The sequence below is a fragment of the Mesoplodon densirostris genome, chromosome 18 (genome assembly GCF_025265405.1).
Source record: "Mesoplodon densirostris isolate mMesDen1 chromosome 18, mMesDen1 primary haplotype, whole genome shotgun sequence".
Lineage (NCBI taxonomy): Eukaryota > Metazoa > Chordata > Mammalia > Artiodactyla > Ziphiidae > Mesoplodon > Mesoplodon densirostris.
This window is the reverse complement of record NC_082678.1, coordinates 62,691,898-62,763,986: the sequence shown is the minus strand read 5'-3', so window position 1 is coordinate 62,763,986 and position 72,089 is coordinate 62,691,898. Positions and strand designations below refer to the sequence as shown.

The window sequence follows — 72,089 nt, the reverse complement described above, 5'->3', positions numbered from 1 at the left end:
ATTATGTAAGGAGCTTGTTAAATGTAGATTGATTTAATAGGTCTGTACCAAGCTCCTGGCTGATGTCAACCTGCAGATCCTCGACCCACTTAAAGGAGCAAGGTATTTTAAATATTCAGATGTATATGGCTTGACATGTCACTCTCTCAAACAATAAAGGTCTATTTCCCACCCCCTGTCTGCAAACGGACTTAGAGCTTTAGACTTTCTTACAGATAAGCTATTTAAAATTTTAAAACCCCAGATTGTCTTCCGGAGGGAAAAATGAGATAATACTGGGTGACTATTATAAGTTCATCCCGATACTTCTGTAGCTCAAAGTTATCCATCCTCTCTTTTTTAATCCATACAAGTTTGAATAATAGCTTTTTAATTGATACAACTAATACTACAAATATAAATTAAATCTTGAAAGAGATTCGTTTTCCTTCTTTCTCTCGAGCTGTTAGATTTCTCTGACTTCTGGTGGAGGGCATGGACGTTCTCAGGCATCTCATCTCTGTTCTACGATAGCCCACTCTTTCCATCCTTGTCTAGAAATCATACCATGGTGATTTTGTCATAAAGGGAGAGGGGCCAGAAGTCCTTTTTTCTAGAATGGAAATCAGAGAAAGGGCTTCTTCATTAAAAAGAAATAAAGTTGAAAAGTTCCTGAGGCCTGGCTGAGTCGGGGGAGCCCAGCCTGCTGAGGATGATGAGTACCTGGAGGGCCTCGGCCACGACTATCCTCAGACTTTAAAAATGTGGGATATAAAGGGACACATTCATCCTCCAGGAGGAGTGCTGTCACTTGGTGTTTGAGAAGGGGTACTTAGAACTATGGCATTTCAGCACTTGCCAGCAATGCCCTGGGAGGACAGGGATATTGGGAGCCACGGGCCACATAATTGGAGGTTTGTGAGAAGCTCCTTATGAGAGCAGCATTCTTCCCACTGTGAACTGTGGCCTTCGGGGGCAATTCCTCTTTACTTTCTAGCAGGGGCTGCTTTCTCCCTCAACATAATCCAATAACCCCACTGAAGCTTTGCATATCATCACCCTTTCCTGTTGACCATGTTCCCCCATTGTCAAAGTCAAAGGTACATGATTTGAACTCCTTCCAGAGAGAAGCCAGAGGCACCTTTTTTGGATGGTGACCTCTTGGCTGAACTTATAATGAGGGACAGTGAATGCATTTGTGCACTGGGAGCAGGGTTGGTCTGTCATTATTTTTTCTAATACCCAAGCTTTCCTCAGCCTTTTCAGGCTTCAGATGTTACATTCACCCTTATTCTTCTTTAGAGTATGTGCGTCTGCCCAGATACACAGATGCACATCTTCAGATTGCTAGTAGACAACTGATGGTTTGTTTTGATAAATACAGAGAAGTAGAAAGCTTTGGGATAAAGCAGAACTTATATCTAAAGAATAGATACCTATCATTATACCCAAGAACGCCTGCAGTTTTAAATGATTCTTACCTCTTCAAATTAAAATTCAAAGAATTCCTAGTGATCAATGCCTGATGTCTTTGAATGATTTTTCCTCCCTCCTCTCTGTGCCTATAAGATATTAAACATTCCTGAGAGTGCCTTAAGAGACACCTGCCCCCAGATGCAAAATCTCATTCACAAAGCAGCAAGCCTTCTTTCTGCAAGACTTCTTTCAGAAGGGAGAGGAAATCTTTCTGGCTCTTTTTAAGCAGAAGCCTCCAGGAGATTCCTTTAAGCATGGAGAACTTTTCAGAAATCTTCTAATTCATGAATTAAATCTACATCCTCTTACCCCACCCCACCCCTCCAAAGACATTCCACATTTCTTTCCCAGTTTCAAACACCAAGGCGAAGATCCTTACCTTTCCCAGCCAGAATTGGACTGACACAGCTGCCAGCTCCCGGCCAGGCCAACAGCTAGCCAGAGACTGTGATGCAAATCACTACGCTAGGGACTGTAAACAAAGTACTCACCAAGGCTTAAACACAATTAAGGGACCAGAGGAAAATTGATGAGAGGAAATTCCTTAAGTGCTGTTGTATTTTCTTCCATATTTCCCTCTATGAAAATGGAATCCATGTATTTTTTTTAAAGGGACCCAAGTTTGGAAAGAGTGTCCTCCTTTGTTTTTCTTTCTTTGTATCCTCATTCGGGCTTCCATTTTCAAGGTTTTCCCTATCCAAAGCCCCCATTCTGATACTATCCCTCTGTAAAACTGTGAACCTGCAGAAAAGAATTTGTAATCCTTGTTCTATACTTCTAGGAGGGTGTGGGGTTGGGAGAGTATGTGCAGTGGGGAGTGAAAAGGCAAATTAATTTTTTCACCATAACAAGCAAGTAATAAGAGGAGTAAAGGAAGAAGAGATCTATTGATGGCGAAATGGCATTTGGTTCCTTGTGTGGACCCTCTCCCTAAAGCCAGAGGAGAGGTCTTATCAGTGCTGTTCATCAGAGAGGGCGAGGCACCCTGGAAATGGTGGTACCCAGGAAAATCGCATCTCTGAGCAACTGAGCTAAACTTCCACCAAAGGCATCATAAAAAGCAGAATTAGGAACACTTGCTGTTCTGGAGAAAATTCCCCCAAATTAAAAAAAAATCTCATTTTACTTAGAAACAAGCCAGAAACAAAGTTATTTAGGGAAGGGAGATATAGAAGTGGAGGAGGACAAGGAAAACCGTGAGTACCATGACCAAGAGGAGATTTTGCCTGTTTCCCTTCAGTAGAAGCCAAAAGGGTTCATTTTCTCAATTAGAAAGGGCACTATTTTGTTCCTGCCATGGGTCGATGTTGTTGAAGACCTGAAAATTTCTCCTTTGGGAACACACAAACTTTTCATTTTGTGAAGAGCACCCCCATGTGCATTCAATTACTCTCCCATATTTACTTTCAGTTTGCTTTTGCTTGGTGTGGTTGATTTGGCTAATTTTCAGCAGGCCTGAAGATGCCAGTTCCTCCCAGTTCTCTGTCCAGTCGCCACATGCCTTTGATCTCCGTCATCGCCCAGTCCAATTGGATTCAGTGAGATTTGGGAAGCTGGCCAATTTTTCTTCTTTCCAATGCTTCTTTTAAGGGTGTGTCTGCATTTAAGCTCTGAAATCATGGACATTTTGGAAAGTGATCTGTGCTTGTGTTTTCATTTTGGATAACAGGTCATATTATTTCTACTCCTACCCCTGCCCCAAAGCACTTCTCTTTGAGGTCTAGGACATCAAATAAGGAGATCTGATAGTAACAAGTGGAATAATGGGTATGCCTCAGATATAAATATATATTTTACTATTTGCTGGTCAATTTTAAGGTACCCCAAACTCATAAAATCCACACAGATATAGAAAGGAAAACACATCTTTTAGATGTACACTCTGGTCACCATTCTCTTACCCATTTTGTTCTGAGTCACTATGAAAGATTGCATAAACATAAAAAAAACAGAATTGCTGAAATCAAATAACATGGTGGGACCTTAGGGAAGGATGAATAAACTATCTTTCACTTCATCAAGAACGAATTGTCATTCTGGCCTCACATGAGAAGAGGCTGATTTTCTTGTTTCAAAATCTGAGTATATACTAAAACAGCTATGATAACATCCCCATGCATCTGGCACAATCCTTTATATTTGTGTACATTATTTTTTGGGGGGCCTAAGATGAGGAAGCTCAGAGGTAAAGAGTTATAGCAAATTGGACTGACACTTTCCCAAGACAAGTGCACAGCACTTGGGTCAGCTTCCCCTACTGGGCTATGGATCATGTATTCAGGGGCTTGTACAGCCCACCATTTTTGCCTTTTCCAGAGAAGGAAAGGGAGGGACAACAGTACCCTCTCCGCTTTGCCCCTCCTCTTCATCCCTGATAATATGGGGCCCTTCTATGCCTTTTTACAGAAGCGATCTCCCCCTAGCCTCTGGTGACAAATGTCACTTGTCCATAAAATGATGTGCACAAACATCATGTGACCCCAATCCACACCAAATCAACACAACATTTCTAGGTTTCAACATCAGTCTGGTCCTGGGGATTTGAAACCATCCTGTAACAAGTAAAATTTTCTAAAAGTTAATAATCTACAATGTTCTGTAAGGGTCAGTTAGCTTCTCTTGTTCCATATTCATAGAGCAGAACATACCTTCTGACCTGATTCGTCATATCCCAGTTGTGTAGCTCTGGTCTTGAAATGACTGGCATGGGATGGGCTCACCAGTCTGGCCCTCCTCCACATGATGAAACATTCAGTTGAAACCATAGATTTTAAGCTCTGCGCTTAAGTAAGAGGAATGTTGAGTTTATGTTCACAAGTAGATTTTGTTATCTCCAGGTTTTAGAGAAAGAAATGGGGGTGTCGAGGGTGCCACTACCCCCAGGTCTAATTCCAGGCTGCTTCCTTCTGAGTCGACCTACGTGATACATCCAGTTTGAAGAGGAGAGAACACAATAAGGCTTATCAATCATCTAATATGCACCACTGATATACAGACCCTGTCTCAGGTCTTTGTATTTTTATTTTACTAGCGAGGAAACTAAAACTCAGCAGCGTTAAGTCCCTAACTTGCCTGGGATGCACTGATACTTACTACACACGTTTTGGGTGCCAAGAACTTGTTGAATGTTCTAGTTGAGCATATTGAAACCAGTAAGTAAAGCATGATTTCTGCTCTCAGGGAGCTTACAGTCTAGGACAGGAAAGCCACAAGTAATCTTTCTGCTAGAGGGAATACCAAACTGCTATGGGAGACCCCTGGAAGATGAAACCAGTCTGGTCCAGGTGGGAGGGAAAGCTTCATGGTAGACTGGTACTTGACAGTGTAAGTAGGGAAGGAGAGAAGGTGATTCTAGTTGGAAAGAACAGCCTATATATAAACGTAGCTCAGAAAAGTGCAAATCTGCAGAGAGCTTTGAGTAGCCTGTGTGGCTGAATTTGAGAGAGCATGGGGCAGACAGGGAGCAGTCCAAATAAGACTGGAAATTGTTGCTGGTGAGATCATTGCCTCAGGGTTGAGTCTGGACTTTATGTTGAGAGCAATGTGGGTTTTGAATAGGATGGCATGGTCGGCTCTTTGCTTTGTCAGTAGTAGCCTGGCATTAAAGTGTTGGGATGCATTAAAGTGTTGGGGGCGGGGGGCTGGGGTTGGGGAGTCAAAATGGGGAAGCCAGAAAGTGTGCAAATTAGAGAAACTTTGTGACTGTCCACATGAGAGTGCTGGGGGCCTGATAATGGAAAATGCATACAGGTGGGGAGTCACTACAATGGGCAGAATTGGTAAAAGTTGGCAATGGATTTCTCAGGGTAAAATTACCAAGGGAGAGGGGTTTGTAAGGTTTTTAAGCCTAAGTAATTAATAGCTTGGTGATACTGTCAGCAGAAATAGACGGCACGGTGCGGAGGGTATACACTTAGTGTGGTTAGCATAGCTATCCATTTCTCCAACACAGAGGCAAATGCTAGAGAAAGTGGCATTACTGCCTGACTACTAATTTGTGAAGCATTGTCTTAGTTGCCAAATAATGTTGTCACAGTCTCACAGATGAATTTTCCACTAAAATTACGATTGGATTTATAATTCACTTCATTTCATGCAAACACACAAAATTGCAGATACATATGCAATATACATACATGATTTGAGATTGCTAACTTTCTGCCTGGAACAAGAAATAAATATTTTAAAAATTCAGATTTGAGACTTTAAATGTACTGACTATATGCAAATAATATATTGATTCAATTTTAAAGTTTAATTTTAAACTCGTCAAAAACGAGAACATAAGTATGCAGTTCTTTTGTACAGTTGTCTATAGCATGAAAAAAGCACCTCAAAGATGTTTTCTGGGGATGAAAATGTTTTCTTCTCCCATTGATCACTACTCCAAGGGTTCGTATAGAGAGTTCCAATCACTTCACATTTGGAGAAACAGCCTTTGTCTGTTATTGATATTAAGAGCTAATTTTATGTTGCCCCACGAGTTAAAGCTTTAAAAAAAAAATGGCAGTCCCAGTCCACTATGGATTTCTTTAGAAATGTCCTGTTTTGGGCCTCATGCATTGTAAGCAAGCCTTCACATTAGGGTTTTCCAAGATCATGTTGACTGGAAAATCTCCCATAAGTTCCTGAAGGATAGTATTAATAATTATATGTGTAAGGGAAGTTTTTGCCAAATAAATGAACAAGTAAAAGGATGACTCTACATTGAAATCAGATATAAACTTGAAAGCTCAGATCATTTTTCAAATGGATTATTTCAAAATGTCCAGCTATTTAGTGCTAATTACATTAGTTATTCAGTTATAATTGAATTACTCAAATATTATTTGCATTTTCCAGTATTCTTTGGATGGTGGGTACCCTGTAGACCCAACAAGAGGCTGTACCTAATAATAAACAAATATTTATTGAACATTTAGTTTGTGTTATATACTTTTTACAAATTTATTATTTCATTTAATACTCATAAATAATCCAGCAGGTAGCTGCCAGACAGTCCCATTATATAAATAAAAAGATTAGGGACTTGTTTTGGGAAGTCACCATTTAGAAGATGGTGAAGCCCAGAACTAGAACCAAAGCCTGTTTGACTCCAAAGTTTATCCCTATGCATTATTGTTTCTGTGTTCAGATCATATGCATGTTTTCTGTTGCTCATAGGAGTTTACACTCACCCCAGAATAAACTTGGGTTTAGAAAAAATTATTTTGCCAGAAAAAACATGCAATCACCTTCCCACAGAACACCTGTAGTGACCCATTGATGGGAATAGGATCAGCTCAAGAAACTGTTTGGAAATATTTTTATCCACTTAAAAAGTCTTTGGTGTTCACAACGTGGGTGGGTAGTGGGAAAGGGAACCATTTGCCCAGCTGAACTGAGGTCAAATTAGAACTATTTATCTTATGAACTTATCTTATGGAACAATACAGAGAACAGATCCCTTGCTTTCTTTCTTCAGATAAAAATTTTAAAGTCTTGCTTCACAAAGGAGACGGTACCTTGCTGTCTCCTTGTTTACTTAAGTAAACTATACAGGAAATGGGCATTATTGTCTTTGTAAAAGCACTTGTAAAACTTGATGAAACTAATGATCCCAAGACAGTGCATGACCACAGAATGAGAACACGATGTTTCTTCCATCGTGCACACTGAGGGCGTCAAGTCCACTTTGAACTCCAACTGGCCACTGAGCCTGGTCAGTAAATCTGCCATCGATATCTTTGGATGACTTCCAATCTGAGGGGCTCGATGGTCTCAGGGGAACCTCTCTCCCCTGACTATTTCTATTTATCTTCTAAGTTAAACTTAGTTTGGAAAGGCTTCTTTACAGCTCTGATCTGATTTGTTATTTCTTTCTAGGGTTACAGGGTAAGGTTTTGGATCACTTCCACAACAAAATTAACATTTCTGACTCTATACTCTAGTTGTGCAATGAAAACAGCCATAAACTGAAAGTGAGGAAACTTGGGTTTGAATCTTATTTTTTCCTTTTTGTTGACCTTAGGCAAGACACCCAACCTCTCAGGGTCCCATTTGTCAGATCTCAGAGTACCCTCTGTAGGTTCTTTAGTATTCTTTCCTTTTATTCTATTTTAAAAAGCCTATTTGGGGTCTTATAATTTCCCATATCATTATCAGAGAACGTAGATGAGACAACTTGGGAAAATAGCTAACACAACTACCCTAGCTACCAGGAAATCTCTTTAAAAAAAATATTCCCTGGTGCAGCATCTGTCAGCAAAGCCATTAACCTCTTACTGTGGATATTCATCTATTTCCCTGAGAGGAGAGTTGCAGACATCTGGCTCAGACACAGACTGCAGTGCAAAGGTTTCCTCCAGTTCAAATCAGAAATTCTAGGATTGCAGTGTTTACACACTAATTTCCACTCTTGCTGATCCAAAGCCGATGTAATAAGAAGTGTGAGGTGTCCAAGGAAATCAGTTAAGCCATAGATGGCAAGTTGAATTTGGAAGGCAAGCATCAGGGGCCAGAATTCCCACTGGTGGAGCCTTACTCTGCTGTGACTGTCACGATGAGATATAAGTCCGAGATCTCAGCTCACATCTTAAAGTGACAGGACACAGGAGCAGCCAGGTTTAGGGAAGACTGGTGCTAAAGCCCAAGGGTGAGTCTCTCTGGGAACGGGAAGCAGGTACTGCTGTACCAATAAGGTTTTGGGGCACAGAATTTTTCAAGTTGGAGAAGAAATTGAGCTTCCCACGGGCTGCCAAGGGTGTGTCACATGGAGCGTGCACTTCCTTAGTGCTTCTCCTGCCCCAGGTCACAGAATCCAGAAGGGAGCAGCTGTGCTGTTTTATGACTTGCATTAACACAGATTCCTATATAAGCACCCAGTTCAGATCCTCACATTATGGATTAGAGCAGAGACAAGGATGAATCTATATATTCCCCTCTTTCTGAAATTCCTTTTTGTTTTCTTTGTGGTAGGAGTATAATTTTACCACCATCAAATATATTCTGTATACCAGTGAGGAGTTGGACTACCTGCATGAGAATTGCACAGAGTACTTACAAAAAAAAAAAAAAAAGTGTTTCAGGATTCTACCTAGACCTACTGTATTATTGCATCAAGATGTTTGGTGTGTGTGTGTGTTGGTAGGTCAGGAATCTGCATTTTTTTATTCATATCCCAAATGAAGTTTGAGATCCTCTGCTTGACACTAATATAGCAAACTATTGAGTATGTGCACTTAACCACATGGTTCTCTGGTTAAAAACATCAATGGTTCCTTTTCATTGAAGGGTCAGCTTCAGCTTAGATCAAATTGCAAATACAACACACTATTTCATGTTCCTCTTGCCTGTTGGTTCTTACCTATACTCAGGATGATGTCTACTCATTTTTCCTGATACCTCAAGCATCACCTACTTCCGTGATAAGTCCTCCTCTGTCATTGGACCAGGCAGACCTGAATTTCCTTCCACTGTGTCCCTATATTGCTCTATGCTAGGGCGTCTTGACCTAGGCACTTTTGACATTTGGGGCTGGATAATTCTTTGCTGTGGGTGGCTGTAGTGTTCATTGATGGATGTTAACATCATTCTGGGCTCTACCCACTAGAGGCCAGTAGCAGCTCCCGAGCTGTGAGAACCAAAAATGTCTTCACGCACTGCCAAATGTCTCTTGGGGGGCAAAACTGTACCTGGTTGAGGACACTGCTCTACACTTACAAATATCATAGCCCTAGGCAAATAATGTGGAAAGTTTCTGCTTGCTTGTTTATCTCCTCTGAGATTCTGAGAGTTCAAGAGTAGGGGGTTTGCAAAATGTATCCTTGTGTCCCCTGTGCCAAGGCATAGCACCTGATGCACAGTAGGCATGTAATACACATTTCCTTAGCAAAACTTTATTGAGGTACTAGATGTCAGAAGACCTGGATTTTAGCTTATCTTGGTTGGCTCTACGGTTTAAAATGTGGTGACTCTGGACACATCAATTAGCATCTCTGTGTCTCAGTTTCCCTCATTGGAAACATCAGCATTGTGCCTTCGGGTTGTATGTGGATGGAATGTGAGTGGGTCTATGAAAGTGTAAAGTGCAGAAAAAGCCTAGTCAAGGCAACGTGTCCTGAGGAAGACAGGCTGCTGTCATGTTTTTATCCTCCGGGCACAAAGTCTGGGTAGCACTGAAAATTCAGGTCTGTGCAAACAATACAATGTTTTATAACAATATCTAGAGGATTTCTTTAAAGTGGAACACTATAAATACAAGAAAGTTTGTTGAACTGATTGAACCTGTGATATGGAATGAGACTACCACAAAGACTAAGCATAATGCTGTACAACACACTATAGAAACCCTAAAGTTTCAACTCTCTGCCCCCATATACACTTGTGCGGGTCTGATAAAGATCCAGCCAAGCCTAAGGGAGCCTTCTCTGCTCTAGGTCTGTCTGATGTTCTGTGGCCTCCAGGAGCTGCCAAACCCATTCTTTGAGCCCTATTCTGTTCTGTGTTGGGACTGTGGCTTCCTTGTTTCCTGGCCTTTAATATCAGTGGCAGGAAATTAGGTTTTGCACCTGCAACTGCACAGAATGTGTGGCATTAATAGGGAGTCTCATCCACTCTTTGTAAAGATGTTTTCCTCCAATACACCCTATGGAATGCCTCTCCAGTTAGCTATTACCTTCAGAAACCTCTCTCTCTCATTCTGCTGACCTGCTTTTACGACTTCCTTTTACACCCTGGGCATGCCATCATTTTTGCCTGCATGCTCTCCCAGCGCTGTGGTGGGCTGGCTTATAGACCTCCCTCCCTTCTTTTAGCAGAATGAATTAGTTTCCAGGTTGAGCTCAGCTGGGAAAAACCTCTGTCACAGGGAAATGTGGGCTCTGATACGCGAGTGTGAGCATGTGTGTGTGTGTGTGTGTGTGTGTCTGTGTGTGTACCACCATCAACTCTCCTCCAGCTGCAACCGACCAGGACTTTCCCACTAACCATTTCATGCCCCAAACATGTAGGCTGCAAAAGCACTCACAAATTGTAAAACTATACAAACAAGTCAAAAAGTCCTGCATGCATATACTGCTAGGGCTGCAAGAGGGCTTGATAACCATTTAGTCTAGCTCTTCCATTTTACATTTGAGAACATAGAAGCCTGCACAGGTTAACTGATTCCCTCTTAGTATTTTCTTTGCAGTTTCTGACCATGTCAGAAAGCTACCATGACTCATTCCATTACTTTTTAAATGCATCATAGCTAATCTTTATTTTCCAACTTTTTCTATACTTCATCATCATCTCTTTAAGATTAAAATAATAATTTCCTGTCAATATAGGGCTTGGGGATATCTCATCTGAAAGAGGTGGTAGGTGTTTTTAAAATAGTGAGTTCTGTGTATTTTTACAATAACACATGGTTTACAACAATGAATAGGACATTGTTTCCATACAAATTGACAATTATTCTGCTCCAAAATTTTTCTTGCAATTTCTTTTTAAAACATCTTAGGCAGATTTCTGAGATTTGTTTGTAAGAAGATGGCTCTGGAGGATATTTGTCTGCTCATTAGCCACTAAAATTTTCCTATTTTGAGAATTTTAAGCGAACTTATAGAATGGATGTACCTGTCTACTAGTTTATCTGAAGAACTCATGGACAGTTTTTTTTTTTTTTTTTTTTTTTTTAAGAATAAACAGTCAATTTTATTGGGCTCAGACTAGGAATCTATGGGTCTTGAGGACCTCTGTGAATTTGTCAATTTTCTTCTCTCTGTTCTTTTTGCCCTGCTTCCATAGCCTCATAAGCTACTTCTTCTTCCAGTAATGGATCTTGGTCTTCTCCTTCCTCTTTTCCTCCAGGGTGGCTGTCACTGCCTGGGACTTCCAGCTAACCTCATGATCAAGGCACCCTATGTTAGCAAACTTTTTCATAGGCTTCGGATGCACAACCTTGAGGGCAGCAGGAACCATCATCTGCTTTTTTTGTCATAGGGTGGCGTGATCCCATCAAACATCTTGAGGTGGTCCAGAGCAGCCTGGCCTCCCTTGGTCTTATGGGGCAGCATGCCTGTGGGCAGAGGACAGCAGCCCTGCTCAGTGGGGCATGCGAGGACCCTGCTGCCTGACCCAGGCAGGCAGACAGGTGGCCTCAGATGGTAATGAATGTGGAGTCATCTCATGGTTGGGAAACTCGAACATGAGTGCAAAAAGTCCTCATCACCAGCCTCATGGACAACTTTATTGAAAAGCTTGGCAGCCTGAGAATCCAGGATTGTTCATTGCTGATCAAAAACTGTTTCCTTGTGGACTCAGATCAGTAAAAAATTAAAATGAGGAGGGAGAGACTGATATAGGATTTCAAGCTATTTTTGACCACCTGACTTGAAGAAAAAACTAAGAAGTAATAGTCCCTCCTTCCCTGCACACCATTCCCAACCCATTCTACCTAAAAATCCTTCATATTGTGGGTTTTATTGTTCATTTTAATGTTAATTGTATTTTAAATTAAGTCCCTAAGAAAGAAGTTGGCCTTTCTCATTCTTTTCAGAGTGGTCTGGGAAATACTACATCAATGCATCTAAGAAAAACATAGGAACACAGGAACTCTTGTAGTTTTGTTTTTGAATCAATACCCGAAATAATGACCAGAAGCAAAAATCCACTGGTGTGTCCACAAGCAGGGTGGTGGGCTTCATCCTTCCCGTCCTGAGCTGTTCTCCTGCAGGCTCCACGCCGCCGCTGCGGGCCCCTAGAGCAGACAGAAAATGTCGGACAGAATGACCAGACCTATGATGGCAAAGAACATCAGGATGAAAATATCCGGCATTGCGGACTCCCTGGCCAAAGAGGCCACTGGATTCCAGAGAGGTGTGAGTTGTGAGCACAGAGCTTGCAGTCGGTGGAGAGAAATGGCTCTTCCTTCCCCGTGCTGCTCAGCTCTCCTTTCCCCTCCCCCTCCCAGGGCCTGCAACTACGGGTTGCTGCAGCTTCATCAGCAGCATACTTCCCTCCTCCCTCACTTTCACAGCCAACCAATCACAAAGCCTGGAGGAGGTAACCAGGGAACTGCTTCATATAGACCAGGCAGAAGTGGAGAGGTTTAATTTCTCCCTAGGAACCCAGTCCCACCCCTTTGTATCTAAATGGAGTCTGCATGACATGCACATAGGACAAGATCTGATCTGTATCCAGATGCCCTAGGAATGAATCCTCCTGACTGCCTTTCTTCTCCCTTTTCCACTCACACACTCTGGGCAAATTATCTCAGAAAAATGACAGTTAAGTGTTAGATGGGCCGACCACAGGTAGTAGTAAAAGTCATGTCATGGAAGACATAGACAAAGGTCCCATGTGAGTCTCAGCTGGCATCTCTGTAGATGGAGCTAACACTGATGGGAATTCTTAAGCTGTGCCAGATTCTGCACACGTGGTGTAATTTTTTTTTTAAAGAACAATTCAATTTATTTAAATTAAGCAAAAAAACACATCAAAACAGTTCACCTATTGCCCCCACCCCAAGCATTAATCTGTTCTCTGTATCTATGAGCTTGCTTTCTTTTGTGAAACAAATACTTTAAAGAAAGAAAAAAAAAAGCAGCATACCACCATCCACAATCATGATTATTTCTTAAAAGAGAGAATAATTTAGAGCAAAACCAAAACCAGGATATAACCTCATGAAATTGTTTTTATTTTTCACATTTTTCAGTTCATGTCTCCAAATTAGCATTTGGAAACCACCAAAGCTAGATTAATTAATCCAGGAGCCAGAGATGTGAGTTATAATGTCAAATTCTGTAAAAAATAATGGAGGACCAAAATCCTTTGATTTGCATTGGTATTAACTATTGCTCATATCGTGTGGCTCTTTCATGGGGCCAAGGTGTTATGTCTGAAGATTTCTCGATTATTTGAGAGACAGCATATGGAAATCAGCATGCCCAGGCACACAAGCCTTGCTGAGAGAATCTCTAACTTTGCCACACTCCATAAACAACTCAGCCTTAATCTTTAAAAGAAGGATCTGTTTTACAGGATGTTATATGAAACGAAATAGTAAATCTGAAAGCATTTAATAAGCTATAAAGTGATCTGTAGCCTTCAGATTTTGTCAGTATCTCTAAGCTTTATAGATGTTTTCTTTAATCAAAACCTCATCAAGGCTGTGTTAATCTGCCTGCAATGTCTGATGAAACATCAAAATATGTTCTACATAGGAGACCACAGTATATAATGCATATGTCAGTGTCTGGCACAAAATAGGCACTCAATTACTTTCTGTTCCTCTTACTCACTGAAAGTACGTGCTTTGACTCTCTAGCTGATGCCAAACATTTTGCTGTAAAAGCAATAGTCAAGCTGTAGTTATGCTTCTATGATATTTTTGAAATTTTCTTGGATAAATGAATGGAAAGGAAATCAGAATAATCTTTATGTTATGAAAACCTTCATCCTGTTCATACATCAGCTTTTTCACTTCACTTCCTTCTCTCTCTCCTTGCGCCCTCTACTGACTACAAGTTTGTATTGATTTAGCAAATTTAACTGTTCTGAATAAAAAGATCACAATTTTCTCCAGCCTGTGACAGTGACTAATATGTATGCTACTTTTCCCACAAATATAGGATCAAGCTGTATATCAGTTTTTGAAAATTCCCTTTTAGCACTAATTGTATATGGAAAACGTCTCTCCATGTCAATAAATGGACCATCAAAATGGCTACATAGTGTGCCATTGCAAGGATGTCCCATCTTTATGGGAGCACATTTAGTCTGCCTCAGCTTTTCTCACTGCTGTATTTTAAAAAGTTTCCTTTTATGTCTCATATTCTCCATGAATATATGTTAGAAACTAGAGCCAAAATTGATAACACTCCATAATTAACATTGGAATCTAAAAAAGATACACCAGTACTCAAAATTGCAATATACAGTACTGCCAAATATTTATCCTGCCACTTTCTTTTCCCTGCACTGCTTATCCTTTTCTAGTAAATTGTACCAAAATATATTTATCATAATCAAAGAGCAAATATTTAAAAAGACTTAAAACCTTGTTTACAATAGGACACAAGAAGATATTTCATCTCCAAAATGAATGAGGGTTGATTGTCATGAATAAGGAAAAATCTGAGGTCTGGAAAAGCTAGGTGAAAATTAGAAATATATTTGCTATGTTCACCCCCCACCAATGAAGGAGTGAATGTCCTATGTTACACTGAAAAAAATCCAATTAATGAAGCTGAAGAAAAACTTGAGCATTCTCTCAAAATTCACAGGAAAATAATAAATAATTGAAAATAATGAAAGAAAAGATAAGAAATAAGGAGTCCAAAACATGTAGTTAATACAAAGTAGGAATTCCAAAGCAGGAAATGAAACCAGGAGAACACAAGCAAAAATTAAATGACAGAAGAAGAAATTTTTAAGCTAAAGAAATATTTGTTTGAAGCTTTAAAAACTTCACTAAAAATAAATGAAACACATGCCTAGGTATATCCAGGCAAAATTATTGAATATAAAAGATAAATCAAGCTTTCTACATGAATTGAGCCTTTTAAAACAGAAAAACATCATGTATTCTAGAGAAGAACAAAAATCAAGCTATTCTCCCTAAAGCTAAATGCCAATCCTCGATGTTAACAGAACTTTGAGGCTGGGTCAAAATTAAGAATTCAAGAACAGTAGAGATTTAGCTTAAAAGAACTAACAGTGAACAATAAAAGCATGGTTTTGAAGCAATTTTCAAATATAAAAATATAATTCGTTAAAGACAGGATGGATGTTGTAACCCATAACAGTAATAATCTAGGTTTTAATTCCAAAATAATATAAGCAAACCCAAGAAATAGCAAAGGTTAGTGAAAGGTAGTATAAAATCACTATATTTTTTCTTTTTTTGGATGAGATTAATATTTTTTTATTGAAGTATAGTTGATGTACAATATTATATAAGTTACAGGTATACACAACAGTGATTCACAATTTTTAAAGGTTATACTCTATTTATAGTTATTATAAAATATTGGCTATATTCCCCATGTGGTACAATATATCCTTGTAGCTTATTTTGTATTTAATAGCTTGTAAATTTTTTTCCCGACATCTTTATTGGAGTATAATTGCTCTACAATTGTGTGTTAGCTTCTGCTGTAAAACAAAGTGGATCACCCATACGTATACACATATCCATATTTCCTCCCTCTTGGGTCTCCCTCCCACCCTCCCTATCCCACCCCTCTAGGTGGTCACAAAGCACCGGGCTGATCTCCCAGTGCTATGCAGCTGCTTCCCACTAGACATCCATTCTATATTTGGTAGTATATATATGTCCATGCCACTCTCTCACCTTGTCCCAGCCCACCCCTCCCCCTCAACGTGCCCTCAAGTCCACCATCCAAGTCTGCGTCTTAATTCCTGTCATGCCCCTAGATTCTTCAGAACGATTTTTTCCCTTAGATTCCATATATGTGTTAGCATATGGTATTTGTTTTTCTCTTTCTGACTTCACTCTGTATGACAGACTCTAGGTCCATCGACCTCACTACAAATAACTCAGTTTTGTTTCTTTATATGGCTGAGTAATATTCTACTGTATATATGTGCCACATCTTCTTTATCCATTCGTCTGTCCATGGACACTTAGGTTGCTTCCATGTCCTGGCTATTGTAAAGAGAGCTGCAATGAGCATTGTGGTACATGACTCTTTTATTTTTTCTTTTCATTTATTTTACTTTATTTTTTAAACACCTTTATCGGGGTATAATTGTTTTACAACGGTGTGTTAGTTTCTGCTTTATAACAAAGTGAATCAGCTATACATATACATATATACCCATATCACCTCCATCTTGCATCTCCCTCCCACCCTCCCTATTCCACTCCTCTAGGTGGTCACAAAGCACCTAGCTGATCTCCTGTGCTATGCAGCTGCTTCTCCTGTGCTATGCAGCTGCTTCCCATATATGTCATGCCACTCTTTCCTTCATCGCAGCTTACACTTCCCCCTCCCCATGTCCTCAAATCCATTCTGTACATCTGCATCTTTATTCCTGTCCTGACCCTAGGTTCATCAGAAACATTATTATTATTATTTAGATTCCATATATATGTGTTAGCATACGGTGTTTGTTTTTCTCTTTCTGACTTGCTTCACTCTGTATGACAGACGCTAGGTCCATCCATCTCACTACAAATAACTCAATTTAGTTTCTTTTTATGGCTGAGTAATATTCCATTGTATATATGTGCCACATCTTCTTTATCCATTCATCTGTTGATGGACACTTAGGTTGCTTCCATGTCCTGGCTATTGTAAATAGAGCTGCAATGAACATCGTGGTACATGACTCCTTTTGAATTATGGTTTTCTCAGGGTATATTCCCAGTAGTCAGATTGCTGGGTCGTATGGTAGTTCTATTTGTAGTTTTTTAAGGAACTTCCATACTGCTCCCCATCAATTTACATTCCCACAAACAGTGCAGGAGGGTTCCCTTTTCTCCACATCCTCTCCAGCATTTATTGTTTGTAGCTTTTTCTTATGATGGCCATTCTGACTTGTGTGAGGTGATACCTCATTGTAGTTTGGATTTGCATTTCTCTAATGATTAGTGTTGCTTGCATCCTTCCATGTGTTTGTTGGCAATATGTATATCTTCTTTCCAGAAATGTCTACTTAGGTCTTCTGGCCATTTTTGATTGGGTTGTTTGTTTGTTTTTTTTTGATATTGAGCTGCATGAACTACTTGTATATTTTGGAGATTAATCCTTTGTCAGTTACTTCGTTTGCAAATATTTTCTCCAATTCTGAGGGTGGTCTTTTGGATTTGTTTATGGTTTCCTTTGCCATGGGAAAGCTTTTAAGTTCCATTAGGTCTAATTTGTTTATTTTTATTTTTATTTCCATTTCTCTAGTAGGTGGGTCAAAAAGGATCTTATGTGATTTATGTCATAGAGTGTTCTGCCTATGTTTTCCTCTAAGAGTTTAATAGTGTCTGGTCTTGCATTTTGGTCTTTAATCCATTTTGAGTTTATTTTTGTGTATGGTGTTGGGAGTGCTCTAATTTCATTCTTTTACATGTAGCTGTGCAGTTTTCCCAGCATTACATATGGAAGAGTCTGTCTTTTCTCCACTGTATATTCTTGCCTCCTTTATCAAAGATAAGGTGACCATATGTGTTTGGGTTTATCTCTGGGCTTTCTATCCTGTTCCATTGATCTATATTTCTGTTGTTGTGCCAATACCATACTGTCTTGATTACTGTAGCTTTGTAGTATAGTCTGAAGTCAGGGAGCTTCATTCCTCCAGCTCCGTTTTTCTTTCTCAATATTGCTTTGGCTATTTGGGGTCTACTGTGTTGCCTAACAAATCGTGAAATTTTTCGTTCTATTTCTGTGAAAAATGCCAGTGGTAGTTTGATACGGATTGCATTGAATCTGTAGATTGCTTTGGGTAGTAGAGTCACTTTCACAATGTTGATTCTTCCAATCCAAGAACATGGTATATCTCTCCATCTATTTGTATCATCTTTATTTCCTTTCATCACTGTCTTATAATTTTCTGCATACAGGTCTTTTGTCTCCTTAGGTAGGTTTATTCCTAGGCATTTTATTCTTTTTGTTGCAATGATAAATGGGAGTGTTTCCTTAATTCCACATTTGGAATTTTTGTCAATAGTGTATAGGAATGCCAGAGATTTCTGTGCATTAATTTTGTATCCTGCTACTTTATGAAATTCATTGATAAGCTCTAGTAGCTTTCTGGTAGCATCTTTAGGATTCTCTACATTTAGTATCACGCCATCTGCAAACAGTGACAGGTTTACTCCTTCTTTTCTGATTTGGATTCCTTTTATTTCTTGTTCTTCTGTGATTGATGTGACTAAAACTTCCAAAACTATGTTGAATAATAGTGGTGAGAGTGGACAACCTTTTCTTTTTCCTGAACTTAGAGGAAATGATTTCAATGTATCACCATTGAGAACCATGTTAGCTGTGGGTTTGTCATATATGGCCTTAATTATATTGAGGTAAGTTCTCTCTATGCCTTCTTTCTGGAGGTTTTTATTTTTTATCACAAATGGGTGTTGAATTTTGTTGAAAGCTTTCTCTGCATCTATTGAGATGATCAAATGGTTTTTCTCCTTTAATCTGTTAATATGGTGTATCACATTGACTGATTTGCGTATATTGAAGAATCCTTGCATTCCCGGGATAAACCCCACTTGATCATGGTGTATGATCCTTTTAATATGCTGTTGGATCTTGTTTGCTAGTATTTGGTTGAGGATTTTTGCATCTATGCTCATCAGTGTTATTGGCCTGTAGTTCTATTATTTTGTGTCATCTTAGTCTGGTTTGGGTATCAGAGTGATGGTGGCCTCATAGAAAGAGTTTGGTAGTGTTCCTCCCTCTGCTATATTTTGGAAGAGTTTGAGAAGGATAGGTGTTAGCTCTTCTTTAAATGTTTGATAGAATTCCCCTGTGAAGCCATCTGGTCCTGGGCTTTTGTTTGTTGGAAGATTTTTAATCACAGTTTCAATTTCCATGCTTGTGATTGGTCTGTTTATATTTTCTATTTCTTCCTGGTTCAGTCCTGGAAGGTTGTGCCTTTCTCAGAATTTGTCAGTTTCTTCCCAGTTGTCCATTTTATTGGCATAGAGTTGCTTGCAGTAATCTCTCATGATCCTTGGTATTTCTGTAGTGTCAGTTGTTACTTCTCCTTTTTCATTTCTAATTCCATTGATTTGAGTCTTCTCCCTTGTTTTCCTGATGAGTCTGGATAATGGTTTATCAATTTTGTTTATCTTCTCAAGGAACCAGCTTTTAAGTTTTATTGATCTTTGCTATAGTTTCCTTCATTTCTTTTTCATTTATTTTCCTTCTGATCTTTATGATTTCTTTCCTTCTGCTAACTCTGGGGGTTTTTTGTTCTCCTTTCTCTAATTGCTTTAGGTGTAAGGTTAGGTTGTTTATTTGAGATGTTTCTTGTTTCTTAAGGTAGGATTGTATTGCTCTAAACTTCCCTCTTAGAACTGCTTTTGTTGCAGCCCATAGGTTTTGCATCATTGTGTTTTCACTGTCATTTGTTTCTAGGTATTTTTTGATTTCCTCTTTGACTTCTTCAGTGATCTCTTGGTTATTTAGTAGAGTATTGTTTAGCCTCCATGTGTTTGTATTTTTTTACAGATATTTTCCTGTAATTGATATCTAGTCTCATAGTGTTGTGGTCAGAAAAGATACTTGATATGGTTTCAATTTTCTTAAATTTACCCAGGCTTGATTTGTGACCCAAGATATGATCTATCCTGGAGAATGTTCCATGAGCACTTGAGAAGAAAGTGTATTCTCTTGTTTTTGGATGGAATGTCCTGTAAATATTAAGTCCATCTTGTTTAATGTATCATTTAAAGCTTGTGTTTCCTTATTTATTTTCATTTTGGATGATCTGTCCATTGATGAAAGTGGGGTGTTAATGTCCCCACTATGATTGTGTTAATGTCAATTTCCCCTTTTATGGCTGTTAGTATTTGCCTTATGTATTGAGGTGCTCCTATGTTGGGTGCATAAATATTTACAAGTTTTATATTTTCTTCTTGAATTGATCCCTTGTTCATTATGTAATGTCCTTCTTTGTCTCTTGTAATTGTGTTTGTCTTAAAGTCTATTTTGTTTGATATGATAATTGCTACTCCAGCTTTCCTTTGATTTCCATTTGCATGGAATATCTTTTTCCATCCTCTTACTTTCAGTCTGTATGTGTCCCTAGGTCTGAAGTGGGTCTCTTGTAGACAGCATATATACAGGTGTTGTTTTTGTACCCATTCATCCAGTCTTTGTCTTTTGGTTGGAGCATTCAATCCATTTACATTTAAGGTAATTATCAACATGTATATTCCTATTACCATTTTCTTAATTGCTTTGGGTTCGTTATTGTAGGTCTATTCCTTCTCTTGTGTTTCCTGCCTAGAGAAGTTCCTTTAGCATTCGTTGTAAAGCTAGTTTGGTGGTGGTGAATTCTCTTAGCTTTTGCTTGTCTATAAAATTTTAATTTCTCCATTCAATCTGAATGAGATCCTTGCTGTGTAGAGTAATCTTGGTTGTAGGCATTCTCCCTTCATCACTTCAAATATGTCCTGTCACTCCCTTCTGGCTTGCAGAGTTTCTGCAGAAAGATCACCTGTTAACCTTATGGGGATTCCCTTGTATGTTATTTGTTGGTTTTCTCTTGCTGCTTTTAATATTTTTTATTTGTATTTAATTTTTGTTAGTTTTATTAATATGTGTCTTGGCGTATTTCTCCTTGGATTTATCTTGTATGGGACTCTCTGTGCTTCCTGGACTTAACTATTTCCTTTCCCATATTAGGGAAGTTTTCAACTATACTCTCTTCAAGTATTTTCTCAATCCCTTTCTTTTTCTCTTCTTGTTCTGGGACCCCATAGTTCGAATGTTGGTGCATTTAATGTTGTCCCAGAGGTCCCTGAGTCTGTCCTCAATTCTTTTCATTCTTTTTACTTTATTCTGCTCTGTAGTAGTTATTTCCACTATTTTATCTTCCAGTTCACTTATCCGTTCTTCTGCCTCAGTTATTCTACTACTGATCCCTTCTAAAGAATTCTTAATTTAATTTATTGTGTTGTTCATCACTGTTTGTTTGCTCTTTAGTTAAATGTTTCTTGTATTTTCTCCATTCTATTTCCAGGATTTTGGATCATCATTATTATCATTATTCTGAATTTTTTTTTCAGGTAGACTGCCTATATCCTCTTCATTTGTTATGTGTGGTCAGTGTTTACCTTGCTCCTTCATCTGCTGTGTGTTTCTCAATCTTCTCATTTTGCTTAACTTACTGTGTTTAGGGTCTCCTTTCACAGGCTACAGGTTCGTAGCTCCCGTTGTTTTTGGTGTCGGCCCCCAGTGGCTAAGGTTGGTTCAGTGGGTTGTGTAGGCTTCCTGGTGGTGGGTACTAGTGCCTGTGTTCTCGTGGATGAGGCTGGATCTTGTCTTTCTGGTGTGTAGGTCCATGACTCGTGGTGTGTTTTGGGATGTCTATGGCCTTATTATGATTTTAGGCAGCCTCTCTGTTAATGGGTGGGTTTGTGTTCCTGTTTTGCTAGTTGTTTGGCATAGGGTGCCCAACACTGTACCTCGGTGGTCGTTGAGTGGGTCTGGTGCTGGGATCTGGGTCTTGGTATTGAGATGGAGATCTCTGCAAGGTATTTGCCATCTGATATTATATGGAGCTGGGAGGTCTCTTGTGGACCAGTGTCCTGAACTTGGCTCTCCCACCTCATAAGCACAGCCCTGACAACTGGCTGGAGTACCAAGTGCATGTCATCCACATGGCTCAGAATAAAAGGGAGAAAAAAAGGAAAGAAAGAAAGAAGAAGATAAAATAAAATAATGTTATTAAAATAAAAAATAATTATTAAAAATATTTAAAAAGTGATAGATAAAAAAGAAAGAAGAGAGCAACCAAACCAAAAAAATAAACCCACCAATTATAATATGTCCTAAAGATTTCCCTTTCTCTTCTTTGTTTGCACAGCTCCCGGGGTTCAGCTTTGGATTTGGCCCACCTCTGCGTGTAGGTCGCCTGAGGGCGTCTGTTCTTCGCTCAGACAGGACGGGGTTAAAGGAGCAGCTGATTCGGGGGCTCTGACTCACTCAGGCCGGGGGGAGGGAGGGGTACAGATGTGGTGCGAGCCCGCGTTGGCAGAGGCTGGTGTGACGTTGCACCAGCATGAGGCGTGCCCGTGCATTCTCCCGGGGAAGTTGTCCCTGGATCCCAGGACCCTGGCAGTGGAGGGCTGCACAGGCTCCCGGGAGGGGAGGTGTGGATAGTGACCTGTGCTCGCACACAGGCTTCTCGGTGGCAGCAGTAGCAGCGGCCTTAGCGTCTCTGGGGTCTGTGCTTTCAGCCGTGGCTAGCGCCTGTCTCTGGAACTCCTTTAAGCAGCGCTCTTAATCCCCTCTTCTTGCGCACCAGGAAACAAAGAGGCAAGAAAAAGTCTCTTGCTTCTTCAGCAGCTCCAGACTTTTTCCCGGACTCCCTCCCGGCTAGCCGTGGCACACTAGCTCCTTCAGGCTGTGTTCACGCTGCCAACCCAGTCCTCTTCCTGGGATCCGACCGAAGCCCGAGCCTCAGCTCCCAGCCCCGCCCATCCCGGCGGGTGAGCTGACAAGTCTCTCGGGCTGGTGAGTGCCGGTCGGCACCGATCCTCTGTGTGGGAACCTCTCTGCTTTGCCCTATGCACCCCCATTGCTGTGCTCTCCTCCGTGGCTCTGAAGCTTCCCCCCTCTGCCATCCGCCGTCTTTGCCCACGAAGGGGCTTCCTAGTGTGTGGAAACCTTTCCTCCTTCACAGCTCCCTCCCACTGGTGCAGGTCCCGTCCCTATTCTTTTGTCTCTGTTTTTTTCTTTTTTTCTTTTGCCCTACACAGGTACGTGGGGAGTTTCTTGCCTTTTGGGAGGTCTGAGGTCTTCTGCCAGCGTTCAGTGGGTGTTCTCTAGGAGCAGTTCCACGTGTAGCTGTATTTCTGATGTATCTGTGGGGAGGAAGGTGATCTCCACGTCTTACTCTTTCCCCATCTTGAAGCTCCTCCCCCAGGATCTACTTTCAAGATGAGTTGCTTACATAGCTGGCAAGCTAGTGCTAACTGCCAGCTATAAACTCAGCCAGAGCTGTGAGCCAGGGGCCTTGGATCCCTTCCAAGGCTGCTTGGTCTTCCTCATTTCATGGCATCTAGGAATTGAGATAGACTTCCTAGAGAAACAGGAAGCAGTATTATATTCTGGAGAAACAGGAAGCAGTATTATCGTCTAGAGAAACAGGAAGCATTATCGTCTATGACCTGGTCTTGGAAGTCACAGAATATCGCTTCTGAGTGTAGGCAGAAGCTCACCCTGATTCAAAATGAGGGGACACAGACACTACCTCTTGGTGGTATGAGTGTCACAGTCACATCATAGGAGGTTATGTGGGATAAGAGATATTGTTGTGGCTATTTTTTTGAAAGTACAATTTGTCTACCTTCAAATTACTATAGGGAAAAAAGTATTTTAAAATCTCCACATATATGGTCTTATTTACCTCAGTAGTTGTGAGAAGTGGCTAGAATTAGAAAGATTTGTATCCTGACTGTAATATTTACTTTCTTTGCATGTATGGACATTTCACTTATTCTTTTTAAAGCTATTTGTTAAATGGAAATATTGATATACAATTCATAGGGTTTGTAGTGAGAAAACGTATTTTAACTAGTTAGCATATTACCTGGCTCATATTAAATAGTCAATAAATGATCATTTTTAAAAAGACAAGGATGACTGGGATACCACTGTTTACATTGTTTTGGAAGTTTTAGCCCAGTGATTCTCAAGTTTCTTTTGGGGAGTAGAACCATTTCCCCCTCATAAACTCTTCTGTAGAGCAATTAGAAAACCGACTAAAGCTTAGCTCTTATTTTTGAGGCAAGACTGGGGGCCTGGAGCTCTACCTGCTAGTTTATCCTATTTCCCACGATGGAGCCAGAGATATCTCCTCAGAAGTTTCAGCCCATATTATAACATGGGAAAGGAAAAGAATTGATATAGCTATTGGATAAGCTATGATGCAATTATCTTCCCCACTCCCGACAATATGATTGTCTATGTAGAAAACTGAGAACAACTTAAAATCTAATGGAACTGACAGAAGAACTTAGTATACAATTCATATATAATTCATATATATATATATATGAATATATGTAAGGATCAACGGAATTCTTATATTAATTCACTCAACAGATATTTACATGTTATTACATGTTCATAACTGGGGATAACAGTGGTGAGAGGGGTGGACAGGTCTCTGCTGCTGGGCTTATGCTCTAATGGAGAAGATAGATGCTCAGCCAATTACAGATCAAGATCATTGTTGGAAAACAAAGAGCACTTACTTCTTTACTTTTTAGTTTTCCTACTGCCCCCACTGGGGTGCAGGTTCAGTCACAAGTAGCAGTAAATTTTATACAGGAAAAAAGCAAATGGCTGAGATAGCAAATAAAAGGGGCTGAGGAGGAGAGTCTATGGAAGGAAGATTCAGGCTGATACCCAAAGGATGAGAATGAGTGAAGAGTGAGGGGAAAGCTGCTGAGGCAGAGAAAAGAGTGAGAACCATGTTTCTGAGGTAAGGACATACTTGGCACAACCCAGCAATTAAGGAACTGCAGTCTGGAGCCTAGTGAGTGAGGGCAGGGTGGAGAAAATGGGGATGAAGATGCAGGAAGGGCCAATCAGAATGGTGGAGGGCTCTGTAGGCTAGGGGAAGAAGTTTGAATGTTATTTAACGCACCCCTAAGCCAATGAATGGTTGTAAGGAGTGGGGTGACAGGATGACTCAGCATGTTAATACAGCATTCTGTGTGTCTCTGTGTTGGGAGTGGATTCCATCAGGGAGACCATCAGAAGGTCACTGAGCAATCAGGGGAACAGTCATGTGGCTTTGGCTAGGTGGGTAGTACAGATGGAAAGCAGTGGGAAAATCCAAGCTATGTGGGAAGTAGAAAGAGCAAAAACTGTTGACAAATCATATGTGGGGTCTGAAGGAAAGAGAGGATTATCACTGTAAGGTTTTTAAACTTCCAAACAAAATCTGATCTACCCTCATGTACACGCAACCCTAGTGAGACAGTGAGTAGAGAGAACCTGAATGAGACCTTTCTCGGTGGAAATGGCCTCAATTAAGTTGCCTGAAGTAATGAAGAGCATAGTCTACAATCCCAGGCAGGCTCTGGATCCAAACTTCAGTGCTCCACTCTAAGAGAGGAACCCATATTTATGCTGATTCATATGAAAGTGCAGCCCTGCAGTCTGGAGATCACAACCCAGCTGAAACCCTAGACGTGGTCTGAAACATCCTAGTGCTGAACTTGGATCCCCTGTGGTGATTTGTCGGGCAACGGAAGGGACTTCGTAATACAATACTTTCAGCTAGTCTCTGGAATCCCCTTACTGGAAGGAAGGTGGTTGATGATTTTATTCTCTGATCCCTTCCAGGAGTCAAACAAACCTAGTTTTGGTAATTATCATTTTCATTTAATAAAGTTCACACAAAGCATGTTTTAACAGGAAAAGCTATAAACTCATCTTTCCTAACACCTAATTTGTATGTCTTATTATATTTATATTAACAGGCAAAATACACTAGGGACACTTGGTCTTCATGGGTCTGTGACAACATGATTTGACTAACTGGATAACCAAGTTATTATTCAAGGTATTACCTCTTTGCACCTCAATTCTCTCAGCTGTAAAAGTGGTGGACTAGATAATACATGACATACATAAAATACTTTCTCTAATTAATTGTGTTCATGTGGACTGCAAGCTAAAGATAAGAATTTGCATCTCGTGTACCTTTTCTACAATAGCTGTTATAGCCATGGAAGCAAAAAATTTATACTTAAAAAGTAGGCATAGAGGGAACTTTCCTCAACATAATAAAGGCCATATATGACAAACCCACAGCCAACATTGTCCTCAATGGTGAAAAACTGAAACCATTTCCACTAAGATCAGGAACAAGATAAGGCTGCCCACTCTCACCACTCTTATTCAACTTAGTTTTGGAAGTTTTAGCCACAGCAATCAGAGAAGAAAAGGAAATAAAAGGAATCCAAATTGGAAAAGAAGAAGTAAAGCTGTCACTGTTTGCAGATGACATGATACTATACATAGAGAATCCTAAAGATGCTACCGAAAAACTACTAGAGCTAATCAATGAATTTGGTAAAGTAGCAGGATACAAAATTAATGTACAGAAATCTCTGGCATTCCTGTACACTAATGATGAAAAATCTGAAAATGAAATCAAGAAAACACTCCCATTTACCATTGCAACAAAAAGAATAAAATATCTAGGAATAAACCTACCTAAGGAGACAAAAGACCTGTATGCAGAAAATTATAAGACACTGATGAAAGAAATTAAAGATGATACAAATAGATGGAGAGATATACCATGCTCCTGGATTGGAAGAATCAATATTGTGAAAATGACTCTACTACCCAAAGCAATCTACAGATTCAATGCAATCCCTATCAAACTACCACTGGCATTTTTCACAGAACTAGAACAAAAACTTTCAAAATTTGTTTGGAAAAACAAAAGACCCCGAATAGCCAAAGCAATCTTGAGAACGAAAAACGGAGCTGGAGGAATCAGGCTCCCTGACTTCAGACTATACTACAAAGCTACAGTAATTAAGACAGTGTGGTACTGGCATAAAAACAGAAAGATAGATCAGTGGATCAGGATAGAAAGCCCAGAGATAAACCCACGCACATATGGCCAACTTATCTTTGATAAAGGAGGCAGGAATGTACAGTGGAGAAAGGACAGTCTCTTCAATAAGTGGTGCTGGGAAAACTGGACAGGGACATGTAAAAGTTTGAGATTAGATCATTCCCTAACACCATACACAAAAATAAGCTCAAAATGGATTAAAGACCTAAATGTAAGGCCAGAAACTATCAAACTCTTAGAGGAAAACATAGGTAGAACACTCTATGACATAAATCACAGCAAGATCCTTTTGGACCCACCTCCTAGAGAAATGGAAATAAAAACAAAGATAAACAAATGGGACCTAATGAAACTTCAAAGCTTTTGCACAGCAAAGGAAACCATAAACAAGACCAAAAGACAACCCTCAGAATGGGAGAAAATATTTGCAAATGAAGCAACTGACAAAGGATTAATCTCCAAAATTTATAAACAGCTCATGCAGCTCAATAGCAAAAAAACAAACAACCCAATCCAAAAATGGGCAGAAGACTTAAATAGGCATTTCTCCAAAGAAGATATACAGACTGCCAACAAACACATGAAAGAATGCTCAACATCATTAATCATTAGAGAAATGCAAATCAAAACTACAATGAGATATCATCTCACACCAGTCAGAATGGCCATCATCAAGAAATCTAGAAACAATAAATGCTGGAGAGGGTGTGGAGAAAAGGGAACACTCTTGCACTGCTGGTGGGAATGTGAATTGGTACAGCCACTATGGAGAACAGTATGGAGGTTCCTTAAAAAACTAAAAATAGAACTACCATATGACCCAGCAATCCCACTACTAGGCATATACCCTGAGAAAACCATAATTCAAAAAGAGACATGTACCAAAATGTTCATTGCAGCTCTATTCACAGTAGCCCGGAGATGGAAACAACCTAAGTGTCCATCATCAGATGAATGGATAAAGAAGATGTGGCACATATATACAATGGAATATTACTCAGCCATAAAAAGAAACGAAACTGAGCTATTTGTAATGAGGTGGATAGAGCTAGAGTCTGTCATACAGAGTGAAGTAAGTCAGAAAGAGAAAGACAAATACCGTATGCTAACACATATATACGGAATTTAAAAAAATGTCATGAAGAACCTAGGGGTTAAACGGGAATAAAGACACAGACCTACTTGAGAATGGACTTGAGGATATGGGGAGGGGGAAGGGTAAGCTGTGACAAAGCGAAAGAGAGGCATGGACATATATACACTACCAAACGTAAGGTAGATAGATAGTGGGAAGCAGCCGCAGAGCACAGGGAGATCAGCTCGGTGCTTTGTGACCACCTGGAGGGGTGGGATGGGGAGGGTGGGAGGGAGGGAGATGCATGAGGGAAGGGATATGGGAACAGATGTATATGTATGACTGATTCACTTTGTTATAAAGCAGAAACTAATAAAAAATAAAAATAAAAACAACAACAACAAAAAATCAAATAAAGCTGCTTCATAGCTGCATAAAGCTGCATTTAAAAAAAAATTTTATACTTAAGGAGAATTCAGGTATTGTCTTTAATTTATCATTTTACCTATTTATATAGTCACTTGTTTGATAAATATTGATTAATATTCAATAAATACCTATCAAACAAATGAGTACATAAATAAATTAAAAAAAGAATTTGTTCCCTGTGCAAAGTTAGGCATTTGTGAACATTCATTATTCATTCATTTTTCATAGTATCTCAGAATGGTGTTTTTCTTCTGCTATAGTTAATGGCAATTATACTATTACATCTTTATTAGAATTATTTCCTTTATTTGTTTACACAAATTTCAAATATACAGAAAAGTGTAGAGAATAACATTCATGAACCCACCACCCAGTGTATACATTACTATTTTGCCTTATTTGCCTCATACTTTTTTAAAGAAATAAAATGTTACAGTTACTTTTGAAGTTAACGGGGATTCTTCCCATTCACATTCACAGTTTTCAGGGCATATGTATTGTCTGTAAACACTATATAGTATCTTACTCTGTCCGTCCTTCTACAACTTGCTGTCTTCATTCATCAGTGTTTTCAAGATTTATATATAATTTACAAGTAGATTATTTTTTTAATTTCAAAAGCTATACAATGAATAAACCAAAATTTATTGATACTTATTTATGTTTGGTAGATTATTATGTTTTATCAAAAAAAATTTTGTCACTAAAACAATGTGCATCCTTATGCAATATTAGCAGTTGTCTCAGGTGTACTAATAGATGTGGAACTGCTGGGCCAGACAGTATGTGTACCCTCAAATTTAATAGGTCTTTTCAAGTTGTTTTTCAAACTATCATTTAAATTTTAACCAGAATACTTTGTCAGAGCTATCATTTCCCTCTATATTCACCAACACCTAATTTTTAAGTTTTTGCCAATTTAACATAAATGAAATGATGTAATTTATTTTGCACTTCTCTAGTTACTCTGGAAGTTAAGCAACTTTTCATGTGTTCTTATGCTATTTGGGTTTTCTCACTGTTCATATTTTCAATTTCATTATCTGGGTTTTTCTCACTGATTCCTAGTTCTGTGTATATCACCAATATTGATCCTTGGTTGGCTTTGTGAGTAACAAGTGTCTTCTACAAATCTATGTGTTGGATTTTAATTTATTTATAGTATGTAGCTGAACAGGAGTTCTTGCTTTTTAATGTAGACAACAATCAGTCAAGAGTAAGTGCAGAAAAGAACACTCTAGGTACTTCAAGCAGAAAGGAATTTGATGCAGGGAATTAATTGCTGGCTAAGTTCCTAGAATAAGTGTGTATTTGTTTTGTTTTGTTTTCAAATATATGGGGGGGCAGGGATTGGCTATTTTTGTTTCCTTTTTATTCCTTTCTTTTATCTTTTACATAGTCATCAGAGAATGATATAGATTCTTTCCTGTTGGTTGAAAATATACTTTGTGGCTTATGGAATCATCAATTTTAATAAATGTTTTGTGAGAGTTTGTAATTGGGTTTTATAAATGCCCTTTATATCAGACATATGAATTATATGCTCAAATCTTTCATATCTTAACCAATTTTTTGTCTACTTGATCAATCCATTTCCTAGAAAAGAGCCTTAAAATCGTCCACTGATTGTAAATTTGATGATTTTTCCTTGTACAGTGAGCCTTTCACATCCATGGGTTTCCTCGATTTAACCAACCACAAATTTAAAACATAAAAAAATTCCAGAAAGTTCCCAAAAGCAAAGCTTGAAAATGCTACACACAGGCAACTCTTTATGAAGCATTTACATTGTATTAGGTATTATAAGTAATCTAGAGATGATTTAAAGTATATGTGAGAATGTGCATAGGTTATATACAAATATTTTACCAATTCATATAAGGGATGTGAGTATCTGCGGATTTTGGTGTCCTCAGGGGTCCTGGAATCAATCCCCCCAAATACTGAGGGAAGACTGCACAGGTAACATCTTTTGCCTTATGTATTTGAGACCATGTTGTGAAATGAATATAAATTTAGGCATTCAGAACTCCTGAAGAGTTGTGTCTTTTGTCCCTTAACTCATGAACTTCTTTCTACTAATTGTTTTCTTGCCTTAAAGTCTGTTTTGTCTGATATTTTACAGCCACATCAGCTTTCTTTTGTTTAAGGCTTATTTGTGTATATTTTGCATACATTTACCTCTACATTTTCTGTGTAATTGTATTTTAGTTATGTCTCATATAAACACATATAGCTGGGTTTTCTCAAAATTTCTATTTTGAATAATTTCAAATATGAAGAAAATTTGAAGGGATAGAATAGAAAATATTGCTACCCTTACCTAAATTTATCAGTTGCTTATATTTTGTCACTTTTGCATTTCTATATAGATTACACAATTTTTAAGTGACCGATTTGAATGTAAATTGCAGGTATCATGCTACTTCACTCCTGAATTGAATGATTTATACAAAATTGCATAAATTACATTGTATATATATATATATCACATACACATGCACACAAGTTCATACTCACATATGTTAATCATTTAAAAGTGTATTGCTGAGTAGTACTTGGTTGGTGGATATATCACAATTTGTTTTATCAATTCACCCATTGAAGGACATTTGAGTTGTTTCCAGTTTTTGGCTATTACAAATTAAGATGCTATGAACATTTGTGTCTATATGAACAATGCTATTTTTTTTTCTCTTGGATAAATACCTAGGAATGGAATGGCTAGATTGTATGGTAGGTGTATTTTTTTTAACATCTTTATTGGAGTATAATTGCTTTCCAATGTTGTGTTAGTTTCTGCTGTACAACAAAGTGAATCAGCTATATGTATATATATATCCCAATAGCCCCTCCCTCTTGCATCTCCCTCCCACCCTCCCTATCCCACCCCTCTAGGTGGTCACAAAGCACCAAGCTGATCTCCCTGTGCTATGCAGCTGCTTCCCACTAGCTATCTATTTTACATTTGGTAGTGTATATATTCCAGTTCTACTCTCTCACTTCGTCCCAGCTTACCCTTCCCCCTCCCGTGTATATTTAACGTTTAAAGAAATTGTGAGTTTTCCACAGTGTTTGTCCCATTTCCATTCCCATCAGCAATGCAGGAGAGTTCTATTTCTTCCACATCCTTGCCAACACTTACTTTGGTCAATCTTTTTAATTTCAGCTCTCTAAAAGGTGCATATTTATATCTCATATTTGATTTTAATTTATATTACCCTGATGATGACTGATGTTGAATATCTTTTCATGTTCTTATTTGCCTATCTTTACATGTTCTTATTTGCCATCAGTATATATTCTTGGTGAAATGTCTGTTTAAATCTTTTGCCCATTTTTATTTATTTGCTTGCTTTCTTATTGTTGCCTTTTGAGAATTTATTCCATTAAATTTTAACATGCACAGAAGACAATTAATCAATACCTCTTACCCACCTTCTAAAGAAAACTCTGACTTTGTCCTCCCCTGTTTATGTTTAGAATTTTAGTTTCTCTTTGTTTCCATATGTCCATTTATCTATCTATCTCCCCACCCATCCACCTCACCTCTTAACCTCTCTGTTCTCTTCTTGTGGAACTCCAGTCATAAATGTTTTACCTTTTCAATGTGTCCTTCATGTCTCTTAGTTAATCTTTCATGTTTTCCATTTCTTTATATCTCTGTGTTGCTTTCTGGAGAATTTCCTCATAGCCACCTTCTTATTTCCCTCTTGAACTGTGGTAGGACAACTACTTTACCTCCTCTTTTACATTTCTAATTGTAGTGACTGTTAATAGTTTTTAGTTGTAAAAGGTGGTTTGCTTCTTTTGGTTTTTTTTCACATTCATTTATCTTTTTCTTAGTGTTCTATTTTCTAGACCTTCTTTTACCTCTTATATTATCACAAATACATGTTGAATAATTACTCTCATATTGGTCCGTTATCTGTGGTTCTTTGGTTCTGAGAGTCCTGTTTGCATATCTGCTAACTCTCTGACATGGAGAGTTGTTCCCTCAGGTCTTTGTAACTCACTTTTTGTACATGAATCTTCTTGTGGGTGTTGTTTTCTCTTGGATGTCCTAGCTGTGAAAGTGTCACTGGTTTTGATTCTGGCAGGGTTCCAGGCGTTTCAATGGTCCTTTGTGTTAATTTATCTCCTTATGTCTCCCATTCAGTTGCAGGTCATGTAAATTTAAATTCCATCTCTGGCATAGGCTTGGGGTGTGGTTTCTTCCAGTTGCCTTTTTGTTTCTTTCTACCTAAGGCTTCGGGAAAATCATGAGTTTCCTTGAGGGCTCCATGGTCTACAGGCTGGGGATTTTCTGGTTTCATTGGAATAGAAGGGGCAGCTCTTAGGGGATCCAGGCTCCATGAAGAAGTCCTCGGTCCAGCTTCCCACCAGCTATGGCCCAGCACCACATCTTTAGTCCACGTGTGAGTACTAGAACCCCAACCCCAGCCCTTAGAACGTTTGTCTGTTGGGATTTTAGGAAGCCCCAAATATATTATTCCTCACCTGCCATGTTGCTGGAAGTTCCCCTAAAGAGTGTTTTACACAAAGGAAAGAGGCTGGCCTGTTATAATAGACAAGTCCTAAAAGAGATCAGGTCTTTCTGGACCCCCTTCCAACCCTTTTCCAGATTTTTGCCACAAAATATAGATTATTTCCTAATATGACTCCTTCCTTCATTAGCTCTAATAAAATAAGCATGGTTGTAAATATCAAAATACCCAAATGTATATACATTTTACCGTCTGAGTTTAGTAGATAAGCACACGTTTAAACACATGTAATAAACACAATTTAAACTTCCTGCCTTATATCTTTCATAATGGCATTTATCCTCTCATGCTTGTCCTCATTAATCAATTGCTATAAGTGATAAAGCTGCAGCCTCATCAAAGCCCACCTTTAAAATGGAATTCCTTGACGATATGTGAAAATACTTCATAGTCAATGGTTTTTGAAGAAATTCCTTTTTTTAAGCAATTAAACTTTAGTTTAAATATTTTTTTTTATAAAGAGGACCAAACTTAAGAGTCTTAAGAGTCTCTAACCTCTTGTGCATTTAGTGTAGGGAACTACCCCATCCCTCCTCCCATCCTCATAAAACAGAACAGAACCAGCCTTGAACTGAATACAGCAGTAATTTATCTACGCTGCCAAGTCTAATCATTTTCTCTTCTTGCAAACTGGCATAAATGCAGAGTTTGCCATCAACTTCAAGGCTTTCTTTCAAGTACAGAAGGAGAAACATTTCAATATATAATGTAAAACAAGTGGACATTTTAATGAACATTTACTTTGATAGGCACTGCGCAAACATGTTCTATGTTTATTTTATGTAGGCACCTCCTCAATTCTAACTGGTTGCAAAATTTTACCCCATTTTACAGATTAAGATATATGGGTTACCTGAGTTTACTGGAACCCATGTACTGTTACAGTGATTGATGTTTAAACTGTCTACTTTATCCAAACCAAAATGCAGCCTGGTGGTAAGAAATATAGCAACATCAAAGGGACTTGAGGGAACAAAAAGATCTTTGAGTTGCAAAAGATGAAAATTATGCAACCAGCAGAAATCTTGGATGGACACCATGATACCTTTTTAGATCATCTTCCATCATCCAGGGGGCAAAATACCATTATGGATTAGGTTTCTTAATCCTTTTTGCGAGATGGACCCTTTGGCCTTCTGGGGAATCCCATGGACCTCGTCTCAGAAAAATGTTTTAAAGTGCATAACAGAACGAATGTAATATTGTTCTAGCATCTGAACCTTGAGATTTTCAAGCATTTCTCCTCTGTCCATCTTACCTCCATGTCTACCGAACCACTCAGAGACCTTTCCTAGCCTTCTTCAGAGAAGGTAAAGGAGAGACAGCCAAGCAGGTTTGGTGGGTATGGTGTTGGGGAAGAGATGCTTCTGAGATGACATTAGTGTCTTCCTTTTCTCTTCTGTCTAGAAGCCTCCCCATTTCCTAGCCTCTCCAGCTTTCCGCAGATGAAGTCCAAAGTTTCTCTAGTCTTCTTTCTTTCCCGTCCTTCCGCAGCTCTCACTCTGCGGAAACCTTCTCTAGGCCCGCCCCTCACTGGCCCCGCCTCCCCTTACCCTCCTTCTCCCAAGTCGCGCCTTCTCCCAATCACTTTTCGGTTCCCTGCCAATCACGCTGGGCCACCCTCTCGCCCCGCCCCCGAACACGAACCTAGCCTGTCCTTGGCTTTCCCTGCGGCCTGAGAAGCAGCTACTGCGGAAGGATGGCCCTTGGGGCCGGCGGCTTCTCCGAGGAGCAGTTCCGGGAAGCCTGCGCTGAGCTTCAGCAGCCCGCACTTTCCGGGGCCGACTGGGAGCTGCTGGTGGAGACCTTCGGTATCAGCATCTACCGGCTGCTGGACCAGGTAGCTGTAGGCCCGCTGGAGGACCACGGGGCGACAGCATACGGGGTTCCCCTGCCCGCGGGGAGTGCGGGGCTGTAGCCGGAAGTGCGGACCTCGCGTGTCTTCTGGAGCCCAGAGGAGCTAGCTCTGGGGGTGCCTGCCGCTGACTTTGCCCCCTGCTGGTCGCGGGGAGTGGGGAGGTCATCAGAATTTAGGCTCGGGTCTGAGGCCCCACAGGGCAAGTCGTTTGTTACAACGGACTGATAGAGTTAAAAGGTGGGTCTGCTGATCCTTAGCTCCGTGCGCTTGCCTGCAAGGGACGTGGAGCCCCGCTCCCGGCTGAATGCCAGTGGTGTTTGTGTGGTGGGAAGTATTTTAGGATTGAACAGGTAGAAAAGAGACTGGACTTTTCAGAGAGTGGATGTGCAGGGGGATACGTGTGGGGACAGGAGGGTTGCTGAGAAGGGACCTACTCTCATCTCTAGTCATTTTACTGACTTGCTTCGTTTGGCTGCTCCCCGCTTCCTTGTAAATTGGACTTAATAACTTGTCTGAAGCTTCCCGGGAGAAAGATTAAAAGGGTAGGAGGAATGGATTAGGGGGCCTGCCTGGAGGCTTTTGGAACCAGGTGGGATCATGGCCAGTCATCAGTTGCTCTGTGTGTGGGTAGCTGCATGGCAAGAAGCATAAAAGGCACCCTTAGGCAAGGTAAGTGAAGTAGAGGTTTCCTGGCAAGGGATCAGAGGATTAGAGTGTTAGAGAAGGGAGAAGCTCTGAGTGTCTGTGAGTACCAGGGTCCCTGGGTACAACAGGATGAACAGGAAGCTCAGTAAAGAGCAGGCAGAATTAATTTCTTAGTGTCGTTTCAGCAGTTACCTTGGTGCAAAACTGGACATGTTTTCAGACAACATCCTTTAATCTTCTGACCATTTTATTTTCCACACCAGCTACGCCCAGTCATTTGCCAAGTGTCAGTTCGCTGCTCAGTTGTATCTGATGTCTGGTCCATTTCCCTTCCCTTTCTTTCCTTTACCTTTGCTACTCTGAGTGGTACCTCTTACCTAGAATTGCAGTGACGTCCAAACTAGCTTCTTGGCCTTGCACCTCTCTGATCCCTTCCATCCTACACACTACAGTCCAATCAAGCACCTGAAGGAGAGGTTGTGATCTTATCAGTCTCCTTCCAGTGGCCCTGTTGATGGCAGAATTAATAATAATAATACCTACAGTAATAGCTAACACATTGCATGCTTTCTTAGGCTCCAGGCACTGTTTAAGTGCTTTGCAGGCATTGACTTAATCCTCACATCAACCCCATGTTGTAAGTTACTATGTATGTATATGTAAGGTACTATGACTATCACCTTTTTACCATTTTGGAAATGGGTATGTGGAAAGGTTAAGTTGATTGCTCAAGACTCAGACTGGGATTGGAACTCAGCTGTCTAGCTCCAGACCTGTGCTGTAAATATGCTCCTACACTGACTCTGAAAGAGGGCAAGTACTGCCAGGTGGGCTATGCATGTGCTACTAGGCTGGTCCCAACTCACATTTCCAGCTTTACCTCCCATGACTTGTCCATACCCCTCCTGTCCTCCAGTCAACCCTGACTGCTCCCCTCACCTCCCCCCAAGGGCTTGTGCTCTTTTGATTTTGTGCCTTTTATCGCACAACATCCACTGCCTGGGCTGAGACAGAGTGACTGGCATTGTATTATGTATTGTTTCCATTGTGTATTGTTATGTAGCAGGTCCCATCTCCCTCCTGTGGGGAGGATGTGAGTGGTATTCACAATAGTTCCTATCCCTACCAACTGTAAGTCTTATTTCCACCCGTTCTGGGTGTGAGGGCAGTCATGGTACATTGACAAGTCTTTCCAGATAACTTTCGTAAGTTGGAGGCTGTACGATTCCCAAAGGTGTGCCCTTGAGCCTCAATAGCTAGGATGGAGGGCCACCTTGATCTCCATCTGTATTAAATGTCAAGAGGCCCTGTTGTGTTGGGTACAAGCCCTTCCTCTTTCTTTCTTCCTTTCCTTTCCTTTCCTTCCTTCCTTCCTTCCTTCCTTCCTTCCTTTCTTTCTTTCTTTCTTTCTTTCTTTCTTCTTTCTTTCTTTCTTTCTTTTCTCTCTCTTTCCTTCTTTCTTTGTAACCAGTTGCCAAGTGATGCTGAAGCTCCTGGTCCACAGACCATACTTTGAGAACCATTGATATATGGGGAGCATCTTGCATGGTGCTCGAGGGGGTTCTGACATTGAGAGGCAGGAGAGGGCCCTAGAGATGAGAAGCAGTGGGAACTGAAAGGTAAGGGTGAGAAAAAAGAGTATCTTAAGACAAAAGCAATGCCCACTTTAAGACTCACTCTCCCTGATGTTTAAATTAGTGGTCACTTGGGAGTGAATGTGGTCCCCTGAACAGTGTTGAGAAGTTCCCCTGGAGAGAAAGGCCGTGGGTTACTTACAGAAGCTTTCCCAGGGATCTGCAGTCAGATCTCGCTGGAGCTTTAGGCTGGTTACCATGCCTGTAGACATTGTGAACTGCCAATAGATGGTGTGAAACTGGAGTGCAGAGGCTCACATCATTGATTTAGACCAAGAAAGTGTTGGACTGAAGAGATCTGGCTGAGCGCTTGACTTCTGTTTTTAAACCAAGCGTCTGGCACTGTGAGAAGGGACTGCCTCTGTCCTCTCATAGGTCTTGTAATCAATGAGTTTGCTGAGGAGCAGACAGTACTTTCCTAGGGACTCTTCTTTCCTATATTGTTGACCTTCTAAAATACTGAGAGCCTGGATTTACTGGGAAAACTCTGTGGTTAGCCAGGCTGGACTGAGAGAAAGTTTGGCCTTTTGGAGGGAAGCAGAGACGTAACTGCCATGAGAACAGATTTACCTCGATGGATGAGAAGCTTCCACTCCCATTCCCCAGGTGGGATCATAATCCAGTTTGCATCATGGGCGTCTTTACTTCCAGATGATAGGACCTTCTGCTCCCTTCTCCCACCCTTCTGCCTCTCTCTTAAGGGAGGAGTAGGTACCAGTGTGATTGATGGAACAATTGTTGCACCCAGGACACTTACAGAGCCATATTTACTCATGGGTAGGGCCACCATGTCTTAAAGCCGAACACCATGTGTTGCCTCCCTCTACTTCCTGCCGCTGATTGAGGCTGACTCTCTCTCTCTCTCTGTCTCTCTGTCTCTGCCTCTCTGTCGGTCTCTTTCTCTGTCTGTCTCTCTCCTATTTCATCTTTCCTGAGCATACAGCTGGATGGACATGTCAGAGCCTCAGTTCTCCCTCTCCTCACTTGTCTCTCAGGATGTGGGTGTGTTGTGAGGCAGTATGAAGATGCTGGTCCCAAGATTTACATTTGGGGGAATGAGGGGTAGGGGTGAGTAGGATCCCCCTCTTCCGTCTGCAGGTATAAGTCGAACTTTGTGCTCCACAGCTGCCTTTGGGCTGTGTGAATGTGTCCTAGTGAGAAGAAACCTCCAAAATATTGGTTCATGACCCATTCAAGCAGTCTTTCAGGACCTATTGTGTGCTTGCATTTTGCTAAGCCCTGGTGATGCCTGATGAAGAAGACAAAGTTCATGTCTTCCAGAAGCTTTAAGACAATAAAACAGGCACTTTTTTTGCTATGTAGATCTGAGCACCTTACCTATACCATTTTCCTTCTGCCTGAAAAGCTTCTTTTAACATTCCTTCCAGAGGAGGTCTGCTACTGATGAACTCCCTCAGTTTTTATTTGTCTGAAAAAGTTTTTATTTCTTCTTCACTCTTGAAGGACAGTTTCATTGGATATAGAATTCTAGTCAGTAACTTATTTCTTTCAAAATATTATATATTTCACTCCACCCTCTTTTTGCAGGGTAGATTCTCAGGAGATGTCTGTTGTAATTCTCATCTGTATTCCTCTGTAGGTAAAGTGCTCCCCCATCCCTCCTGCTACAGCATCTTTCAAGATTTTCTTTTTCTCTTTGGTTTTCTGAGTTTGAATATGATTGATTTAAGACCTTTTGGTGTTTCTTTTGTATGGTGTGCTCAAGATTGGCAGATTTACTTTGAAGGGTGGTCTGAGCTTAGATGGTAAACCGCCATGTGATTCAAAATAAAATATAGTATATTTGGGGCTTATGACACAAAGATTTCTCTCTTGCATGTGGAATTGCAGAACAACTCTAGTAATTCAGAGTTTTCCTGGGGTGTATGTTTTAGAAGTGGTGGTGGCAATGGTCTAAAGCAGGGACTGTGAATTTTTTTATGTAAAGAGCCAAATAGAAAATATTTTAGGCTTTACAGGCTAAGAGGCAAAGTGGAGGTAATTATGTATTGACTTATATAACCACTTAAAAATGTAAAAAACATTTTTAGCTTGTGGACTGTGAAAAAATAGCCAGCATGACACATTTAGCAACCCTGGTCTAACGTACAGTTTTGATGCCTAATTGCTCTATCACTTTAGGATTTATGAACCTAAGACCCTAGCTGAGTCTCTGCTTCCCAATCTACAAGCTGGAGATAATTCCTGTCCTGCCAAATTTGTACAGGGATCCAATGAGAGGATACATTTTGAAGCACCTTGTAAATTGAATGGTGTTTGGTGGTGAGCTATAGCAAGGGTGATCTATGTCCCCATGTACCCACCACAGGCCTGGTTTACACTTGTCCTGGTGAAACATTTTGCAACACCTCTCTCACTCAAAAGTGTTCTGGTTGGAATGATAAATTATATGGTCACCCTAATGCTATATGCACCCGGAGGGCTTATTAATTTATCTAATGACATGTTGGGAGAGGCCAGTGACTATTTGAGGCAGGATCATAGACGTTGAACTCTGCGGTCACATCACTGGCTTCAAGTCCAGATTCTGTTGCAACTAATGAACTTCAAGTTCATTAGTTGTGTGACCTTGGGTGGGTTTCATAACCTTTTATTTTTATTTTAATAGCTTTTTTGAGGTATCATTTAAGTACCACAAAATGTACTCGTTTTAAGTGTACAGTTCACTGATTTTTAGTAAATTTATGGAGTCATGCAGCCTTCCCCAAGTCTAATTTTAGAACATGTGTGTTACCCCCAAAGAAACCTCCTGCCCATTTGCAGTCATCCGCTGATCCCATTCCCAATCTCAGACAACCACCAAGCTACTTCCTGTCTCTACAGACTTAACTTTCCCAGGAATTTCTCAGAACTTCTTTAAACCTCAGTTTTGTTGTTTGTAAAATGAGTTTACCAATGGTCCACACCTCATATTTTCATTGCGTAGCTTAAATGGGATGACCCCTGTAATGCACTCAGCCCAGGGCCTGGTATTCAGTAAGTACTCAACAAGCATTAGCTATCAGTGTTATCTTACCTAGCTATCTGCAGTCCTTCAGGATTAAACATGCCATGTGTTCTTGGAGAGACCTCAAATATTGAATCTGATTTAGTCAGCTGTCTTTCTTCATACAGTCTTCTTCATACACACTGCCCAGTGGCAGCTACAGCTTTGACATCTGCCATTAGGAGTGATTCTTATTGGTGAAAAATGCTTACTTTTCATACCTTCTGAGCCTGTTACTTGCCACAGAGGGCTGGAGTTGGACAGTTTCCACAGTGGTAGATTGGAGAGGTGTCCTGGGGCCTGAGGAATGGAAATGAGCTCTTCTATGAGAGGCAAAGAAAATTCAGTGCACACTCCGAGGGTGCATTTATAAGATTAGAGAGATGTGATTCACCAAGGCTGTCTTGTAGTTAGTGATGTAAATGCGGATAAACACCATAATTCAAGAGAATGAGTGATGCCTTTCTGCAGGTGAAGTGTCACTGTTTAGGGACAGTGGGGATTACTCCTCTGTGGGATAACTCCCGTGTGGGAATTGCAAATGTCAAACACAAACATTATGACCTTTTGACATTTCTCAGGTGTAAACACATTAGCGCTACAGAATTTATTCTGCTTAGGACAAATAAGTGAACTATTGGCAGCAATGTTTCTCAAAATATTTTAACTCTATGAATGCAATTAAAATAATTGAAATTTTTAAAAAATGCATTTGGATTACAATTGGTAAGAAATGTAACAGCTTGATTTTTAGACTAGTAAGCCAGAATAACAGAACATCTCAAACATTAGTGATGACAGTAGCAACTTGCTAAAGCGTGCCTCCACACCCCTTCCGTTTCTTCACTGATAAAGTGGAGATGAGATGCTTATTTCATAGGGCTTTTATGAGTATTAATCTCCAAGTACAGTGCCCAGCTTAGAGCAGGTGCTGCGTAGATGTTAGTTCCTGTAAAATGTGCATTACATTACAGTTCTGATTTATCAGTTCTTTAATCTGGAAGAAGGAGATCATCATTACACCTACCTTATTAGTACTTACTAAGTACTTATTACATACTGGGCAGCACAGTAAGAGCTTTAGATGGATTATCTAATTTAATCCTCATAATCATTCCCCTAGGTAGAAACCCTTATTAGACCCACTTTGCAGCTGAGGAAAGCAAGGCTAGTAGGTGGAAGAGCTTAGACTATACCTGGGTTGTGACTCCAAGCCCATTCTATAAATACCACACTGTATTTCCTGGCATGGGAGTTTTGAGATGACTCTGAAATAATATATGGAAAAATACCACAGCCCTAGCTCATTGAAAGTGATAATGTTTATCCTTTCTCCATTCCTGCCTTTTCCTTTTTCCTTGTCTCAATCCCCCAGAAGCAACATCTAAAAAATACCTCTTCTGGCTGTTGGAGGCCTATTGGACAAACACACCAGGCTGAAGGACTCATGGGAGCATCTCAGTGGGAGGTCCATCCTAGGTGGTCTGGTGCAGGAACACTGGCTTTGCCACCAAGAGTCATCAGCTGACTCTTGGCGAGTCACTGTCACCTTTTCCATAAAGGTCTAAGACCCCTTCCAGCTCTAAGAACTTGTGTTGTCTTTACTGAAATTATTAGCTTGTCACTTGGAACAGTAGCTTGGAGCAAATGTGCAGAGAGAATAGAGCTAAATTAGAAGACTTTGTGGGAAGAAGAAGGGGCCGATGTCACCCTCTTTCTGGCTGTCCCAAGTGTTAACTGTAGGACTCAGGCAACTAATGTAGCGTCTTTGAGCTTCATTTCCTCATGTAAAGGTGGAGATGATACCAATGCCCCTATTGATACCACAGGGCTATGTTGAGATTATATGACATAATGAATATAAAACTGAGAACTGCACTGTGTTCAGAGAAACAAATGCTAGTGTTATTGAAAGAACTTACAGCAGGTCCGAGTGATTGGAAGACTTCAAATGCATAATACATGATTGTTGCAGTGACTGCTGACAGATCACCAAAGGAAATACATTCCAAGCTGAACAACCAAGTATAAGACTATGCTTGATTGTTTTCTCAGGGCCAAGAACATAGTGGGTCCATAAATTTTTTCTGAGTTACATAGTGGAAGGAGGTGGAACTTTCTATGATAGTGTGTGTGAAGTTTCAGATATCTGTGCAAAATTAAATATGCTTCAATTTAATGTCCATTAATAGTGTCCATTATCTCTTCTCTTCCTTGACAATTCATTTTAGTAATGCTTATGTATTTCTGTACTATTTTAATGTTTTACACATAGTCATATTTGCTTGTGATGTTTTGTCAGTCTACTTTTCTCCTTAAAATAATGTTAAAGGAAAAACAAACCTGGACTTAGGGTTGGGGAATATTGTAGTAGGGAGAATACTTTGACCATAAGATCCACGAGTATCTCAGAAGTGAGGCAGAAAGGTCTTTCTTTTATAGAGAGAAGTCAGCAAGGCTAGAAGCCATGTGTGGGCAAGTGAGATGAAGGTGGCCTGACTGGAGAATAGAACAGAGAATATCTTACCCTGAGGCCAGTCCGTTCTCAGGAGGTGCTGGATGCTGGCTCAGGCTGAGGCTGGGCCAAATTTTAGGGTCTGGAGGAAGGAGAGGTGCTTAACTAGCTTGGTTAACAAGTATTTTGTTCCAATTGATCAGTGGAATAAGCAGTTTAGCTAATCATTTACAGGGCAATGAAAGGGAATTTAGAGGCTCTATGTCTGGCCTTGTGACAGGTAAACAAGGGGCGTGTGTGTGAGTCTCATCTAAGTCATGAGGGGAAAGGTGGTTCTTTTGTGATAAGCTGTTTTCTGGAACCCAAAGGGTGGGAGATTTTCTTAACCTCTACTGTTTTTCTGGGATGACAGAGCTCACGTACAATTCTCAGTAAGAACTACTTGTAATAATTAGGATTGCTTTTAGCTGCAAGTAACAGAAAACTGGATTAACAATGACTTGAACAAAGAGGGGTTTATTTTTCTCACCTAACAAGTAGTTCAGAGGTCAGCAGTTGCTGGCATAGGTTTAGCTGATCAACGATGTTAATAAAACTCTGAATATTTTCACTCTGCTTTCTCATGTTTGTTGTCTTTTAGTCACAAAATAGCTGCTGCAGCTCCAGAATCATATACATATTCAAAACAAGAGGGAGGTGTCTTATGGCTATTACCTCTACTTGTATAGGGGACGAGGAAAGTTTTTAGCTGTGCACATGGCCATAGGGGTTCTCTTAGTAAGAAAGAGAGTTTATGCTATAACAAATCTTCTGTTTCTTCTGAGAATTATATTCTACACATGATATTGACTGATTCTCTATCATTGAATAATTCCTTTACCATGTCAAGTATAGGAAATTAAATATCCTATAAATGGAGCATTAGAAAATCATGCAGTGTGTTTTACTTTAGATAAAAAAAAAATTGAGCCATTCTTAGAAGTGGTTTTCTGGAGGACCTTCAGGAAAAGCCAAAAACCTCTTCAGTAAACTTGTTTGGAGTCATTTATTGAAATGGTAGTATGTTTGGAAACATATCTGCAACAAATGTTGTACAGGAATTATATCCCTAATTTGAAAGAGACTAAATACTGAAGTTTTATGTGGGCAATACTAGAAACATTGCCCAAATAAAACTAAGGTTTATGTTCTTTTTCTATTAAATTGTTTGTACAAACAATGGTACCTAATCCTGGGAAGATGCTCCTTTGCTACTGGTGAGAGTATAAATAGGTAAACATTTTTCTTAAAGGCTTAGAAAAAGTAAAAAGAGCATTAAAATGTTAATGTCCTTTACCCTAAAATTTATCTCTAAGGAAGAATTTGCTTTCCTTGTGAAAATGTTAGAATTATGAACCAAGTTTGTCCATACAGAATCATTTTTCCAGCAATGTTCATAATTGTGAAAATATATGGAAACAGAAATAACTTACAAGAATAATTAAATTAGTTGTTATTGCTCCAGTTTCAAAATAATATAGTTAAAAATAGGAATACAAGCTGTTTATACCATCTTACTCCCATTTTATAACACGTAGAAGTATTTATTTACTCTAAAAACATGTCAAATATTTCCAGTGGGTACTTGTGGATTATGGAATTTCACATCATTTTAATTTTCTTTATTTATTATTAATATTATTATTATTTTTTATTTTTTTATTATTTTTTTTTTTTTGCTGTACGCGGGCCCCTCACTGTTGTGGCCTCTCCCATTGCGGAGCACAGGCTCCGGACGCACAGGCCCAGCGGCCATGGCTCACGGGCCCAGCCTCTCCGCGGCATGTGGGATCTTCCCAGACCGGGGCACGAACCCGTATCCCCTGCATCGGCAGGCGGACTCTCAACCACTGCGCCACCAGGGAAGCCCTTCTTTATTATTTTTGGCATTTTCTAATTTTCCTTAATGAATATGAATTATTTCTATAATTATAAAAAAATCACTTTATTTTGTAAAAGATATAATGAAAACGTGAGTATGTTTGCTGAGACCCTGTTTTGAAAGAAATAAGGGGTGAAAAAGTGCTTTGATCCAAGAATTTGGGTGGGGTTGCTCAGAGCCTGAAAAGAACATTTTATTGATAGACTAGAAAAGATGTCACAAAGCATTTTGTCCTCTGGAGTTCTGGCATTTCTCAGTTCTGCCACGAAGGAAGTGTTTAAAGGAAGTTGTCACAATAGTTCATTCTTTGGTATTCAGGTTAATCACATCTTTCTATTTTTCTCTTCCTAGAGAGCTTTCTGTTTTTCTTTTCTGTGATATGTACAAGACTGAGGTTACTAGGGCTGAAACTATATTCAGAGGGATGGGAACCAATTCTAGAAAACTGTCTTAATTCATCCAGATAACCAAAGGTAACTCATGTGGAGTTGAGGAGATCATTATCTCTATACATAATTATCCCTTTTGCTTAGTATGTGTAGAAAATGGGGACCCAGTACTCCTGAACAGAAGCTAATTGTCCTTCTCCTAAGACATTAAAATGTGTGTGGGTGTAGATGTGTGGTGTGTACAACCCGTCACTAACTTTCTATCTGTGAGCTTGAGGGGAGGGGACAGGAATGGAGGGAGTTGTTTCTCTTGAGTCCTGCCTTTCCTATGGGGCATCCACGGTACAGCATATAAGGAGGTCAGACCTACCAGTTTGTCATTTGCTGGTTGGAAACCCTTGGTATAAAGCCACATACTTTTGGAACTGAAACATCCTTATGAATTCAGTTTCAATTTTACCTTCCATATCCTGCCAGGTACTTTCATATATATCTGAGATTCCTAAACTGGGATATGCTTATCCCTGGGTTATGCCACCTGAGTCAGGAGACACTTGAAGCCTCAGGATCTCTAGAAAGAGTCCCCATGTTTACCCCTTGACCTCAGATAAGTCCCTGGAACGGTGTTTAAGAAGATGGGTTCATTCATGTTTGATTAGCCAATCAGATTGCGTTCGCACGTGGAACTATGAATACATATAAAAGCTTCGTTTTTGTTTGTTTGTTTGCTTTTGCACTGAAATTAAGAGACATTGATTTAATTTTAACAATAGAGCCTTTAGACAAGGTGCGGTTCAGGAATTGTTAGCTGCCATTGTACGGAGAGTGAAGCGTGTAGTGTCACCAACTCCAGCCCAGAACCCTCACAGAATATGGCTTAACATGAAAACAAGGAAAATCTCTTGTACTTAGGAATCTAGATATGGTCTTTTGCTGCATAAAAGGGACTAGTATGATTTGAGTCTGGTGTGTTGCCCCCTTTTCATTCCTTTATACACAAGTCTTTTATAGGGACTTCCCTAGCAGTCCATTGGTTAAGACTTCACCTTCCAATGCAGTGGGTGAGGGTTCAATCCCTGGTCGGGGAGCTAAGATCCCACATGCCTCATGGCAAAACCCCCAAAACATAAAACAGAAGCAATATTGTAACAAATTCAATAAAGACTTAAAAAAAATAAAGTCACGTATAGAAAAATTCTGTCTTGGAATTGGTAAAACAATGTGTTGGGTTTCATTACGCCCCATGGATATCTAAAACAGTAGTCTGAACCCTGAATGCTAGCTACCTATATGATACCCCTACATGGATGTTTAATAAGCATCTCAAACTCAACTTGCCTAAGGTAGAACTCTTGGTTACCCTGCAGCCCACAAATACCTCCTCTGCAAGTTTTCTCTGTCTTAGAAAATGGATCTCCCATCTACCTGGTTGTTTAAGCAAATGTTATAAGAATTATCCTCAACTCTTTGTTTTCTCTGTCCCTGCGGCCAGTCTGTCAGCAATTCCTGTTGACATTACTTCCAAAATGTGTCCCTAAATCACTGACTTCTCCCCATCACTGTTGTTACCTTCCTGTCTAATCATCATCTCTTTTCTGGACCATTGCACTGGTCTTCTAACTCAGGGGTCCCCAATCCCCGGGCCACGGACTGGTGCTGGTCCGTGGCCTGTTAGGAACCTCACTGCACAGCAGGAGGTGAGTGGCAGGTGAACGAGCGAAGCTTCATCTGTATTTACAGCCACTCCCCATCGCTCGCATTACTGCCTGTCAGATCAGCAGTGGCATTAGAATCCCATAGGAGTGCAAACCCTACTGTGCATTGCTCACATGAGGGATCTAGGTCGTCTGCTTCTCATGAGAATCTAATGCCTGATGATCTGAGGTGGAGCTGAGGCCGTGACGCTAGCTCTGGGGAGTGGCTGCAAATACAGATTATCATTGGCAGAGAGGTCTGACTGCACAGAGACCAAAATAAATCAACTGCTTGCAGACTCATTTCAAAACCCTATCAGTGAATGGCAAGTGAAAACAAGCTCATGGCTCCCACTGATTCTGCATTAGGGTGAGTTATATAATTATTCCATTAAATATTGCAATGTAATCATAATAGAAATAAAGTACACAATAAATGTAATGCACTTGAATCATCCCGAAACCATCCTCCACCCTGGTCCGTGGAAAAATTCTCTTCCACGAAACCGGTCCCTAGTGCCAAAAAAGTTGGGGACCGCTGTTCTAACCCATCTCCTTGCTCCCTTATGATCTATTTTCTACCAAGCAGCAAAAATCATCTTTTAAAAGCCATCCCCTATTTAAAGTCATTCCCATATTTAAAATTATTTGTTGGTTTTCCATAGCAGTTATAAAAATATGTTCACCGCTTTATCCCGGTTTATAAAGCCCTTTGGGCATGGCCTCTGCTACCTCTGTGACCTCAGCCCCTACCACTCTCCCCCATCACAGTTCTCTGGACCCCCTGACTTTCTGTTCTGTGAGTAAGGCAAACCATCGGGCCCCCTCCCAACCAGAAGTGGGCTTTCCCCATCTTCCCATGGCTGGATCCTTCTAATATTTAGAAGAAACCGTTCTGATAAATCCCTCATAGGGACATTTCCTGAACACCCAATGATATAGGACGCACCACCAGCCCACCAAAACTAGACACCATTTATCACATAACCCTCTTTTATCCTACTTAAATTACCTGGATAGCATATAGCTGTCACCACCTCCAGTGCCTAAGGCCAAATATAAGACCCATGAGAGCAGGCTCCTCATCTGCTTTTTCACTATTGTTTCACTAAGACCAAGAGGAGGTGCTTAATAATGGTGCTGCATGAACAGCTGTTTTTCATATGCTGTGTAATCTCAACCTGAGAATCAATAGGTTGTTTCTATCTGTTCTGTTTTTATAGCAGACTGGAGTGTATGAGTATAAGGTCTTTGGCGTCCTGGAGGATTGCTCACCGGATCTACTTGCAGATGTCTATATGGACTTAGACTATAGAAAACAGTGGGACCAATATGTTAAAGGTGAGTGACACTTACAATTTAACAAAACCAGTTAGAAAGTAGAATCTAATGTTATTTATTCTAGCCAGCAGTAAGCAAAAGGTTTAATTTTTACGATATTATGTTTCATTTTTAATTTTGGCATATATGTCTTAAAGTTCTAGGTTAAAATGTGACTTTGCTAATCTTAGGATTTGCTCCTTGCATATATTAGAGTCACTCTCCAGTTTGCTCTGAGGGCTGCTTTGTTCTTATTATAATAAGTTTGTTGTCATCTCATAAACCTAGGTGGTCATGGAAGGCTTCTTGGAGGAGGTGGTACCCAAGCTTTGTTTCAGAGGTTGAATCAGAGTTTTATAAATGTCAAGAACACCTATATGTGAAGAGGTGAGAGGGTGAGGGGGTGAGTGGATAAAGGGCATTTGAGGTCTAGGGAATAGCATGAGTAAAGTGAGGAAGGCATGAAACAACAGGAAATATTAAAAAACTGTGAGCAGTCAGGTGCTATTGAGTTGCTGGGGTAGCAGAATCTGGAACTAGGGTGGGAGGAGCGTCCAGAGCCCCAAGGGCCTAGGCTGGCCACCTGGCTACACTTCTTAGGTTTTCACTAGAAGTGAGGGAGAATTATGAGAAGCATTAGATAGGGCTCTTCCTGCCGCTTAGAGTGGGGAGTGGCCTCTGCCATCCCAGTCACAGCGGGATAGATACGCAGCAGCTAGCCCAGGGACACAGAAACCCTGACATACCCTTGCTGTGGTCAGGAATCTTAGTTGCAAGTAACCAAGCACTAACAAATGTCAGTGTAAGAAAAGGAGAAAGCGTTTTTTTGTTGTTGCTGTTCATGGAATTGAAAAGTGCATAGATGTCTGGCTTCCAGGTGAGCTACATCCAATACTTTATATCTCCAGCTTGACTGTGTTTTCTTCTTTGTTGACCTCATTCTCAGGCAGATTGTTATGTCATGGCAAAGTTGCCACCAGAGGGTGCAGGCTTACATTCTAACCATGTACATAACCCCAGAGGAGTAGGAGCTTTCCTACTGATGCAGCCAGAGTCCCAGGGTTGGCTCTCATAGACTCAATATGGATCATATACTTACTTCCTGGGGACATTTAGCATGGTTTTGGGTCACTTCGTGCTATCAAATAGCCTTCCTATCTAGGGGGAATTGTGATGCCACGTATTCAAGGGAGAAGCCACAAGTTCTCTGTCCATCTCCCTAGCAGACATCGTTCACTTGTGTGCTGTAGACGTTGGCAGAGCCTCTGATGTGTGGTACTTGGCATCAGCGTTCCACACTATGGAGTATGGTCCAGAGACAGCAGTACTTTGGCTTCTCTGGAGCCATCCTGAGGTTCGAACCGAACTCTGGTCCTCCTAGAGCTTCTGTAAACTGCACGGGAGCCTTTAAAAAAACACTCGTTAGGGCCTCCCTGGTGGCGCAAGTGGTTGAGAGTCCGCCTGCCGATGCAGGGGATACGGGTTCGTGCCCCGGTCTGGGAGGATCCCATGTGCCGCGGAGCGGCTGGGCCCGTGAGCCATGGCCGCTGGGCCTGCGCATCCGGAGCCTGTGCTCCGCAACGGGAGAGGCCACAACAGTGAGAGGCCCACATACCGCAAAAAGAAAAAAAAAAAAAAAAAAAAAAAAAAAAAAAAAAAAACACTCGTTGGCCTAAACTTGCTAGAGTGGCAAGCCAAGACTCTGTCCACACATGCCTTCCCTAAACTGATCACCTTGGCCATGTCTGGCCCAATATCCCACCCCTATAATTAACGCCGAGTCAGTCCTGCTTAAACCACATAGTGAAGGAGAAAAAGGAGATGCTGGTCCAAGAAGCGGAGAGCCACCGCTGAGCAGGCAAAGCAACAGATGTCCGCTCCTTCCCTTCCTCTCAAGGGCATCTTCAGCCTCCTGTACCAGTGGGCTGGCAAGCTCTTTACCCCATGGTCTGCTTCTAATAGATTTCATTTTTTCAAAAGCTAAATTAATTAACACATTGCCACAGTTAGTATCTCCTCAAGGGACTCTCTTGGTTCCTTCAGCAGCCTTGGTGTAGCGCCTTCTCTAAATGGTTAGTTAGAAGCTTCCTGCACAGCGTGGGGGCAGAGGCTGCACACTTCATGGCATTCCTTTGCTATCTCCCTACAAGAGCTGATGCTCTATGCACTATATGCATGGTGGATATTAAGGAGATTTGGTCCCCGTAGCTGTGGTATAAAGCAACATAGGAGAGAGGAAAGAAAGTTAGGGTTAGCACAGTTAAGCAACTTTCTAGCTGTTTAGAAAGGACACTGCCCTCTCTGGAAACTTCGTTTCCCAATTGAGCACACTAGACTGGGTCGCTCAGTCCCAGGACACCTGTAATATGTCAAGAAATCTAAAGGGGTGGGGGCGTAAGGACACAACAGTAAAATATTTGATACTCTAGTGACATCTGGTGTTTTCCCTGAATTTTTTTTTTTTTTTTGCGGTACGCGGGCCTCTCACTGTTGCGGCCTCTCCCACTGCGGAGCACAGGCTCCGGACGCGCAGGCTCAGCGGCCATGGCTCATGGGCCCAGCCGCTCCGTGGCATGTGGGATCTTCTCAGACCAGGGCATGAACCCGTGTCCCCTGCATTGGCAGGCGGACTCAACCACTGCGCCACCAGGGAAACCCGGTTTCCCTGATTTTTAAACCTGAAAATTTATTTTTTAATGCCTAATTTTATTTCACTGCATTTGTTTGAGAGTGTTGTTTGTGCTATATGATGAACAATTTTTGCTGGGTTCCTTAATTTTTACTCTGTTTTTTATCTACTAAACTCTGCCCCTGGGCAGCAAACTTTCAGTGGTAGTAAATCTGATTTTTCTAGAATTCTGTGCCTTATGAGTGAGTGGTTTATCATCCCTACAGGATCATCATATCAAAGCTTCTTGGTTTTTTTTTTTTTCCTGAATTTTTGAATTTTATTTTATTTATTTTTTTGAACAACAGGTTCTTACTACTTATCCATTTTATACATATTAGTGTATACATGTCAATCCCAATCTCCCAATTCATCACACTGCCATCCCCCCACCACCACTTTCCCCCCTTGGTGCCCACACATTTGTTCTCTCCATCTGTGTGTCTATTTCTGCACTGCAAACCGGTTCATATGTACCATTTTTCTAGGTTCCACATACATGTGTTAATATACGATATTTGTTTTTCTCTTTCTTACTTCACTGTGTATGACAGTCTCTAGATCCACCCATGTCTCTACAAATGACCCAATTTCGTTCCTTTTTATGGCTGAGTAATATTCCATTGTATATATGTACCACATCTTCCGTATCCATTCGCCTGTCGATGGACATTTAGGTTGCTTCCATGACCTGGCTATTGTAAATAGTGCTGCAGTGAACATTGGGGTGCATGTGTCTTTTTGAATTATGGTTTTCTCTGGGTATATGCCCAGTAGTGGGATTGCTGGGTCATATGGTAATTCTATTATTAATTTTTAAGGGAACCTCTATACTGTTCTCCATAGTGGCTGTATCAATTTATAATCCCACCAATAGTGCAAGAGGGTTCCCTTTTCTCCACACCCTCTCCAGCATTTGTTGTTTGTAGATTTTCTGATGATGCCCATTCTAACTGGTGTGAGGTGATACCTCATTGTAGATTTGATTTGCATTGCTCTAATAATTAGTGATGTTGAGCAGCTTTTCATGTGCTTCTTGGCCATCTGTATGTCTTCTTTGGATAAATGTCTATTTAGGTCTTCTGCCCATTTTTTGATTGGGTTGTTTGTTTTTCTGATATTTAGCTTCATGATCTGTTTATATATTTTGGAGATTAATCCTGTGTCTGTTGATTCATTTGCAAATATTTTCTCCCATTCTGAGGGTGGTCTTTTTGTCTTCTTTATGGTTTCCTTTGCTGTGCAAAAGCTTTGACGTTTCATTAGGTCTCATTTGTTTATTTTTGATTTTATTCCCATTACTCTAGGAGGTGGATCAAAAAAGATCTTGCTGTGATTTATGTCAAAGAGTGTTCTTCCTATGTTTTCCTCTAAGAGTTTTAAAGCATCTGGTCTTACATTTAGGTCTCTAATCCATTTTGAGTTTATTTTTGTGTATGGTGTTAGGGAGTATTCTAATTTCATTCTTTTATATGTAGCCGTCCAGTTTCCCCAGCACGACTTATTGAAGAGACTGTCTTTTCTCCATTGTATATCCTTGCCTCCTTTGTCATAGATTAGGTGACTATACGTGCATGGGTTTATCTCTGGGCTTTCTATACTGTTCCATTGATCTGTATTTCTGGTTTTGTGCCAGTACCATATTGTCTTGATGACTGTAGCTTTGTAGTGTAGTCTGAAGTCAGGGAGTCTGATTCCTCCACCTCCTTTTTTTTCCCTCAAGACTGCTTTGGCTATTTGGGGTATTTTGTGTCTCCATACAAATTTTAAGATTTTCTGTTCTAGGTCTGTAAAAAATGCCATTGGTAATTTGATAGGGATTGCATTGAATCTGCAGATTGCTTTGGGTAGTATAGTCATTTTCACAATATTCATTCTTCCAATCCAAGAACATGGTATATCTCTCCATCTGTTTGTATCATCTTTAATTTCTTTCACCAATGTCTTGTAGTTTTCTGCATACAGGTCTTTTGTCTCCCTAGGTAGGTTATTCCTAGGTATTTTATTCTTTTTGTTGCAATGGTAAATTGCAGTGTTCCTTAATTTCTCTTTCAGATTTTTCATCATTAGTATATAGGAATGCAAGAGACTTCTGTGCATTAATTTTGTATCCTGCAACTTTACCAAATTCATTCATTAGCTCTTGTAGTTTTCTGGTGGCATCTTTAGGATTCTCTACATATCGTATCATGTCATCTGCAAACAGTGACAGTTTTACTTCTTTTCCGACTTGGATTAATTTTATTTCTTTTTCTTCTCTGATTGCCATGGCTAGGACTTCCAAAACTATGTTGAATCATAGTGGTGAGAGTGGACATCCTTGTCTTGTTCCTGTTCTTAGAGGAAATGCTTTCAGTTTTTCACCATTGAGAATGATGTTTGCTGTGGGTTTGTCGTATACGGCGTTTATTATTTTGAGCTAGGTTTGCTGTTTGCCCACTTTCTGGAGAGTTTTTATCATAAATGGGCATTGAAGTTTGTCAAAAACTTTTTCTGCATCTATTGAGATGATCATATGGTTTTTATTCTTGAGTTTGTTAATATGGTGTATCACATTGATTGATTTGCATATATTGAAGAATCCTTGCATCCCTGGGATAAATCCGACTTGACCATGGTGTGTGATCCTTTGAATGTGGTTTTGGATTCTGTTTGCTGGAAATTTGTTGAGGATTTTTGCATCTATGTTCATCAGTGATATTGGTGTGTAATTTTCTTTTTTTGCAGTATCTTTGTCTGATATTGGTATCAGGCTGATGGTGGCCTCCTAGAATGATTTTGGGAGTGTTCCTCCCTCTGTTATATTTTGTAAGAGTTTGAGAAGGATAGGTGTTATCTCTTCTGTAAATATTTGATAGAATTCACCTGTGAAGCCATCTGGTCCTGGACTTTTGTTGGTTGCAAGATTTTTAATCACAGTTTCAATTTCATTACTTGTGATTGGTCTGTTCATATTTTCTATTTCTTCCTGGTTAAGTCTTAGAAGGTTATACCTTTCTAAGAATTTGTCCATTTCTTCCAGGTTGTCCATTTTATTGGCATAGAGTTGCTTGTAGTAGTCTCTTAGGATGCTTTGTATTTCTGCGGTGTCTGTTGTAACTGCTCCTTTTTCATTTCTAATTTTATTGATTTGAGTCCTCTCCCTCTTTTTCTTGATGAGTCTGACTAATGGTTTATCAATTTTGTTTATCTTCTGAAAGAACCAGCTTTTAATTTTATTGATCTTTACTATTGTTTCCTTTGTTTCTATTTCATTTATATCTGCTCTGATCTTTATAATTTCTTTCCTTCTGCTAACTTTGGGTTTTGTTTGTTCTTCTTTCTCAAGTTCCTTTAGGTGTAAGGTTAGATTGTTTATTTGAGATTTTTCTTGTTTCCTGAGGTAGGCTTGTATTGCTAAAAATTTCCGTCTTAGAACTGCTTTTGCTGCATCCCATAGGTTTTGGATCGTCATTTTTTTTGTTGTAATTTGTTTCCAGATATTTTTTTATTTCCTCTTTGATTTACTCAGTGATCTCTTGGTTATTTAGTAGCGTATTGTTTAACTTTCATGTGTTTGTGTTTTTTATGTTTTTTTCCTGTAATTGATTTCTAATCTCATAGCGTTGTTGTCAGAAAAGATGCTTGATATGATTTCAATTTTCTTACATTTCCTGAGGCTTTATTTGTGACCCAAGATGTGATCTATCCTGGAAAATGTTCCATGTGCACATGAGACAAAAGTGTAATCTGCTGTTTTTGGATGGGATGTCCTATAAATATCAATTAAATCTATCTGGTCATTTAAAGCTTGTGTTTCCTTATTAATTTTCTGTTTGGATGATCTGTCCACTGGTGTAAGTGAGGTGTTAAAGTCCCCCACTATTGTGTTACTGTCGATATCCTCTTTCATAGCCGTTAGCAGTTGCCTTATGTATTGAGGTGCTCCTATGTTTGGTGCATATATATTTATAATTGTTATATCTTCTTCTTGGATCGATCCCTTGATCATTATGTAGTGTCCTTTGTCTCTTCTAATAGTCTTTATTTTAAAGTCTATTTTGTCTGATATGAGTATTGCTACTCAAGCTTTCTTTTGATTTCCATTTGCATGGAATATCTTTTTCCATCCCCTCACTTTCAGTCTGTATGTGTCCGCAGGTCTGAAGTGGGTCTCTTATAGACAGCATATATATGGGTCTTGTTTTTGTATCCATTCAGCAAGCCTGTTTCTTCTGATTGGAGCATTTAATCCATTCACATTTAAGGTAATTATCGATATGTATGTTCCTATTACCATTTTTTTTAATTGTTATGGGTTTGTTTTTGTAGGTCCTTTTCTTCTCTTGTGTTTCCCTCTTAGCGAAGTTCCTTTAGCAGTTGTTGAAGAGCTGGTTTGGTGGTGCTGAATTCTCTTAGCTTTCACTTGTTTGTAAAGCTTTTGATTTCTCCGTCAAATGTGAATGAGATCCTTGCTGGGTAGAGTAATCTTGGTTGTAGCTTCCTCCTTTTCATCACTTTAAATATATCATGCCACTTCCTTCTGGCTTGTAGAGTTTCTGCTGAAAAATCAGCTGTTAACCTTATGGGTGTTCCCTTGTATGTTATTTGTCATTTTTCCCTTGTTGCTTTCAATAATTTTTCTTTGTCTTTAATTTTTTTTCAATTTGATTACTATGTGTCTCTACGTGTTTGTCCTTGGGCTTATCCTGCCTGGGGCTCTCTGTGCTTCCTGGACTTGGGTGGCTATTTCCTTTCCCACATTAGGGGAGTTTTTGACTGTAATCTCTTCATATATTTTCTTGGCTCCTTTCTCTGTCTTTTCTCCTTCTGGGACCACTATAATGTAATGTTGTTGTGTTTAATGTTGTCCTACAGGTCTCTTAGGCTGTCTTCATTTCTTTTGATTCTTTTTTCTTTATTCTGTTCCTCAGCAGTGAATTCCACCGTTCTGTCTTCCTGGTCACTTATCCGTTCTTCTGCCTCAGTTATTCTACTATTGACTCCTTCTAGAGTATTTTTCATTTCAGTTATTGTATTGTTCATCTCTGTTTGTTTGTTCTTTAATTCTTCAAGGTGTTTGTTCTTTAATTCTTCTAGGTCTTTGTTAAACATTTCTTGCATCTTCTAGATCTTTGCCTCCATTCTTTTTCCAAGGTCCTGGATCATCTTCACTATCATTATTCTGAATTCTTTTTCTGGAAGATTTCCTATCTCCACTTCATTTAGTTGTTTTTCTGGGGTTTTATCTTGTTCCTTCATCTGGTACATAGTCCTCTGCCTTTTCATCTTGTCTATCTTTCTGTGAATGTGTTTTTTGTTCCACAGGCTGCAGTATTGTATTTCTTCTTGTTTCTTCTGTCTGACCTCTGGTGGCTGAGGCTATCTAAGAGGCTTGTGCAAGTTTCCTGATGGGAAGCAAAGCTTCTTGTTAATAGACACCAAAGAGGCTTCTAGATGCAATAACTTCTTTTTTTATTATTATTTTTAGAACTTTATGAAAAAGAATGCAATGGAGAAGCAGTGGTGTACTGGCAAGTCAAGTACCCTTTTCCCATGTCCAACAGAGATGTATCCTTTCCAAAAGCACACCATTACTCAGCTTTTGAAGTGTTTCTGTGTCCCATGGCCATCACCCAATGGTGGTATGTCCAGCAGGTGTGGACAATATTGTCTTTGACTCTTGCACAGACATCTGCTACAGCTGTTGCTTCCTGTGTGGCTTTCAGGTTTCCGGGCCTGACCACGTGGAGCATCTGTAATTGTGGTCACAGGAGGGCAGCTCATAGCTTCCTGAAAAGTTTTCTAGGAAATCCTTGTGCCAGAGAATTGGGGACCTGAAAACAACTTTTCATAAAGAGTATTCAATACACTCTCTCAATCTATACGAAAGGAAGTAGGGACCCAGAGAGGCAATGTGACAGAGGCCCACACTCAGGTGGTTAGCAGCAGACTAGGGGCTGGGACTCAGGCCCCACATTTCCAGCTCCCTCCACCTCCCTTCCTCCTCGAATATTGGATCTGGACACTGTGTGTGTGTTTCTTCCCCTCAGTTTCCTTGATTATGATATGAAGCAGTTGAATGGATGTGAGGAGTCTTAGCTGACACTCCAAGGCTCTATGAGGCCCCCTTAGGGCCAGCCTGGGGGGCTTTGATGGACATTTGCTGGGTGGGCAGATGGGGTAGAATATAGGTGGGGACAGGTGAGATTTCCACTCCACTGTTCTCTTCAATCATAGCAGCTGAGTGTTTTACACACTGAATTTCCATAAATAATCCTTTTAACAAAGGGTCTGTGGAGGTAAAAGAAAAAAAAACTTGGAAACCACTGAACTGGATGATCGCTGGAATGTTTTTTAGCTCTAATATTCTGTAAGTCTGTATGTTCCTAAACAATTGTTCTTTAGAAAGAAAGGGGGCATGGGGGTGGTTTGTGGGTATTGTTCCTGTGTGTTTTGTGTGTATGTGTCTACCCTGGCCCAGCTAGATTACAGACTCCATAAGGGATTATTTCTGGCACAATTCCCACAGACTGCTAAATACAGGTGGTAGGTATTTCAAGAAATTGTGGTTACTTAATCCCTTAGATTTTATGTTGCTTTCTCTCCTCCTTCCAACAACTGTGCAGGGTAGGAGCCATCATCCCCATCAGTCAGGGAAGGAAACTGAGGGAAAGGGAGGTTCAGAACCCTGCTCAGGTTCTCATCAGTTTCTCACCACTAGTGGGTGGCAGAGGCAGGCCTGGGCCCAGGTCCAGCTGTGACCAGAGAAGGTGATCTGGACCAGGGCAACACCACTTTCTGACCTCATGTGGATACTGCTGGGGGCTATTCTCAGGAGTGGATGCTTGGTGCTCCTTGAAGTTTGGTTTCATTTGCTTTCCAGTGTCACACAGTCCCGTAATGAGTTTCTTAGTCCTTGTATATACACATATGTCTCTCCAACAAGGGCTATTCAATTTTTAGATTAGAGAACAGTGTAATGAAAAAGAACATTAGTTTTGGAGGGAAGGATCCCAGGTTAAGTGTGCGCTCATTTCCTGGTTTGCTCTGTGACCTTGGAAAATGCCCTTCAAATGGGCCTCAGTAAACTAGGGGTTCTCCACTCATAGACTGTGTGCCATGCTGGACCTTCCAACCCTTCAAAGAACTCTGTGAAATGGCAGTCAATATATCAAGTTAATTTTTCCTCAGTGGAGTGTCAGGTGATGCCTATCACATGAGCTAAGCAAGGTGTGGGACCATATTTGCTGTGAGGAAAAAATAAAAGACTTGGGAGAGAAATCCGGAGCTAAAGCAACTTCATTCCTTCCCTAAAACATTTAAGAGTTTTACTCATCAGTGCATAGAGAGTGGGGGCAATAGACCATCCTGCAAGGTGCCTGTGGGAGGGGCAGCCCACCGTGGGTGCAGTAGAGCCTCCGAGCTGGTCTGGGGCTGTGGTCACGGCTGTTGCAGTAAGTGTAACTGTGTTGTACTTACAGTGATTGTTTGGATTATTTTAGGCTTTAATTCCTTCTCCTGTGAAACCTAAAATTCTACTATTGGAAAGTCTAATGAACACATTAAAGAGCTGAGCCCTCTGTAGCTATGAAAATCTCACCAGGTTTTGGAGCCTAATCGTGGTTCAAATTCAGGTTCCATCACTTCAGCTGGGCTATGGGGTCTTCAGCAAGTTTCTTTACTTCTCTGAGCCTCAGTTTGGTCATTTGTAAGATGGGGATACTTATGTTGAACTTACAGGGACTTTCTCAGGATCAAAATTGATGCTAACTGTAAAGCACACGATGCATGTATGTGGTAAGGGCTCAATAAGTGGTGACTCTTGTTTCTTAAAATCAAATCATCTTCCCTATAATAGTGCCACAGACATAGTGGTTATTCTATAAGTGTTTATTAAGTTGAAATGGCTTCGTGATTCTTGGTGAACCAGAACCAGCAAGGGCATCTGCCTACTAAATATTCAGGTATTCATGTGTCTTCCTATGATCTCCAGGTGTAAGTCACCCTTCCTGACCATCCTCTGTGCATAGAGGTCAGTGATGAGGGCTTAGGGAGAGGACAAAGAGCAATGGCCCCATTGTTTACTGAGGGCTGCTTCTGCTCTAGTCTCTCTCTAGAGCCCCCACCAAGTCTGCCTGCAGGGCAGTGGTACCGTCTTTTCTTTCAGAGGGAAACCAATCTCAGAAAAGTTGAGTAACCAAACCAGGATCACACAGCTGATAAGTGACCAATCCTCTGAGATCTCATTGCCTTCTTGGAGAAACAAGGAGTGGGTTCCCCACATAACTAAAAGCAGCAGGGAACCATTCACAGGTGGGCAATACATGCTCTCAAATAAGAACACCAGTTGGAAGGAGCTATGGTTTTGCAGGGCAGGTAGGCAGACAGGGCAGGAAGTGAAGTAACAGTGCAAGGGAGCAAATACCAAGTGGAGGAACAGAATTATCTCCCTTTGCTTCTGGCTTGCGGGCTTTCCTTCTGCTCATCTGAGGTGCTGGCCTTGGTGTCGTGCCTTGACTGGTGGTGTGGTACGTCTATGTGCGGCAGCGGCGAGAGCTGGACCATGAAGGACAGAAGATCCACGTGATCCTGGCCCAGAGCACCTCCGTGCCACAGTTTCCAGAGAAGTCGGGCGTGATTCGGGTGATGCAGTACAAGCAGAGCCTGGCGATCCAGAGCGATGGCAAGAGGAAGAGCAAAGGTAAAAAGGGGGCACATGTTGGCGCACCAGCCAGGGCCACCCACGTGAAGGCCAGGCTGACTGCAAGGCACATAAAATGCAGGATGCTTATTCCCTGAGGTCAGAGACTGGGCACGGGTGCAAAAGAAACAAGGGAGGCTCACTTCACCACAGAAGCTTGTCTGCAGTGCAGCGTGGATGTTTAAATCTGATCAATTCATTCTTTACTGACTCTTGCATCGTCCAGATGAAATCAGAACATCCAAGGGAATCAAAATGTTTAGAAACTCAGTTCAGGCTGGTCCTGTCCATGCACACACTGGCCAAGGTGGGGCAGGAGGGCTGGTGGGACCATCTCTGAGGAGGCAGCTCCTGCTCAGCAAAGACCCAGGGACTCAGGACCTGCCTGCCTTGAGTTCCAGCCTCTGGAGAGAGGCTGGGAGGGGTCCGTGCGGCCACCTGCTGGACTGGAATCAGTGTGGCCTCGAGGCTGTGGCAAAATCTGAACTGAGTTGTGACGTGTGTTAGATCTGCTACCTTGGGCATGTCACCCCACTCTTCTGCGTCACCATTTTATCATTTATAAACTGGGGTTCAATTTTATCAACTCCTTAGGATTGAGATGATTAGTGAGAGAAATAATAAAATGAGAGACTATCCAAGTCTAGCACTTGCCAGGCATTTAATAAATATCAGCAGAATGTGCCTTGACTGTTTTCCAAAACGTTTACATGTAAGTCTCCCGTACGGCAAGGCAGAGGGGCGAGTCCACTTGAATTCCATGTCACCTCCCTCCTTACTTTCGGGACCTGGATATGAAGGTGGAATGTTTGCAAGGTTTGTTATTGTATCTTTCTAACATGTTTCTTCCTTTTGAATTGTCCTTTCTTTCCCTCTCTAGTTTTCATGTATTACTTCGATAATCCAGGTGGCCAGATTCCGTCCTGGCTCGTTAACTGGGCTGCCAAGGTGAGATGCCAGGAGGCAGGAGGGGAAGTGTGTGTGACGAATGTTGACTCAGCCCGTGGAGCTGTCAGGCTGGGGAGGTTGCTGTCGCAGGCCTCATGATGCTCTTGTATGAGACAGCTCTGTTGAGTGGCTGTGGTTAGGACTGGGGTTGCCAATACCCAGCACAGAGGCTGGGACAAAAGACAAATAATCTTTACCTGGAATGTCAGCCCTCCCTGCTTTGCTCTGAGACCCCACACCAGGATCACAATAGCCTACCCCTTGTAGGGACAATGGTGCCTGTGGATCCTCTATCTGCTTATGGAGGAGTTAGGCCAACCTGGCCCAGGAGACACCAGCCATGTCCAAGCCTGGGGAAGCCTTCAGTTTTTTTAATGGTTATTTTGTTTTTCTGTAAGGAGAGGGAACCACAGTGGTACCCAGATGACTAGAAACTGCCTAGGACCTGGAATCATGCCAACCATTCAGTCTGCTTTATAAGGCCCTACTTACTGGCTGGAAGGCTCACCAATTCCCTGGGAGAGTGAAAAAGCACATAGGTTTTGAGTCAAACACGTGATATTTTGAATCCTGGCCTTGTTTCTGACTGTGTAATCTAGGAAAGCCATCAATTTCTTCCCTCTTAAAAATAGAGATGGATATTCCCACCCTGTAGAGAAGGAGAAAATAGAACAATGTTTGGAGAAAGTCTTGAACAACGTTCAACACTAACTAAAGAATGACATATCCTGCCTCTTGCCCCCAGTCCTTACCATTTTCTAATTCTGTAAAGTGAGTCCTTTCTCTCACTTCTTTGGAAGAATCCCACAGCCTAACCCAATCTCATTTTTGGGTTTTCTTTTTCTTTTGAAAAAATGGTGTCTTAGAAATATCTTAGCTTTTTATTAGCAGAAGTTAAAATATACAACAAGGTCTTGTAACAGTGGCCCCTGCGGTTCAGCCTTACCTGTGCCCTGCATCTCACCTTTTGTCATCATCTGTTGGAACGCTCTGTGGAAATCTGCTCGTGGGCCCTATTGTCATATTTAGTACTCCCAAAGCCATCTCCCTTTACCTTTGCCACATCCCGAAGAATTAGGAATAATCCCTGTGAGGACATAGAAGTGACAGTCTCCTTTCCTTTGCAGAAAGGAGTTCCTAACTTCTTGAAAGACATGACGAGAGCCTGTCAGAACTATCACAAGGAAACCTAAGGGAGGGAATTGGGAGCCTTGTGTCCATGGAATGATGTCTCCGGAAGCGCCACAACCGCCAGCGCTCAGCCTGCCCTTCACTTTTTTGTCCTCAGAGACTTGCACGCTCTCCAGCATGTTGTCCCCAAGTGTGTTTGCCTGACGCCCAGCTTCCTTTCCCACTCTTCCTTCCCCAGGACCCACTGCCTTCTTCCACTGTTGAATGTGGGTCAGATTAGGGAAACTTTTGCTTGTTTATTTTTAAAAAGGGGAGTCCTGGGCTTCCCTGGTGGTGCAGTGGTTGAGAGTCCGCCTGCCGATGCAGGGGACACGGGTTCGTGCCCCAGTACGGGAAGATCCCACATGCCGCGGAGCGGCTGGGCCCGTGAGCCATGGCCACTGAGCCTGCGCGTCCGGAGCCTGTGCTCCACAATGGGAAAGGCCACAACAGTGAGGGGCCGGCATACCGCAAAAAAAAAAAAATAAATAAAATAAAATAAATAAATAAATAAATAAATAAAAAGGGGAGTCCTCAGTAAGGAACACAGTCAATCCATTGTGCCATTCTAGGGAGATCTTGGGTGGAGGACTGACAACACCATCTGAGAGTGACTGATCCTGGCAAGCTGGCTCCTTCCCACATGTGCTTTCTTGCAACCCAGGGGGGTGATTTCCTGCTGAAGTTGCATTTTCTTCAGAACTGATGCTCAGTGCACCAAGACTGGAAGATTCATGTCCATTTGCCTTATGCTTTGCTGCCTTGATTTGAGGATAATCCACTAAGCCTCTCCCCATTCCTGCTTGTGGAGGATCATGAGCTGTTTTGATTTTAAACCATTTTGGAAAACGTTGCAGGCCTGACTAAGTGTATAGTGTGATAACAGTTTTTTCTCATCACCCATGTCTGGGTTTCTCTCTTTCCCATATGCCACTGGAGAAGGCTGTCTGTACCTCACTAGCTCTGCATTTTACTGGACACTGAGGCATCAAGACAGCTCTGGCAGTTACCAGAAGCCAAGCTACTTTGCACACAGCATTGAGATAACGTGTCTTTTTATGCAATTTCCCTTCTAGAATGTTTGGAGACGTTGCAAGGATAAGAGTTCACAGCCAGGGAAATACTAATTAGTGGTGTGGTTGACTCTACCTAAGTTTTCCACCTCTCCCACCACCACAAGACTTTCCGTTTCCTACTTTTCTCTTGAATTTTGGAGGGAAAGATATTCTGTGGACAAAGGCACAGCCTTATAATCTCAGGGAAAAGGTTTAACCACTGTATGTGATGGTACCAAACATTGATTAAGGGGCATAAAAATTCGGGATGCAAAGCCGGAGGCAGGGGATTTATTAATTAAAATGATACTCCAGGCTCTGTAATTTCTCTCTGGAAAGGGAAGTACATTGAACACCAAATAAATACAGAGTGACTTATACTTGCCCTGTCTCCAGTCTCCTTCCTGCCTTGTTCCTTCTGTGAGAATAAGTCTGTTAGGTCTCCTTGGTTTGCAAGTCACATCCAACCTAACTTATGGACTTGAAGGAATTTTAGGCTCACTTACATGCAAGGCCAGGTGTAGAGTGGTCTCAAGTAGGGGTTGATACGGGTGCTCAGACTGGCGTTAGGAATCAGCTCTGTTCTCCTTTAAGGTTTCTTTGATTTGGGGCCGTGTTTGGTGACAGGATTGCTGCTAATAGCAAATGGTAGGCCTGCATCTTCTCGGGTTCCTGCTGAGTCAAAAAAAAGACAGCATTTCTTTCCAGTAGATCCTGAACCATCCCATGATTCCCTCTAAACCATGTGTCAATCCCTGCCCCAGTCACTGTGGTCATATGGTTAGAATTATGCAAATTAGCAATTACTTCATAAATGTGTCATTAAAATATCACTATTAGTAATGTAGCTGGAATTTAATTTTTGGTAAAGTAAATCTAAATGTCTCATGTAATAGAGGTCAAGTTGACATTTTATGTATAAAGTCATTGAAAGACAAACACTAGGATTATAGTCTTTGAGCAGAGAATCTGCAAGAAATGGTGTCAGGCAAACTGTATCTTTTACAGTGTTTGATAATCTAAGAACACTGAGTATACTAAGAATACTGAGTTTCTAGGTAAGGCAGTTTAAGAAAAGTCACTAAGCTTGCTATAATTAGTAGAGTTAAGACCCTTTGGCATTCATGCTTGCTTATTCAGAAAAGACAGTCCTATACAGCAATGATACAGGTTACGTGGGAAACTGAGAACCCCTGAGCCAATATTAAATGCAAGGGGCCCAAAATATGTAGAACTGGTGCTCTGGAAGCTGCACTGGATTCTTCAAGGTCTGTCTCTGTGCAGGGACTGAAAGTATCATTTGGAATTTGAAAGTTATAAGTGTATTATCATTCCTCTAGCTCTTTGTTTCACTTATTTTCTCACGTTTGTCTTTCTGAATAGACAATAAGATCTTTTTGGATAGAAACCCTTCTGTCACTTTGACTTCTGGCCCTCAAATGATAACTAAATGAGTGAATATAATGATTTGGGGAAGACTGACCAAATGACACACACCCAGAAGGCAAAACTTATCCAGATATAGAAGTTTAATTTGATTACATTAAATACTGCTTTAATATTTAATAATTTAGTTCTAGCCAAATGACTTCCCCAAGTCATCATTTTAGGGTTTCCCGATTCTTGAGGATCTCATTGTTTTTTCCTTGAAAGCACTCAGGTCCTTTGTCTGTTAAGGGGCGGCTTTGCTGGGGTGGCTGTGGGTTATACTTTAATGTTATGGAAATGGCGCAGTCTGGACAGTCCAGCTGAGATTAGTCAGGATTTCAGGATTCTCGTGATGAAAGTAGCACTACTGTTAGTGCTAAATTTTTTCCACAGGCAAATTATTCACGTTGCATAACAGTTCAAAGTTAATGAAAACCTTGGAACTGAGGGATTCTAGCAGAGGGTCACTTCCTTGAAAACATCCCTATTTCACAGTGCGGGTCCTGGCCTGGCTCCCTGGCTGAGATTCCTCACCCAGAATCCCCACCTCTACTGCCCACCCTTCAATCCTCCTGCTTCCCAGCTGGGTTTGAAAGAGAAAGCAGGCAGAGCCCATTTGGTTCTCATGTTTCTGGTAGCACCACCCAGTCGGCTCAGAGAATTATCTTTAAAAGTTTTAAGATGTGTGTTCACAGATATTTCTTAATGGTCTGGTGTCCATCTGGCAAGGGGACAGGCATGGCAGTTCCTGGGATGAGTGAGACAGACTTGGTGTTTGCCCTCATGGAGCTTATCCAGTGAAGAAGACACAATGGACAAGCTGTTGAAAAGGTGATGAGTTGTGAGAAAGGGCAAGTAGAGGGGGCTAGAATCTAAAGCTGGGGGCACTAACCAACTTTGAGGGGTCAGGGGAGAACATGTTGGAGTTGGCTGGATGAAGGTTGGAGAAGAAAATTATTCCACATGGAAGGAACCGTTTCCATAAAATCCCTCAAGCAGGAAAGCCAGTCATGTTGGAGGAACTACCAGAGGCCAGTAGGTCTGAGCAATGAAAGTGGAAGAAGGCATCTCACATGTGGCTGAGGAAGGAGGCCATCAGGTCATGGGAGATCCTGAGAGGTATGGCAAGGATTTTGGACTTTATACCCAGAACAGCAGTAAGCTATGAAGGATTTTAGGCTGAGCAGTGACCAGATAAGACATATTCATTCCTAACAGCTGCTCATTCCCCCATGGTTCTTCACCATCTCCAGTATCCCTCCAGCACCATCATGGGGATGCTCTCCAAGGTGCTGTATACCTCGTGGCTCTGAATCATCCCCTCTGTCAGGCTGCATGCTGAGTAGCCCACACCCAAACCTAGTTTCTAAGGTTGAGCATCAGCCTCTGAAGTTTAAGCGGAGTAAAAGAGGTGCAGGGAACACCCATGGGCACAGCCCCCTTCTTTTCTTGCCCACACTGTTGTCAACATGCCCTCCTGTGTGACTGCACCATGCAGCCCATCAGAACAGAGCCACTACAGGAACCAGAAATGTCAGAGAAAAAGAAAAGGCATACAAAATGTAAGCAGGTCTGCCTTCCCCAAAGTTTATTTTACTATACTGCTCCCCAACTAAAAGGAAGAATATTTTTTTTCTTGAGAATATAGAAACAATTTATTTGTTTAGGTTCTCAGAGTTTAGAACCAGCATAATGGAAGGACTTCAGAAAAATTATATTGCTAATCTATTTATATGTATTTTTGTGTGTGTCTGCTTGGACACATATAATATGTGCTCCATTTCATAAGGTATGATAATGGAACAACAAGTAGGCAGCATGTTATGTGAGTGGCTTTGCAAGTTCTCTACATGATGTGCCAGGCTCAGTGCTAGGCAATGGAGTTCATAAAGGTGAACAAATTCTTCCCTTAGGTAATTAGCAGACTACAGAGGACATGGAATATGTGCACAGTTTATGAGAATGAGATCACACCACCTTATGTAAGGAAAATATGTAATATTTTCAGAGTCTGTGGCTAACTGCTCTTAAAAACAGGACAACAGGCCCCAAATGGAGTCACTTATGCTAAGCCCCACATCCCAAACCAAGACAATTACAGTTTTGGCTCTCCCCAAAATGGAATCTCAAACCAGTCTATCAGGAATTGCCTGATCAGCACTAGTTAATGTGCCTGATAGACCCCTGTCCTCCCCTAAGCCAAAGTAATGTTGCAATAACCAACCTTCTTTTTACCTAATATAACTTCCTTGCTTCTGCTTCCATCTGCCTACAAAATTCTCAGTTTGCACATTCCCTTCAAGCTCCTTTCTATCTCCTAGTAGGGATGCTGTCCAATCGAATTGATTTTTGTTTAAACAAGCTCTTAAAAATTTTAATATGCCTCAGTTTATCTTTTAACAGCTCTGGTGTGAGGAAAGGGAACTTAAGGAGACCCCCCAAAGACCCCAAGAAGCAAAAGCAATCAGACTGGGTTACCTGCTGAGCCCTTGAACTCTGCTTTCCCAGTGCCTTTGGAGGTGGTGAGTAAGTCTCTCTCAGATTGTAGCTCTGCAGCTTTTCCTTGAGTTTCCAGATTTTATTAGAGCATTTTTTTTTCTTCTTGACTAGGTTCAGAAACTCACCAAAATCAGATTGAAACCAGACTTAGAAACCAGACTTGGTCTACAATTTGACTGGGTCCAGCTTAGAAACTGGACTGAGTCTAGAGTCAGACTGGGTCTGACTTAAGTTGTAGTGAGTACGCTTGAGGCCTCAGGTGAATAAAATATTGTTTTAGGGCTGGACAAGTAGGGTCACCTTACCAAAGATAATCTTGAATCACAGTGGCCACAGTGGAGAACTTTTAACCTAGATAATCTTATCATTTATGATGTGATCTAGAAAAAAAGGGGTCTCAGCCAAATATTCATCATAAAGGGTAGAGGGAAAATGATTTTCCCTCCTCTCAAATTTTTGGTGACCAGGATGGGACCTGCTGGGACACCCTACTCACTGCAGACAGGATCCTAGGAGAACTGGCAGAAGCCAGCAAAGGTAAGAATTCTTACCAAAGTCAGCTCTCTCATCTCTATCTCCATCTGTGGTGCCTGGTTAACAGAGGAAGGTAAAATTCCACTTTCTCTCTTCCTTTCCAAATTCAGATTGGCAGGCAGAAAACATTTATAAGAATTAGATCTTTAAATTGTGAGTTTGCTTTTGAGTACACATTGGTTGTAGATCCCTTCTTTCCCAAGGACAGCCATTGCCTTCTTGTTTGTCTACCTTTTGTCCTGAGAACTTGGCTTGGCAACAGCCAAGTTGGGGTCCCCAAAAATTTTGCCTGGGAAGAAACGTGGGTTGCACTCCATGTGCGGCCAGGGTCCTACCCTGTTGTCTGCTTTCATGGGAATTGTCTGAGGCTTTCTTTCTTTTGGTTATCTTTGGGAGTGTCTCTGGATCTTGGGAGGATAATATTTTTTGCACTCTTTGGGAATGCCTCTTATCCTCATGGGGTTGTTCAGTACTGCTAGGAATATGTACTGTTTGTCCAGCTGAAACCTGATAAGATATTCAAAAGGAATATTTTTTTTTAGTAGCTCTATGGTAGGAAATTGGCCAAATTGGAAGTTGACATTCACAGCCTGATGGGACCTTTTTTTAGGCTTTCTCCTCTAAGCTAAAATCAAACTATGTAGCCAGAGGGAAAGAAATATTCTGAAGGCTTTGTGGAAGGATTTACTAAAACACTCCGCAGACACACAGCTCTAAATCTAGAACATAGGATCTTCTGATTTCCATCTTAGTTGAAGATCTTCTCCCTGATGTAAAGAAGGGAATTGAGGATAGTATTGTTGGATGGGTGAGACGGCCTCCGTATCATTCAGGTTGCTACCCAATTCTTTGAGGAATTAAAGACAACTGTACTTGTTTTACAAATCAAGTCTTTGTAAGAACAAGAGTGAAAATATAGAAATGATTCAAAGCCCTCTTTTCCTTTCTACCAATGCCCAAATGTACCCTTTTGATCTCAGAAGGTTTGCAGATACTGTAAACGTTCTGGACTTAAGGAACAAAAGTCCTTAGTGCAGCTTCCATCCTTTCTTTGTGCCTTTGAGATATAAATATTCTACATAGTCTTCTCTAGGAAGCAAGGGAATTCTTATCAGAAGGAGGAAAAAAAAAGAGAAAAGACTATTTTTAAAATTAGAACTATGAAAAAACTTAAAAGTCTCTTTTACAAATATTAGTAAAAAGCTATCTGAGCAGGTAGACTTAATTTATTCCATCTGCCAGAAACACAATGGACCCAACTGTTCTTTTATAAACTAGTGAGTTTCATATTTTCATATCTGTTTCATGGCTAAAATTTTTAAATGAAAGCTAGAAGATCTCTGTTTGCCTCTTTATGTTTTTGTATATCTGTATATGTTTATGCTATAGATAGTAATTTTTTGTACCTCTGAATGGTATTTCCAAAATTATTTTTAAAGCTCTAGTTAATTGGCTTAAAGATGAATAAGCATTATATAAATCATGTATACTATCAGAAATATAGACTAATCCATATGTTTTCCCACATTCAAGAGATCTAAGATAATACTTAGTATACTAATACTTTTAGTATAAACAGGTTTAATAGAAGTCAAATAAGATCTTATTATATCTATTGTAAATTTTTCAACAAGAAAAATAACTTGCTATGATGACATTTTTATAAGTAAGTTAAGTGTGAATGAGATAAGAGCTTTTGGGTGAACTCCTTAGGAATAATTATATTTTAAGAATATCTACTTAAAAATAATCCCTCCGACCACAAGGACCTACTATATAGCACAGAGAACTATACTCAATACCTTGTAATAACCAATAATGGAAGAGAAGGTAAAAAAAGAATATATACATATATATATATATATATATATATATAATATGTACATAGATGTGTATGTATATATTATATATATATACATATACATATCTGTACATATTATATATAGACATATGTAACTGAATCACTTTGCTGTACACCTGAAACTAGCACATTATAAATCACTGCATTTCAATAAAAAATTTAAAAAATCTCTCCAGATTCTGGTAACTTGAAGTTTAGATTTGTGCTAAATTAAGTTAAAAGATGAAAGTTTATTGAATAGTTAGGTCATTCCCAAATAAAACAAGATACTGAAACATTAATTACTGAACATTGGCTTCCTTTTACAAAGAAACTAAAGGGATTTAGGACTATCAATAAATGTTTGGTTCCACACTGAGATATTTTCTATAAGAAAGCACATGTTTTTAGAAATTATTACTGTTATTTATGTTTGCCAATCTACAGAATGCTAATGTAAAAGTTCATAATTGCTTAGTTCTTAGTTTTCACTAGAAATTAAGGTTTTTAAGAGTTGAGTATTTGAATTTAAACATGTAATTAAAGCTACTCGAAATAATAAGGGAAAAATTTCAGTATACAGTAGCAAAGTAGGATGTGTGTTTTCAGTAAAAGAAGGTATGAGGAATGGAATTGCATTTTGTTAAGGGAAAAGAAAGTAATTTTGTCTTAGAGATAGTTGTTTCTGGATGGAAAAAAAGAGAACAAACTAATATGGATACTAATATGGATACAGAAAGTTATGGAAAGTTTATGGAAAAGGAACCCTGAGAAAAGAGTTTTGTGCCTGGTCAGGATTGGCTAAGTTTAGAATAAATTTAACTGAGTATATTTTAAAAAGTAAGCTGGTGCAAAACCAGAATTTGTTTTTTTTTTTTTCTCTTTTAAGAGGTCAGTTTTCTTAACATATTGATCTGCTTTTGATAACAGATTGTAAAGTTTATTTTACCTTTAACAAGTGATCTGTTATAACTTTATGTTTTTGCCTTTGAAATCTTTTGTTATCAGTTTGGTTAAGTGAATAACTATTGATTCACAGTGCCCTATGATCCTATTTGACCAAGTGTTTTGAAACTTTTTGATAACAAATTTCCCAAATGAAATTTTAATGTAGTTCCTTTGATGTTTCAAAGGACCCTTGAAACATCCCAAAGAGAGCTATAAACTAATTAGGTTTATTTGGTATGTAAAATTACATGGGAAGCATTGTCAAATGAGTTATAAATCTTCTTAGGTTATACTGTATGAGTAAATGTTGTTAATCTATTAATAATTAATATTCTAGAACATTAATATTCTAGAAATTATATGGAATTCCTAAAATTAGGGTATGTCCTGGTAAAATGTTATCAGTCATAATTTTAGTCATTATTTTAAAATATTGTATGTCGCAGCAGTAACCAAGTTTGTCAATTGCATTGTAAGCAGGTCTTTTTTTTTTCTTTTTGGTTGCACCAGGTCTTAGTTGTGGCAGGCAGGCTCCTTTAGTTGCAGCTCGAGGGCTCCTTTAGTTGCGGCTCGCTGGCTCCTTAGTTGTGGCAGGTGGGCTCCTTATACATGGCATGTGAAGTCTTAGGTGTGGCATGCATGTGGGATCTAGTTCCCTGGCCAGGGATTGAACCCAGGCCCCCTGCATTGGGAGCACGGAGTCTTAACCACTGCGCCAACAGGGAAGTCTCTGTAAGCAGGTCTTTAACCATGCCTTCTGTGGTCTTTCATCATTCATAGACAGTTATTGTTTTACTCTGATGCTTTGCAAAAATGCTTCCTCTTCGAGAAGCTCCTTAGCAAGGACTTTTTGACACGTACAGGTTTCTGAAAACTTTTAGTTTATACTGCTGAACTGGGTAAGAAATTAAGAATTCTAATGGTAAACCTTATGGCGTAAGGTCATAAAACTATTAATGAAAAGGATTAGTTATATAGGACTATGTGAACTGGTGAATATGTTTATAATTTTTATGGTTTCTGTCTAAAATATTACTAGCTTTTAATCTGTGTTTTCCAGATATAAGGAAACCCTTCCCCTCAAGCTAATTATGAGTTACAGCAACTTGGTAAATTATATGTTTGTAAGCAGAATTGAAATATTTTTCTTTTCTCTTTACTTGATTCCTCCAGAGACTGGAAACTCTTAGGTTGCTAGCAACTTTAAAAATCAGGTAAATTAGGAAAGCCATCTCCTAGCAGGTGCAGAAATCTCAAGGTATTTTGGGGACCTTGAAAAGGGAGGAATTCACCCAAATCTGTAGATAACTCAGATGAAATCACTGACAAGCCTTTGCCATGGCTTTCCTGGCCTTGAGAGGCCTTTTAAAAATTCAATCCGAGGTGCCAAATAATAGGTTCCAGCAAAGCCAATTTCAAAAGAGCCTGTATGATTAATTACACTTCTGTAAATCATCAGGCCAAGATTTTTGAAGCCAGAATTATTTAGCAAACAAATTAGTCTTAATTTGGCTATATTTGGTAGAAATGAGAGTAATTTTAGAGAGAAATAGATCATGTTTCTGTGGAGAGTAAATTCAAGTTTTGTTAATTGAGGTCTATATTTACTAAGAGTCACTTCCCAAATAGCTCCTTATTATTATATTCTTGTAAATTTTCGCTGAATCATTAAAAGGACACTCTAGTTTGTTTCTGAAGTTTTTCTCATTAATCTATCTTTGGATGAAGATCATATGCCCCATGACCTGCAACCAGGGTATTATGCATACTGGAAAAGACATCATTTAAAGGACTGTCTCCAACCTAGATGGTAGGACCCTTATCAGGTCCTCTTCACTAGCTCATGCACAGTGAACCTGAAGGGAATTGATTCTTGGATTAATATTTCCACTTAAAAAGGGCCCCTGAAATGGACTGGCCTATACAGAACACTGCTGACCTCAAAATCATCTTAAAACAATGCTCAAACAGAGGAGAAACTACCAGACCATGATGGTAAGAAGAAGACATCTAAAGTAGACAGCTGATCCAAGATTCCAAACCTGGCCTGTATACCAGTTACTTTGATAATTGCTTATACTTGCTTATGAACTAAATGTATTTCACAATCTTAAGCAGAGTTAAAGTTAATTGAATTGTTGAGTTTATGGTCAATTACCTATATCCAGTACTTCTGGTTACCTTGGTAGATTTCTCCACTCCAAGGCTCTAATTGGATGGCCCTTAGGAAATTATTCTAGAAGAAAGAAGTTATAGTTCTGTTTGGGCCACTATTGATATTACTGGATGGAACTCCCTCACTTGGCCAAACAATCATAGTTGCTCTGACCATTGCCATAAATATAAAAGACCCCCCTTATGTTGGGAACAGTTAAACCATACTAAGGGTAGCCAGGCTAAATAATACAAGGAAATGTGTCTGGGTGCCTTATGAACAATGCCAGTATATCATTTCCTTTAAAGGTAAGGATTGGTACAGAACAGATTAAGTTAGATGACCTAGGGGTATACTGTGTGGAACCTAATGGAAGTTCTTGGCTTAAATTCTTACTTATAACCTTACAAATACTGCTAGCTATATTACTTGTATTCTACCTATTTTATAAGATTGTTGTTTCTTT

General features: G+C 40.3%; 2 protein-coding genes and 1 non-coding gene across 4 annotated transcripts in view; 1 reads left to right on the top strand and 2 right to left on the bottom strand.

The window, feature by feature from the left end:
* The window catches only part of TMEM100 (transmembrane protein 100), a 5,673-nt gene extending 3,777 nt beyond the window's left edge, over nucleotides 1-1,896 (bottom strand). The window contains exon 1 of one of the 2 annotated variants that reach the window (XM_060081370.1): nucleotides 1,835-1,896. The gene's annotated coding sequence lies outside the window, so the exon portion shown is untranslated. Of the gene's footprint in view, nucleotides 1-1,460; nucleotides 1,529-1,834 lie in introns of those variants that run through there. The other variant, XM_060081371.1, reaches the window with a different exon arrangement.
* Nucleotides 1,897-11,569: 9,673 nt separating this feature from the next.
* LOC132479432 (small nucleolar RNA Z195/SNORD33/SNORD32 family) lies at nucleotides 11,570-11,654 on the bottom strand. Its single transcript, XR_009530547.1, has one exon. It is a non-coding gene; the product is annotated as a small nucleolar RNA Z195/SNORD33/SNORD32 family (small nucleolar RNA).
* A 22,774-nt stretch (nucleotides 11,655-34,428) lies between these two features.
* On the top strand, nucleotides 34,429-62,599 carry PCTP (phosphatidylcholine transfer protein). Its single transcript, XM_060080490.1, has 6 exons — nucleotides 34,429-34,612; nucleotides 47,599-47,716; nucleotides 55,834-55,913; nucleotides 58,875-59,046; nucleotides 59,927-59,994; nucleotides 61,122-62,599. The coding sequence occupies exons 1-6, from the start codon at nucleotides 34,472-34,474 to the stop codon at nucleotides 61,185-61,187; spliced, it is 645 nt and encodes a 214-aa protein (XP_059936473.1). The 5' UTR covers nucleotides 34,429-34,471; the 3' UTR covers nucleotides 61,188-62,599.
* The last annotated feature ends 9,490 nt before the right edge of the window (nucleotides 62,600-72,089 follow it).

What these genes read in the sequence shown, in the direction of transcription:
- PCTP (XM_060080490.1), top strand. Translation starts at nt 34,472, where the DNA reads ATGGCCCTTGGGGCCGGCGGCTTCTCCGAGGAGCAGTTCCGGGAAGCC. An exon ending in TCTACCGGCTGCTGGACCAG is followed by an intron (nt 34,613 to 47,598) that starts GTAGCTGTAGGC and finishes CTGTTTTTATAG; the next exon opens with CAGACTGGAGTGTATGAGTA. An exon ending in TCGTTAACTGGGCTGCCAAG is followed by an intron (nt 59,995 to 61,121) that starts GTGAGATGCCAG and finishes TTTCCTTTGCAG; the next exon opens with AAAGGAGTTCCTAACTTCTT.